A 72,089-nucleotide genomic window follows, 5' to 3' on the forward strand; every position below is an offset into this window, starting at 1 on the left:
AAAACAGATGTGGTTGTCTTGGTTTTTAACCACCAAAACCTAAAACTCATTTTTTCCCAAACAACATTTCCATCACATAGCGGTGTCTACCTGTCCTGACATAGGAGTTAAACCATTGATCTGGGGCTTAAATAGGATTTTGAGCTTCAATTGTCTATTTTATCCCATGTAACTTATGTGTTGAGTCAGCAAGGCCAAATACACTTCTAGCAGACATCAAATCTAGATAGCTGGGGTCTGCAAGTTCTTTATTTTTTAACCTTCACTCAGATCCGTGTTTTAGGGAGAGGGTCGACATTTTCTACCTGTGACATTAAGAATATCTATGCCTTGGAAAGTGCCCTTGGCTGAAAAATCTCGTTGATGATTTTATATGGACTATCAGCCCCCGCTCTGTCAAATTACACAGCTGCTAGCATTAATAGGAGGCATTCTTTTTGATATGCTTGTTAAATTTATAGAGTTCTTACTATGTGCTTGGTTTTTTTGTTTGCTAAACATTCTTTTTTTTTTTTTAACCTTTCTGTATCATTAAGGTATTGCTGCAAAAGCTCAGCGACATACACATAAGCATTTGTTACTCTTGCTTGAGGGCGGCCAGCTAAGTGGCCTTTGTCTGGATTGCTCGCATATGTGGGTGTCAGCTGGGGCCACTGGGTGACTGATGACTTGTCTCTGCTCCACATCTTGCATCCTCTGGCAGGCTGGCCTGGGCACGTTCTCATGATAGTGGCAGAAGGCCAAGCAGGATACACAAGACTCTTGAGGCCTAGACTCAAACTGCCACACCATCATTTCCGTCGCATTCTATCGGCCAAAGCAAGTCACAAGGTCAACCCAGGTATAAGGGAGTCTTCCTCTTTATCGAGAAACACTGTAAAGTGATCTGGCAAAGGGTGTACACACAGGGATTAAAAAGAATTGGGGCCTGTAATGGAATCCTCCATATAGCTCATTAAACCTGACCATCACACTATGAGGTAGGTACTGTTATTATTCCCATTTTGCAACAGAGGAAATTAATGCATAGGGTGCTTAATTAATGCTGTAAACAACAAGAAAATCTCCTGTCAGAAATTGAGAGAGTCTGGGCTCTTGCTGCTGTACTAGATTGGTTGTAACCAACACAAAACCTGCAGCTCATGGACTTGGGCTTTGGAAATCTCACACCACCATGGTAGAGTGAGTATCAATTTTAGTTTGCAAAGTGAAATGCACAATGGAACTGTAGTCTCTAGATTTCAACCTACTTGTTGACTGGGAGCTCCCACTCTGCTGACTAAGTTCTTCCTGGAGATTCCCTTCTGTCAGGGACATGTGTCCTTGTTTGCGGTTGCTGAGCATCTGAATTCCTTCCTCAAGTCTGAGGAGCCCTCATGTGTACAAAGCTGAGCTCACCTCCCACTTCTGATGATGGAAAGGTGCTTTCCCAGTCTCCTTGGAAGTTCCAGATTCTGTTGAGAACAGGAAAAGCAGAGACTGCACAGGATCCATTCTGGCAGTAGGCTGTAGCAATAGCAATGGTCACGTCCAGGCAGAGGTAGAAGTTGTTCTAACATCAGTGTCCAATGTCCAGCACTGTTTAAACTACAGGGTCTGTGCCCAATGCTGGCCATAGGGGGCATCACCAAGGGACCAGCCTCACAGCTCAGTTTTAGGCATTGTTATGACTGCAAAGTCTCCAGAGCTTCTCGTTCTTCAGAGCTTCTGGGAGATTCTGTGAGCTACAGAGAATACTTTAAAACTTTTTTTTTTTCTGCTGAAATTAATCAGAATGAGCTTTTGTTGCTTGCAGCCATGAGTCCTGATCCTTCCTGATTTGTGCCACAGTTTGGGGACCTTGCACTGTGTCCAGGCATCAGAGATGAGTCCCTTCATCTACTGGCTTTAAACCACATAGGCATGTCCACTGCCCAATTTGCCTGACAAACCCAGCAGCTTCCTGCTAACACTCTGCCATGTTTGGGATGAAGGGACTTTGGGGGAGATGCTTATGGCCCCATCTGCCTAGACTTGCTGTGTGATCATTCGCATTTTGGGACTTGCTGCCTCTTTAGTGGGCTACAAGAAGTGAGGTACAGGCCTCCCACCTTTCTGAGCCCATGGACCACCTTCCTTCTCTCTTTTGCTTAAATTCATCTTCTCCAGCCTGGAAGGATTCTCCTTCTATTCTGGGGAAACCCCTTTTCCTACATATTTTGTCCAATATGCTTTGGGTTTGTTTGCAAACCTCCTCTCTCTGTCTTTTAAAAGTCACGTTTGTTAATTGCAGGATTTTGGGAAAAGAGAGCCAAAAAACCTTGAGAACATCTTGAGTTCTGCCCCGAACTATTGAATGCAGATCTGAAAACCTGATTAAAAGTGAGGAAGAGGGCTTCCCTGGTGGCGCAGTGGTTGAGAGTCTGCCTGCCGATGCAGGGGACACGGATTCGTGCCCTGGTCCGGGAAGACCCCACATGCCACGGAGCGGCTGGGCCCGTGAGCTATGGCCGTTGAGCCTGTGCGTCTGGAGCCTGTGCTCCACAACGGGAGAGGCCACAACAGTGAGAGGCCCACGTACCAAAAAAAAAAAAAAAAAAAAAGTGAGGAAGAGAAGGGGACAACGCTGGGAGAAAACGCTCCTTTTCCAAAGGGTAGCATCTTAACAGGATGAGTGTTGGGACCTCTGGCAGAATAGATTTCCAAATGCCTGGCATAGTTTTGGTCTACTATGTTTTTTTTTTAAATTCATGTTCATGACTAATTCGAAGTTTTCTGCTATCTTTTTTTGAAGATGTTGGGGGTAGGAGTTTATTAATTAATTTTTGGCTGTGTTGGGTCTTCGTTTCTGTGCGAGGGCTTTCTCCAGTTGCGGGAAGTGGGGACCACTCTTCATCAAGGTGCGTGGGCCTCTCACTGCTGTGGCCTCTCCCGTTGCGGAGCACTGGCTCGGGACGCGCAGGCTCAGCGGCCATGGCTCACGGGTCTAGTTGCTCCGCGGCATGTGGGATCCTCCCAGACCAGGGCTTGAACCCGTGTTCCCTGCATTAGCAGGCAGATTCTCAACCACTACGCCACAAGCGAAGTCCTGGTCTACTATTTTGATCTCATGCCCTGACATTTATTCCTCCTCCTTGTAAGGCCAACTGGCCCGAGGCAGGGGAACGCAATCAGACTCACAGGTTGCATCAGACCGAAACTTTCCGGACCACCCAGTTCCAGGAACTGACCTGGAGACTTTCCACCCGGCCCAGCCTTCCCGCCTTTCGAGGGGCGGGACTAACGGTCCCAAGACTGATGCGACCGGCACCAGATATTGCCACGATACCCGAAAAGACCACCAAATAAGGAATACCCTGCGCCTTCCCGGATTCACCACACCCCTTTCCCTTCTTCCCCTATAAATTCTGCCCAAACCCTCGCCCAGACGCGACTTCTCTGGCCCCTTTCTCTCGGACCAGTGAACCTCGCCCGGGAGCATACCCAAATAAAGCTTGTTTAAGCTCTCCTCCGTTTCTTGGTGCCGTTCCTTACACTCCTGTTCCACAGAACCTATGTTCCCGCTGAACCAAACTGTCACCAGCAAAGCCCAGGAACAATTCCCAGGAAATAAAAATAGAATCTGGGTAATAAAATAAAGCCTAACCTTTTTTTCCTGTGTGCTTCATCTGGTTTCACTGGCTCACAGGCTGCTACGTGCAGAGGCCTCGCACCCGGCGCTTCAGACCAGAGTTCCTGATGCAAAACATCTGCGCCGGCACCTCAGCTGGTGCGCCGTGTACACAAGCGCTGCACTCAACACTCAATCCAAGATGGCAGCAGCAGGCCGTGCGCAGAGACACTGCACCCGGCACTGTGATCTGGAGCCGTGAGCAGCAGAGCCACTGCTAGCCCCGCGAGAATTCCGCCTTCTCCCTTCCCCGCTGCTAGCCCCGCGAGAATTCCGCCTTCTCCCTTCCCCGCTGCTAGCCCCGCGAGAATTCCGCCTTCTCCCCTCCCCGCTGCTAGCCCCGCGAGAATTCCGCCTTCTCCCCTCCCCGCTGCTAGCGCCGCGAGAATTCCGCCTTCTCCCCTCCCCGCTGACAAGGCCCTATAAAGCAGGCCTGCCCACTGCCCGTGGGGCAACGTGCGCTCCCGAGCTTTTTGCATCAAACAATGAAGCTTTCCTTTGCTTCTGAACTGAGCTCCGTCTCATTCTGTTGTCCTGAGTGACACTGGGCAGGAGGCCTCTTGTTGGGGACTGACTCCAGAGGGTCATAACAAAACCAGGTAACGTCTCCAATATCTCCTTGCTTCCACATCTCTCTGCACAATTATTATCTCCGTCTGACATGTCCCTTATTTCCTAGTTCTTAGAGGCCAAATCCTAACTGCCCTCAGGAAGAAATGAAGATGGTGAGGGGAATACAGTCAGTAACTATATAATATCCTTGTATGGTGACATATTGTAACTGGACTTATCTTGGAGATCATTTTGAAATGTATAGCAGTATCGAATGGCCATGTTGTGTAACTGGAACCAACATAGTGTTGTTGGTCAGTTATACTTCAAAAACAAACAAACTCATAGAAAAAGAGATCAGATTTGTGGTTACCAGGAGTAGGGGTGTGGGGAGGGGGAATTGGATGAAAGCAGTCAAAATGTACAAACTTCCAGTTGTAAGATAAATAAGTACCAGGGATGTACAACATGATAAATATAATTCACTGCTGTGTGTTGTATATGAAAGAGAGTAAATCCACGAGTTCTCATCATAAGGAAAAATTTTTTTTTTCTATTTCTTTAATCTTGTATCTATATGAGATGATGGGTGCTCACTAAACTTATTGCGGTCATCATTTTATGATTCTAAGTCAGTCATTATGCTCTATACCCTAAACTTATACAGTGCTGTATGTCAATTATATCTTAATAAACGTGAAAGAAAAATAAAAAAGAAGTGAAGAGAGGAAATCCCCATTGGCAGGCAGAGATACTATTTGAATAAGTGTTTCGAGAAATAGTTTGGCCGTTTTTGGAAATGTGTATAGACAGAGTTCTTATTTTATGGAGGCTTATGTTTTGATAGAATAACTAGTTGAAAACTTGAACTTTTGGAGTTCTGGGGTAGTACCATGCTGCTTTTCCTCAAGGAGAAGATACATTTCCTAAGCCCCTCCTTCCTTGGAACTCTGGGTTCTTATCAACCTCATTTGTTCACTGACTTAATAACAGGAATGGGTGCAGAGGAGAAATTTTCAAGTGCTCAGGAATAAATGGAATGATAATTTTAATGTCAGTTTAAATTTAAGTGGGCTAGAAATTGCCTATGTGGATTTCGTCCTCTTGTGCTCTCTCTTCCTTCTCTTTTATCTTGAAATGGTAATTTTCAAGGATGTCTTCCTTCTTTCAAGGACATTTATTGAGAATTTACCATGTGTAAGGCATTATGCTAAGCATTGGCTTTATGTATATAGTAGAACATTAAACAAGTTAGGAATAATGGGGTGTAAACATAAAGCAATTTTATTTTATCTCCCACTATCACTTAAAACTTTATTGAACTGGGAGGGGTTTTCCTCTGCCCTTAGATGATTTTTATTTTGATCACTCATTTTAATAGAAATTTCTACAGTTGCTCTGTTACTAAACATAGGTTTAGTTCAGAAATTAGAATGTCTTGCACCATATAAGAAGCCAATTTCTGAACGTGACTTAAATTGAAATCTCCTTCCCTTAGACATGCTCTTCAGGAAAGCCTACATCCATTAAATAGGGACGTGGTCACCTTCTTTCTTCCTTTACTCTGTAGATACAAGACAGTTCAAAGGGGTTTCTGACCTTGTTCAGAGAATGGGGATGGAGTTGAGGCTGGGTGAGCAGGGAAGTGTCCACGTTCCTGATAATGCTGTGAAATGCCTCCACAGTCTGGCACTAGCAGATGTGTAAGCTGACTCTTTTCCCCCTCATTGTCCTGGGTTCTTTGGAGATTCTTCTCCCACTGCTGAGAACTTGCATAAGAACCTTTCTGTTTTTCCATTAATTCTTGCTTAGGGGACAAGGATTTCCCTTGATGATGCTCTCCCTACTCAAGATATCCAGATCCCCCAACTCTTTGCTCAGAGGGTTTACAGGTACCTTGGATTATTGCATTGAACTGTCTACATGGGGATGTGTTGGCACTAGGTCTCATATTCTGTTCTGAGGTCCTGGAGACAAAATGCCATCGGTAATGAATTCTCTCTTGCAGCTTCCGGATTCCAAGGTGTTTACTCCTTCCCCAGTCTGAGCCACTTGTCTGCCCCCTGCCCCCCTTTCCTACTATCCAAGTCTGAGCTCTATTTATTGGGAGACAAAAATTCCCCCTGGAAACATGCATCTAAATTTTTCTGTCTCAGAATTAGTCTTGTGGCTTCTTTGAGTCTGTTTTTGGTTTGGGAGAAAATGTTCCTCGGAATGCCAGTGAGAACAGTGGGGGAGGGATTGAGGCTGAAATAACACAGGTTCAAGACCTACTCCTGCCACAGACTTTGATTAAAGGGTCATTAAAGGTTTTTCTAAGAGGTGTTATTTTTTGCTGGTACTGAAGGATAAGTTTGTCTCTGAGGTAAAGTAAAGAAAAAGGATGTTCTTGACAGAAAGGATAGGGCCCCAAAGGGAAGGTGTCTGAAAGTACATAACACGTGTGTGAAAATGGAAGATCCTTCATGAAGAAGCACTTGGTTTGTCAAGGGAAGGGGCTTGCCATTTACCCAGCAGCCCCTGAGGACTCTTTGGAATGTTGTAAACAGGTAAGTGAGGTGTTCAAGAAAGACAGTGACACCTATAGGAAAAAACTAACAAAAGACACGTAAGATATCTATGGAGAAATTCACAGAAACGAAGCAGGCACTTGAAAAATAGAGAAATCTGCCGTTGTAAAGCCCAGTAGTTGTGCTGTTCATTGGTCTGATTTTCATGTCTATTTTTTCCCTTGATTACTTTTCTGCTGGATGTGGAAAGGTAAGGAATGGAAACAAAACTTATTTAAATATTTCCTCCTCCCTTCTCTGCTCCTCTTCAGAGAGTTGTTGAAAAAGTGAAAACAAAGCAAGACGATTTGGGTTTTAGAAGTAAGTGGGAAAAAAGAAACATGCCAAAAAGGATATGTATATGTATATTCACTTGTAAAAAAGTGAATGAATAAATAAACAGAGTACATATGGCAGTGTTAGTATACTCATGGAAAAAAATTTGGAGGAATATACACCAAACTGGGAATATCAGTGTTTTTGTGTATTTTCAAGTATTATATCTGAAATACAATATTTTTAAAAACAATAAGTATGTATTACTTTTGGAACCAGAAAAAATGTGTGTATATATATATATATATATATATATATATATATGTATACACACACACACACACCCCTATTAAGATGTCACACTTAAAATAATATCCAAAGTCCTATTAGGGCTCTCATGGCCCTACCTGATTCCACCCCTCGCTATCTCTGCCCTAATTTTCTTCCTTTCTTCCTCTTGTTCACTTCCCTGCAATGCAGTGGCCTCCTTGCTCCTTCTTCGTCATGCCAAGCACATCTCCACTTCAGTCTGCATTTGCCTACATTTGCGGCCCCAGGTATTTGCATGAGTCCCTTCTCCAGTTCAGATAGGTCTCTTTCAAATGTCATCACTTCAGAAAGGTGTTTCTGAAAGTCCTCATCTCTTAACTTACTTTATATTTCTTCATAGCACTTACCCACTAAATTGTATCATGTCTATTATCGATCTATCGGTCTGTCTGTCTGTCCGTCTATCTTCTATCTCAATCTATCAATGTAAACTCTGTGAAGACTTTTCCTAGAAGAGTCTCTGACACACCATAGGAATTCAATGAATATCTGTTGAATAAATGAGTAAATATATATAAATATATAGAAATCATTAGCTTATAAACAGACAGCAATTTAACTTTTGTGTAGTAAGGGTTGAGTTTGCAATCTCAGAACTTTTGAAATTTTGGGAGGGATAATTCTTTGTTTTGGAGGCTGTTCTGTGCATTGTTGTATGTTTAACAGCATCCTGGCCCCTACCAATTAGATGCCAGTAGCTCCTCCCTCCCTGACCCCTCACCAGTGGTGACAACCCAGAATATCTCCAGATGTTGCTCAACGTCCTCTGGGGGTCAAAATCCTTCCCCTTTCCCTCATTGAGTACCACTGCTATGGGAGAAACCCAGAGTCAAATACCTCTTCATCATTCTAAAAATATGTAGAGCATCATGAAAGTAAACAGGGTAAATTTTGATCTACTGCTATGCTATAAGAAGGTGATGAGCTTAAAATTCCATCATGGATTCTCATACTTTAATGAGATTTACTCAGGTCTCAGCACCTCTCTACATTTTGGTTTTCTTGTTTAGTATAAATGCAATCCAATTTAATCTGTATATAAACATATCAATTGCATATTAAAATCAACATATTATAAACATCAGGCTGAATGCTTTCTTGAAGAAGCAAACTAAAAAAAATTCATGCATATTAATATCACAGATAAGCCAATTATTATATGAAGTAGTAAATAAAAAATATGATTAATCTAAAACTAGGAGTTTCATAAAGCAAAATATATGATATTAAGATGAGACTGCTTTAGAAACAATATTATGAAGCCTCACATTTTACATGTAATTTGTTTAAAATTAATTTCCCAGTGTGCTATCTTATTTTTGTTTCACCTAGACTTATACTAATAAGTTTTATGAAACATTGATATTACTTAAAATCACAGCACAGAGAAGAAACCATTTCTCTGCTCTTAATTGAGGCAACACACACTGGTTAGCTTCAGAGTACTCAAGGCCCTGAGGCTTTGCAGGTATGCTGGAATTCTTGATTATATGCTGGAAGGGAGCAGCGATGCAGCTCACCTGGTTTATTAAACAATCAACATTTTGGATTACCTAATAAAAAAAATAACCTTTATAATAAAGACAATACAATTTTGAGCGCTTAGTATGTGCAAAGCCCTTAGCACTATGACTACTTAATTCAGTCCTTACAACGACCTGGAAGTTTGATATTATTATTTATTTATTTTTAACATCTTTGTTGGAGTATAACTGCTTTACAATGGTGTGTTAGTTTCTGCTTTATAACAAAGTGAATCAGCTATACATATACATATATACCCATATCCCCTCCCTCTTGCATCTCCCTCCCACCCTCCCTATCCCACCCCTCGAGGTGGTCACAAAACACCAAGCTGATCTCCCTGTGCTATGCGGCTGCTTCCCACTAGCTATCTATTTTACATTTGGTAGTGTATATATGTCCATGCCACTCTCTCACTTCATCCCAGCTTGCCCTTCCCCCTCCCCATGTCCTCAAGTCCATTCTCTACGTCTGCGTCTTTATTCCTGCCTGGCCCCTAGGTTCTTGAGAAACTTTTTTTTTTTTTTTTTGAGATTCCATATATATGTGATAGCATACGGTATTTGGTTTTCCCTTTCTGACTTACTTCACCCTGTAAGACAGACTCTGGGTCCATCCACCTCACTACAAATAACTCAATTTCATTTCTTTTTATGGCTGAGTAATATTCCATTGTATATATGTGCCACATCTTCTTTATCCATTCATCTGTCAGTGGATACTTAGGTTGCTTCCATGTCCTGGCTATTGTAAATAGAGCTGCAATGAACATTGTGGTACATGACTCTTTTTGAATTATGGTTTTCTCAGAGTATATGCCCAGTAGTGGGATTGCTGAATCGTATGGTAGTTCTATTTTTAGCTTTTTAAGGAACCTCCATACTGTTCTCCATAGTGACTGTATCAATTTACATTCCTACCAACAGGGCAAAAGGGTTCCCTTTTCTTCACACACTTGCCAGCATTTATTGTTTGTAGATTTTTTGATGATGGCCATTATGACTGGTGTGAGGTGATACCTCATTGTAGTTTTGATTTGCATTTCTCTAATGATTAGTGATGTTGAGCATACTTTCATATATTTGTTGGCAATCTGTATACCTTCTTTGGAGAAATGTCTATTTAGGTCTTCTGCCCATTTTTGGATTGGTTGTTTTTCTTGATATTGAGCTGCATAAGCTGCTTGTAAATTTTGGAGATTAATCCTTTGTCAGTTGCTTCATTGTAGATATTTTCTCCCATTCTGAGGGTTGTCTTTTCATCTTATTTGTTTTCCTTTGCTGTGCAAAAGCTTTTAAGTTTCATTAGGTCCCATTTGTTTATTTTTGTTTTTATTTCCACTTCTCTAGGAGGTTGGTCAAAAAAGATCTTGTTGTGATTTATGTCATAGAGTGTTCTGCCTATGTTTTCCTCTAAGAGTTTTATAGTGTCTGGCCTTACATTGAGGTCTTTAATCCATTTTGAGTTTATTTTTGTATATGGTATTAGGGAGTGTTCTAATTTCATTCTTTTACATGTACCTGTCCAGTTTTCCCAGCACCACTTATTGAAGAGACTGTCTTTTCTCCATTGTATATTTTTGCTTCCTTTATCAAAAATAAGGTGACCATAGGTGCGTGGGTTTATCTCTGGGCTTTCTATCCTGTTCCTTGATCTATATTTCAGTTTTTGTGCGAGTACCATACTGTCTTGATTGCTGTAGCTTTGTAGTATAGTCTGAAGTCCGGGAGCCTGATTCCTCCAGCTCCGTTTTTCTTTCTCAAGATTGATTTGGCTATTCGGGGTCTTTTGCGTTTCCGTACAAATTGTGAAATTTTTTGTTCTAATTCTGTGAAAAATGCCATTGGTAGTTTGATAGGGATTCCATTGAATCTGTAGATTGCTTTGGGTAGGATAGTCATTTTCACAATGTTGATTCTTCCAATCCAAGAACATGGGATATCTCTCCATCTGTTTGTATCATCTTTAATTTCTTTCATCAGTGTCTTATAGTTTTCTGCATACAGGTCTTTTATCTCCTTAGGTAGGTTTATTCCTAGGTATTTTATTCTTTTTGTTGTAAGTAAATGTGAATGTTTCCTTAATTTCTCTTTCAGATTTTTCATCATTATTGTATAGCAATGCAAGAGATTTCTGTGCATTAATTTTGTACCCTGCTACTTTACCAGATTCATTGATTAGCTCCAGTAGTTTTCTGGTAGCATCTTTAGGATTCTCTATGTATAGTGTCATGTCATCTGCAAACAGTGACAACTTTACTCTTCTGATTTGGATTCCTTTTATTTCTTTTTCTTCTCTGATTACTGTGGCTAAAACTTCCAAAACTATGTTGAATAATAGTGGTGAGAGGGGAGAACCGTGTCTTGTTCCTGATTTTGAGGAAATGGTTTCAATTTTCACCATTGAGAACAATGTTGGCCCTGGGTTTGTCATATATTGCCTTTATTTTGTTGAGGTAAGTTCCCTCTATGCCTACATTCTGGAGGGTTTTTATCATAAGTGGGTTTTGAATTTTGTCAAAAGATTTTTCTGCATCTATTGAGATGATCATATGGTTTTTCTCCTTCAGTTTGTTAATATGGTGTATCACATTGATTGATATGTGTATATTGAAGAATCCCTGCATTCCTGGGATAAACTCCACTTGATCATGGTGTATGATCCTTTTAATGTGCTGTTGGTTTCTGTTTGCTAGTATTTTGTTGAGGATTTTTGCATCTATATTCATCAGTGATATTGGCCTGTAATTTTCTTTCTTTGTGACATCTTTGTCTGGTTTTGGTATCAGGGTGACGGTGGCCTTGTAGAATGAGTTTGGGAGTGTTCCTCCCTCTGCTATATTTTGGAAGAGTTTGAGAAGGATAGATGTTAGCTCTTCTCTAAATGTTTGATAGAATTCACCTGTGAAGCGATCTGGTCCTGGGCTTTTTTTTTTGTTGGAAGATTTTTTTTTTTTTTTTTTTTTTGGCGGTACACGGGCCTCTCACTGTTGTGGCCTCTCCTCTTGCGGAGCACAGGCTCCTGACGTGCAGGCTCAGCAGCCATGGCTCACGGGCCCAGCCACTCCGCGGCATGTGGGATCTTCCTGGACTGGGGCACGAACCCATGTCGCCTGCATTGGCAGGTGGACTCCCAACCACTGTGCCACCAGGGAAGCCCTGTTGGAAGATTTTTAATCACAGTTCCAATTTAAGTGCTTGTGATTGGTCTGTTTATATTTTCTATTTCTTCCTGGTTCAGTCTCGGAAGGTTGTGCTTTTGTAAGAATTTGTCCATTTCTTTCAGGTTGTCCATTTTATTGGCATATAGTTGCTTGTAGTAGTCTCTCATGGTCTTTTATTTTTCTGCAGTGTCAGTTTTTTTTTTTTTTTTTTTTTTTTTTTTGCGGTACGTGGGCCTCTCACTGCTGTGGCCTCTCCTGTTGCGGAGAGCAGGCTCCGGACGTGCAGGCTCAGCGGCCATGGCTCACGGGACCAGCCGATCCGCGGCATGTGGGATCTTCCCAGACCGGGGCACGAACCCATGTCCCCTCCATCGGCAGGCGGACTCTCAACCACTGCGCCACCAGGGAAGCCCTGCAGTGTCAGTTTTTATTTCTTTTTCATTTCTAATTCTATTGATTTGAGTCTTCTCCCTTTTCTTCTTGATGAGTCTGGCTAATGGTTTATCAATTTTGTTTATCTTCTCAAAGATCAAAGTTTTATTGATCTTTGCTATCGTTTCCTTCATTTCTTTTTCATTTATTTCTGATCTGATCTTTATGATTTATCTCCTTCTGCTAACTTTGGGGTTTCTTTGTTCTTCTTTCTCTAATTGCTTTAGGTGTAAGGTTAGGTTGTTTATTTGAGGTGTTTCTTGTTTCTTGTGGTAGGATTGTATTGCTATAAACTTCCCTGTTAGAACCGTTTTGCTGCATCCCATAGGTTTCGGGTCGTCGTGTTTTCATTGTCATTTGTTTCTAGGTATTTTTTTATTTCCTCTTTGATTTCTTCAGTGATCTCTTGGTTATTTAGTAGTGTATTGTTTAGCCTCCATGTGTTTGTATTTTTTCCTGTAATTGATATCTAGTCTCGTAGCATTGTGGTCAGAAAAGATACTTGATACGATTTCAATTTTCTTAAGTTTACCAAGGCTTGATTTGTGACCAAAGATATGATCTATCCTGGAGAGTGTTCCATGAGCACATGAGAAGTGTATTCTTTTGTTTTTGGATGGAATGTCCTATAAATATCAATTAAGTCTATCTTGTTTAATGTGTCATTTAAAGCTTGTGTTTCCTTTTTTTATTTTCATTTTGGATGATATGTCCATTGGTGAAAGTGGGGTGTTAAAGTCCCCTACTGTGATTGTGTTACTGTTGATTTCCCCTTTTATGGCTGTTAGCATTTGCCTTATGTATTGAAGTGCTCCTATGTTGGGTGCATAAATATTTACAATTGTTATATCTTCTTGGATTGATCCCTTGATCATTATGTAGTGTCCTTTATTGTCTCTTGAAATAGTCTTTATTTTAAAGTCTATTTCATCTGATATGAGAATTGCTACTCCAGCTTTCTTTTGATTTCCATTGTTATTTAAAAATTTATTTAGTTATTATTTATTTTTGGCTGTGTTGGGTCTTCGTTGCTGCGTGCAGGCTTTCTATAGTTGCAGTGAGTGGGAGCTACTCTTTGTTGCAGTGTGCGGGCTTCTCATTGTGGTGGCTTCTCTTGTTGCGGAGCATAGGCTCCAAGTGCGCGGGCTTCAGTAGTTGTGGCACATGGGCTCAGTAGTTGTGGCTTGTGGGCTCTAGAGTGCAGGTTCAGTACTTGTGGTGCATGGGCTTAGTTGCTCCAAGGCATGTGGGATCTTCCCAGACCAGGGCTCAAACCCGTGTCCCTTGCATTGGCAGGTGATTCTTAACCACTGTGCCAACCAGGGAAGTCCCTTGATTTCCATTTGCATGGAATATCTTTTTCCATCCCCTCACTTTCAGTCTGTATGCGTCCCTAGGTCTGAAGTGGGTCTTTTGTAGACAGCATATATACGGGTCTTGTTTTTGTATCCATTCAGCCAGTCTGTGTGTTTTGGTTGGAGCATTTAATCCATTTACATTTGAGTTAGTTATCAATATGTATGTTCCTATCACCGTTTTCTTCATTGTTTTGGGTTTGCTATTGTAGGTCTTTTCCTTCTCTTGTGTTTCCTACCTAGAGATAAGGAAACACAAGAGAAGGAAAAGCATTTCCTTTGTAAAAAAGCATTTGTTGTAAGGCTGGTTTGGTGGTGCTGAATTCTCTTAGCTTTTCTTGTCTGTAAAGGTTTTAATTCCTCCATCAAATGTGAATGAGATCCTTGCTGGGTGGAACAATCTTGGTTGTAGGTTTTTCTCTTTCATGCTTAAATATGCCGTGCCACTCCCTTCGGGTTTGCAGAGTTTCTGCTGAAAAATCAGCTGTAACCTTATATTTGTTGCATTTCCCTTGCTGCTTTTAATATTTTTTCTTTGTATTTAATTGTTGATAGTCTGATTAATATGTGTCTTGGTGTGTTCCTCCTTAGATTTAGCCTGTATGGGACTCTCTGTGCCTCCTGGACTTGATTGACTATTTCCTTTCCCATATTAGGGAAGTTTTCAACTATAATCTCTTCAGAGATTTTCTCAGTCCATTTTTTTCTTCTCTTCTTCTTCTGGGACCCCTATAATTCATATGCTGGTGCATTTAATGTTGTCCTAGAGGTCTCTGAAACTGTCCTCAATTCTTGTCATTCTTTTTTCTTTATTCTGCTTTGCTGTAGTTATTTCCACTGTTTTATCTTCCAGGTCACTTATCCGTTCTTCTGCTCAGTTATTCTGCAATTGATTCCTTCTAGAGAATTTTTAATTTCATTGTTGTGTTGTTGATTATTGTTTATTTGCTGTTTAATTCTTCTAGGTCCTTGTTAAACATTTCTTGTATTTTCTCCATTCTATTTCCAAGATGTTGGATCATGTTTACTATCATTACTCTGAATTCTTTTTCAGGTAGACTGTCTATTTCATCTTCATTGATTTGGTCTGGTGGGTTTTTACCTTGCTCCTTCATCTGCTGTGTATTTCTCTGTCTTCTCATTTTGCTTAACTTACTGGGTTTGGGGTCTCCGTTTCTCAGGCTGCAAGTTCGTAGTTCCTGTTGTTTTTCGTGTCTGCCCCCAGTGGCCTAGTTTCGTTCGGTGGGTTGTATAGGTTTCCTGGTGGAGGGGACTGGGGCCTGTGTTCTGGTGGATGAGGCTGGATCTTGTCTTTCTGGTGGGCATGACTGCATCTGGTGGTGTGTTTTGGGGTGTCTGTGAACTTAGTATGATCTTAGGCAGCCTCTCTGCTTATGGGTGGGGTTGTGTTCCTGTCTTGCTAGTTGTTTGGCATAGGGTGTCCAGCACTGTAGCTTGCTGGTCATTGAGTGGAGCTGGGTCTTAGCATTGAGATGGAGATCTCTGGGAGAGTTATCGGTGTTTGATATTACATGGAGCTGGGAGGTCGCTGGTGGACCAATGTCCTGAACTTGGCTCTCCCCCTTCAGAGGCACAGGCTGGAGCCTGTCAGCCACATGGCTCAGAAGGGAGAAAGAAAACGAAAAATATAATAAAATAAAATAATTAAAAAATTATTAAAAAGAGAAAAAATTAAAAAGTCATAAAAAATAGAAAGAAATAGAGAGCAACCAAACCAATAAACAAATCCACCAATGATAATAAGCACTAAAAAGTATATTAAACCAACCAACCAACCAACAAACAAAAAAGAGACAGACAGAACCCTAGGACAAATGGTAAAGGAAAGCTACACAGACAAAATCACACAAAGAAGCGTACACATACACACTCACAAAAAGAAAAAAAGGAAAATAAATATATATATTAAAAAATAAAAAGGAAGAGAGCAACCAAATCAATAAACAAATCCACCAATGATAATAAACTTATTTATTTATTTATTTTTGCGGTACGCGGGCCTCTCACTGTCGTGGCCTCTCCCGTCACGGAGCACGGGCTCCGGACGCGCAGGCTCAGCGGCCATGGCTCACGGGCCCAGCCGCTCCGCGGCATGTGGGATCTTCCTGGACCGGGGCACGAACCCGTGTCCCCTGCATCGGCAGGCGGACTCTCAACCACTTCGCCACCAGGGAAGCCCAGATAATAAAGATAAACATAAAGCCAGAAACAAATTAGATGCAGAAAACAAACCCCAAGTCTACAGTTGCTCCCAAAGTCCATCGCCTCAATTTTGGGATGATTCGTTGTCTATTTAGGTATTCCATGGATGCAGGGTACATCAAGTTTATTGTGGAGATTTAATCCGCTGCTGCTGAGGCTGCAGGGAGAGATTTCCCTTTCTCTTCTTTGTTCGCACAGCTCCCGGGGTTTAGCTTTGGATTTGGCCCCACTTCTGTGTGTAGGTCACCTGAGGGCGTCTGTTCTTTGCTCAGACAGGACGGGGTTAAAGGAGCCAGTGATTAGGGGGCTCTGCCTCACTCAGGCCAGGGGGAGGGAGGGGTACTATAGTTATAATTGGAATGCAGGGTGAACCTGTGGTGGCAGAGGCTGGCGTGACGTTGCAACAGCCTGCGGCGCGCTATGTGTTCTCCCGGGGAAGTTGTCCCTGAATCACGGGACCCTGGCAGTGGTGGGCTGCACAGGCTCCCGGAAGGGGGGTGTGGATAGTGACCTGTGCTTGCACACAGGCTTCTTGGTGGCTGCAGCAGCAGCCTTAGCGTCTCATGCCTGTCTCTGGGGTCCACGCTGATAGTCATGGCTCGCACCCATCTCTGGAGCTCGTGTAGGCAGTGCTCCGAATCCCCTCTCCCTGCGCACCTCGAAACAATGGTCTCTTGCCTCTTAGGCAGTTCCAGACTTCTTCCCGGAGTCCCTCCCGGCTAGCTGTGGCGCACTAGCCTCTTCAGCCTGTGTTCACACAGCCAACCCCAGTCCTCTCCCTGGGGTCTGACCTCTGAAGCCCAAGCTTCAGCTCCCAACCACCCTTCTCCCTGCCCCGGCAGGTGAGCAGACAAGCCTCTCGGGCTGGTGAGCGCTGATTGGCACTAATCCTCTGTGTGGGAATCTCTCCACTTTGCCCTCCGCACCCCTGTTGCTGCACTCTCCTCCATGGCTCTGAAGCTTCCCCCTCGCCCGCCCACTGTCTCCACCAGTGAAGGGGCTTCCTAGAGTGTGGAAACCTTTCCTCCTTCATGGCTCCCTCCCAGAGGTGCAGGTCCCATCCCTATCCTTTTGTCTCTGTTTATTCTTTTTTCTTTTGCCCTACCCAGGTACGTGAGGAGTTTCTTCCCTTTTGGGAAGTCTGAGGTCTTCTGACAGCATTCAGTAGGTGTTCTGTAGGAGGTGTTCCACGTGTAGATGTATTTCTGATGTATTTGTGGGGGGGAAGGTGATCTCCACATCTTACTCCTCCGCCATCTTGAAGGTCTCTCTGGTATTATTATTAACTCCAGATTATAGAAGGGGAAACTGAGAGGCACACTACTTGAGGTCACGTACTACTAGTAAGTGGTGGAGGTGGCCTTTGACTCAGACCTGGTAGACTCCAAAAATGCAACATAACCATTATATCACTCTCTGCAGAGATAATTAGCAGCCTTATGTTATCTGAATTGCTATTTTTTGTGTTAAATAGATTTTCTACATTGATAACTTGTCAGTTTTTGTATCCTTATTCATAATATGTCTTTTCACAAGATCAAGTGGACTCTAGCAGAGAAAAATATGCCATGAATAAATGAAAATCCATATTATAAACGTAGGGAAAATGGCTAGACTGTGAAAAGGGAGGCATCCAATGAGAATGCTGTTAGAATGGTCTAGATAAGAGAAGATGGCAGCCTGGGCTGGGCAGTGGTAGAAGCAAGAAGAGAAGACGATGGATTCTAGAGACCTTTGAGAAGTAGGATTGGCAGGGCTGGGTGACTGGGATGTTGGGAGTGAGGATGAAGGAGAAGAGAAGAATGGCGCTAATTATCTGAGCAGTCCTCTTGGGAGGGAGCCACCCTTCATTGAACTGGAAAGGGTGTGTGTGGCAGGAGATGTGGGTCCTCGTTGTCCTATGTTGGGGTGCAGTGCCTGCAGGACAGTGAAGTGAAGACGTTCCTCAGGCAGTTGGATAAGTGGGCCACTCTTCTAGGCTACTTCTCACTTTCCCCCTTGAATTGGAGATGCTTCCACACACTTTACTCTTCTTTACCAGAGTGTTAACTCTGTGAGGGCAGTGTCAAGGTTTGTTCATCCCCGTCTCCTCCAAAATGCATGGTGCATTGCTGCTACTTCAAGAAATATCAAGAAACGTGAAGAAATATGACCCAGCTTTATCTTGGCCTTGCCCCTGTTTGTCCTGGGCTGTGTCCTGTACTTTCCCGTTCACAATATGCCATTTCTTCAGTTCTCTCCAGCTAAAGACCATTGTGTTCAAGCACATCCCTATGTATTTTACGCCTTCTTACACTTTAAGGTCCATTACAACTTTCACTTCCTCAATGAAAACTACTTCTGAGCTTCCTATGGGCACCCAATGTAACAGTTTTCTCCTTTTAACCTTCGAAGCATCTTATTTGTAGCCTTTTTTCCAACCCACCATCAGTTTCTTTCTATACCGGTTTATATTTTAAGAGCGTTTTCTGGTGCTTGGAACAGACTAGGCAGGTAACACATGCTAGCTTATTCTTATTATATGCTGGTATCATATATTTGTGCCAAGGGGCATGCATTCAAATGCCCACAGGGTCCTCCCAAATCCTAGCAATGGACCTTGAGCAAGTCACTTAACATCTTTGAGCCTCAGTTTCCTCATCTGTGAAATTGGATCATAACAACATCTACTTCATAGAGTAGATGTACAGACGAAATGCACTTAAATACATAAAGGGCTTAGAAAATTGCCTGACACATAGTTTTAGAAGTGTTAGCTGTTATTTTTATGGGGACCTACTAGTGAAGTGAATCAAGCAAGCTGAAATTGAGAAAATTTTTTTCCTTGAAGCACATGAATTGCTTGATCTGTTTTAATTTTCCCACTTTAGACAGAGATGTGGGTATAAAGAATAGTAGTCATATTTCTTAAATTCACTATAAGGAAAACAATAGCATAAGTATGGTGATAAAGGGTACCTGAGACTCAGCTTCTATGCAAAGGACGTTAGGGAGTGGTGGGGACTGGAAGAAGTGGAGCGAGCTCATGCAGTCTAAGGGGGCAGCCACTACTCAGGCGAATTGTTTTCATGTGGGAATGCAGACCTCCTTATGTTATGGGATTGTCAGGTTTTTAAAGAGAAGCCAAAACTGAAATCTTATATGAAGTCTCCTAATTTTTAAATGTTGGCAGCTAAATAAGTAAAATTTAATATCCTTTGCAGTGCAACAATAGGAGGGTAAAAAAACCCTGCATCTCTAGCTCAGCTTGGCCCCCAGGCCACCAGTTTGCAACCTCTGCTTCATCTTATAGCTTCCTTTAGGGTTTGAACTGTGACCTCCCCACAGAAGATAGGCAGATAGATGTGAATGAAATTGAATTTTGGTCAAAGAAGTCTGGAGCATTTTCCATACATAAAACTGGGCTTATAATTTTTCTTTTAATAATCCAAAAGATATTTCCCATTGTTAGTGTATATTTTTGTCTTTGTGTGCACATTGGTAACATGCCCTGAATGCAGAAAAGCCATAAACTAGGTCATTTCCTTGGACAGGGAAATTCTCTGAAACAAAAGTAGTAAAAAAATCCATCATTTTCCTGCTAAAGAAGTATATACTCCCCCGCCCCCGAAACATACACAGAGTTTGATACAATAAAAGAAAAACACGTCAGACCAAAATGCTAAATTCATGCAGTTTAAAATTTTTAATCACTTTAATTTAAGCAGAAAGCCTGTATTGGTTTTCCTGCAAGAACACAACTCAACTGCTTAGTTTCCCTTAAGACAACATTGACCTCTACAAGGAACGTAGTTATTTGTTTTTATTTTTTCTCCTTCCCTTCCAGAAGTTTGTAGGGTTTTTTTTTTTCCATTTTGTAGAATTTAATAATGGGTGAAGTAACAAATGAGGAGATAAAAATATTCCTGGAAAACTCTAGGGCACATGCGGGTATGTAAACAGATATTGTAGCCATTCCCTCAAGTCGCATCAGTATTTGACTTTATAATTTGAGCTCTGCTTATTACTAAATTTAACTTGTATATGTGTGTCTCTCCTTGAATTCAAGTACATGGCAGGATCAGAATATATAACATGCCAAATTATCTATTTCATCAGCGCTTCTGTCGGTTTATGTATTGGTTGGTGCATTGATCTATTTTAACATGGTCTATCAAGGAAGGCATTTCCACGTCTTTGTTTCTTATTCCTTCTTCTTTCCTGAGAGCTGTTCCTCCCCTCTATTTCAAATTGCCCTCTCTTCTCGTTGGCAAATGTTCAAGGTATAGCTATTTCCTTTATTATTCCCTCTAAACTTTCTTTGTTCCCATCTCTGTCTTTTATGATTTCGACTGTGTCATCAGAAACTGACTGCTGAGCCTGCCAATTAGCCTTTGTTAGCGCTGGCCTCAGCCTCTGCGTGTGTGTGCTGGACAGGAGGGCAGGTCCTATTTCGTATGTACTGCCGTGTCCCCACGTGGAGATACGCCATTACGGACAAAAGAGCAGTAGTAGATGGGCTCAGATTAGCTGCTGACAAACTTCCTGTGTTGTGTGTATGGTGGCAGTGGGTTGGGGGGTGGGCAGGCCAGGGCAGGAAAGGGAACCAGGCCCTGACCATGCACCAAAAAGCAGATTTAACTGACAAGGTAATTTTTCAACACTTTACCAAAATATCAGTTGTTCTGAAATGCTTTCCAGCAAAGCCGTTGTCTGCCTCTATTCGTGAGTGCAAATGGGGGTTGGGGGCACAGTGACAGAATTAACCCACCTTTTTCTGCCCCTTGGTTCCATCTGCCCAGTTCTGCACCATCAAGTGGCCTCCCTCCTTAATATTTTGGGGTACCCTGAAGGATGAGGCAAGTGAGGCACTCGCCTGGGGTGCAGAATTTAAAGGGTACCCCCAAACTCCATTATCAAGATAAATATTTTAATGGAACATTGAAAAAATCAAAATGAATGCAAAGAAATCCACTATGAACAAAATATCAAAAATTTAAAATGAGGACAGGGTCAGTACGGCTGTTGTTTCCTGATGCCTCAGGCTCCCATATGGCTTGGCTATGCAGTGCTATTCCTGATTCTGTCTTTATTTAAAATTTTGATATCCATCTTATGGAGGAGAATACTGAGAAATTGGGTTCTCAAGGCTCCAAGGTGTGCTGTATTATGTGGAGGTGCCCCCTGTAATACTCTTTGATAAAGGGGCCCCAGACAATCTGCTGGTACCCCCATGTCTTACAGAGGTCCCGTGCCTAAAGCATCTTCAGTGTTTACTCACATTTTCCAGTTCTGCATCAGACTTGGGGACAAGAGTCCAATAGGGTCTTGGCCAGGAAATAAACCCGAGAGCCTCAAACCATGTTATATTTAGAACCACGCCTTCTTTTAGGTGACTAAGAATTCTGTACGAGGCCAGTCTCACTGTGTTGGAATCCTTGTTCCCTTGGGATGACTTCTCTTCCAGGATGCTCTTCAGGCTTCCTGCAGGTTTCACCACAGTGAACCAGACATACCCATCCCCCTCATCACCTTCATCACTACTGGTCCACGTTTATTGAGTGCAAAGAGCACCGTTTCTTATTTAATCCTCACAATAACCTTGTCTGGTGGGAAAAATGATTATCTGCCTTTTGGCAGTGAGGAAGCTGAGGACCCAAAGAGTAAATTCCCTGGCACCCTCTTGCCTGGAAGCAGTGGAGCTTGAATTTGACCCACATCTCCCTCATTCTAGATTGTGAGCTCTTCACCTCTCCCAGTCTTGTATTTGCCCGGTAGACTTCTGTGACGTCTCTAGAGCCAGGAAGATGTGTAGAACTTTATTTGCTCTACACTCTCCCCCGCCCCCCAACACACTGCCAAAGTGCTGGTGCTCTGCCCCTGGTTAATACTGTGGTCCTCGGTTAGTAGTTCTTGGTCATACTGGTGATTAAGGCAGAGAAACTGCCCTGAGAGAGTTCAGCCCAGAAATAGAATGAAATATCTTATCAGTTAGGGTTGTTGGCTGTGAGCAACAGAAACTAACTCTGGTTAACTTAGACAAAGCCTGAGTTTATTAAGAGAATACTGGCTTCTCACAGAAGATCAGGAGAGTTAGGGGTTCAGGCTCAGGGGCCACATAACCTCTGGTTCCAAAGCCCTTAGCCCTATTTAACTATTTGCCTTTCTGTAGATGTGCGTTTGTGGAATACATACCCTAAATGAGGGGGCCACCAGGGAAATTCAGTAAGAGGTGATAAAGCCCTCCAATGAACATCTTAACTTGGAATCACAGCCTTTCCTCAAATAACAGAATCTAATGACTCAGAGAGGCTGAATACGTTGCCCATGGTCACAACAACGTTATACTCATTCCTATCGTAGAGATGAAAATCTTGAGACCTACTGAGGTTAAGTAACTTGCCTAAGGTTTCTGAGCCAATAAGTGACAGAACCAGGATTTGAACCCAGACTACCCACCTCAGACACCAGGCTTACAACCATCTGAAAAATAGAATTTTGTAAACACCAAATCTAAAAACACATTTAGAAAGTATAGAAGGTTTAAATTTACCTTTATATTTGTGTCAAAATACATACCCTATGCTGAGGGGTAAATCATTTTACTCTTGACATCGACCTCTTCATTTAATTCTTACAGCGTTATTTAAAAAAACATTCCCTATGTATATATCATCCAAGAGTTTTTTTAACAAAAATGTTCATAACTACTTAAATTTACAAGCAGTATTACCTTTGGGATGTAATTTCTAGAAGTTTACCATCTGTTATGGAAAGAAATTGAGAACTTTAAAAACGTTGCTTAGAATATGGCAATTTAAGTGTATCTGTGAGTTTAGCCTTGTCTAAACTTATCAGCCTTGTCTTTCTCAACCACCCTGAGATCCCAGATTCCCAGGCCTCAGCCACCAGGGGCAGTAATAGAGTGCTGATCACTGACCTGCATCATAGCCTTTACCTGCACGGTAATACTGCCCCACAGATTCTGCAACCCACCTTTTTCTCAGGCATTTCTGAGAGTTCCCATGTGGGGTCTCCCATGTGCATACAAACTATAGGATCACTATTTATCCCAACTTCTGTTTATGGGAACAACTCCCATGAAAGCGTTGAGACAAAAGGATGTGTGTTGTGCTTATTTTCTCTTCTTGATCTCCTTGTATCTCCCCATTCTCCCTCTCCAACTCCCATTGGGGACCTGAATAAAGCTGGGTCCTTGCAAGTTTCTTCCCCCTCAACATGTACATAGATTCTGTCTTATTTAGGGTTCTCTGAGAAGAAGTTGAGATAAAGGTCTAAGTGCAGGTCGTTTCCTTGGGAGGTGGTACCAGGAAATACTAAAAAAGGGGTAAGGAGTGAGACAGGGAAGGAAAGTTGCATCATCAAGACAGCTACCACCACAGGCAACTGGAGTTTAATGCCTTCTGGAAAATTCTGGAAGCCAGTGTAGAAAAACACCTCACAGTTGCTCCCACCGAGGAGGGAGGGAGTTGGGGTATTTATACACCAACACTGTCAGTTGGTGGTTGAAGGCTGCCTCCCGAGGTCCTCCTGGTCCTTCTGATCTACCGTGCCAATGGCCAACTTGTCTCCAGAGGCCAAAGAAATCTCCCAGGCAAAGAAATGTAGGTGCTGCTGGCTTTGGATGTCAGTGTCATTCACTCAGGTGATAAGAGCCTGGCCCTGAAGTGACGGGTACAGATGCCACATGGCTCCCCATTTCACTTATCAGAGGGAGCTTTGCATGTTTCTGTCCATGGCCTTGACTCAAGAAATTCCATATTACCCATCTTCCTGTTTCAAAGTCAAGAAAATTTTGGAAGAAAATGTTAATGCAAAACTGTTTTGCCAAGAGTAGTGTTTGGTTGTTTTTCTGGAACTATCTGGCCAAATATCTCAAATTAGTAAAAGGACATTTTCTTGTGCCCTCCTCTCTTACCCCTCTTTAGTAGATACTGCTTAGATTCATTTGTCATGGTTTCTCTATTTCCATGTGACAATAAGAAGATTAAATCACACAGCTTTAGTTTTTTTTTGGTCTATTTTTTTCTCTTACCTCTGCTATGACTAGTGTTTCTATTTATTTTAATTAGAATTTGGTCTTTTATTGAAACTATTTTCTTTCTATGGAATTTTTTATAAGCTGTGTTCAGGAATGCACAGAGTTTCTAATAAGCTGAAAAGAATTCTTTTCTTTCAGTTGAGACAGTGTGTGCCATCCAGGCTTGGTTCTGGTGGGCTAGAATTCATTTCAGAGATCAGGCAAATGGGTCATGATAGCAAATGAAGCTAAATTTTATTCTTTGGAATCATTCCAGTTCTGTTCTAGTACCTAAACACTGAACATTTACTTAATTTTTTTACTATTATAATCTGGGCCTTCCTTTTTTTTTAAAATAAATTTATTTATATATATATATTTATTTATTTTTGGCTGCATTGGATATTTGTTGCTGCATGTGGGCTTTCTCTAGTTGCAGCGAGTGGGGGCTACTCTTCATTGCGGTGCGCAGGCTTCTCATTGTGGTGGTTTCTTGTTGCGGAGTGTGGGCTCTAGGTGCACGGGCTTCAGTAGTTGTGGCACGAGGGCTCAGTAGTTGTGGCTCACGTGCTCTAGAGCGCAGGCTCAGTAATTGTGGCGCACGGGCTTAGTAGCTCCACGGCATGTGGGATCTTCCCGGACCAGGGCTCGAACCGATGTACCCTGCATTCTCAGGCAGATTCTTAACCACTGCGCCACCAGGGAAGTCCCTGGGCCTTTCTTTCTATACATTAACTGCTGACAACACCAACACCAAGAGTAGCTGGTATTAGATAGTGCTGCACTGTTTCCAAATGTTGGGATCCCTGTTCTGCCTCTTTTGGCTGTGTTATCTGGGGTGAGTTGCTTTACCTCTCATCAATTTTCTTCATATGTAAAGCGGGCATGATAATAAAGCCCAACTTATACGTCACTATATTTATTAAACAGACTTAACGTATATAAAATGCTTAGTCCAATGCCTATAACATAGTAAACACTTGATCAATGTAAGCTTTTATTACAAAACACAGACACACACGTTTTATTTAAATGGAAGAGACATTGTATGCTTGTGAGTCTGTATGTGCATCTAATATTGAATTATCAGGTAATTAATTCATGGCTTGTGTGCATATATATATACCATGGAGTTGGTAAACAAATGTGTATACATATATCTGTGAGTCATGTTCTCATCCCGATGCCTGTGGTCTTAACTTTGAAATGTCAATTATATCACAGCTAAATGGGTGCACATGGCAGTGTGTTTGAGCGTCATTCGGCCTTCTCGATCAATATTGACCTAATTTTATCCTGAGTAGCTCTATTTCCCTGCATTGGTGTGTGTGAACGTCTGTGAATCGTCTCAAGGAAATGAAGTCATAGTAAGGTCCGGAGAATGTGATGAGATGATTACTCTGAACTAAATCTCTTTGGTCCTGTACTCTGTCACCTCCATTTGCCGCTGTGGCTCACTCCTGGGGAAGGGGAACGATTCTCCTGTTTAACTCTGAAGAGGTAGGAGGGAAAAAAAATGATAATAGGAGTAGCTAACAGTTACTGAAAACCCCCCATGTGCAAGCACTTCATTGCAAATTCCTTACTGCCCTGTGGAGCCCAAGCCTTTATTCCTGCCATCCCTAATTGATAGATAAGGAGACTGGCTGAGTGAACGCCCAATGATGCTGAATACCTGGCAGGGCCAAGACTGCAGCCCTGATGCTCAGCTCTAGAGCTTGCCATTTAAGAAAATAAACTTTGATTTTTGGAATAATTTTAGATTTCCAGAGGAGTTGCAGAGATAGTACGAGCCACTGTTTCACCATTGCATTTTACTGTCTCTTGAGACTCCAGGATTTTACCAAATCATGTCAACTTTATCACCAGCCCACCCAGCTTCTTAACTGTAGTTCTGACCTTAGTTATAGGCCCCGATTAACTACATTCAAGACCCCATTGGAGGACACGATGCAAAATTTATTCTTTCATTTAGCAAATAGTGACTGAGTGCTTTCCTCGCGCCTCGCATAGAGTTAGGGACCAGGTGGTGAGCAATGCAGTCCTGCTGATTTGTACTCTGGGGAGGTAGACATTGCACACACACACACACACACACACACGCACGCACACACGCACACAGTCAGCTGAGTATAAATCTACAAGGAGCAAATGCTGAATGCATCCAGCAGTGGAGGCTGACCTGGTCTGTGAGGCATGGGGCAGGGAAAGGCGGTCAGGAAACATTTCCCTTAGGAGGTGATGTTTGAGCTGATACTTTGAAGGGAGAATGGGAACTAAAGGTAAAAACGTGGGAGGGGAGGACTGGTACAGGCAGACAGAACATCTCCTACACAGACTCTGGTGTCTGCTCTCAGCTTTCTTTTAATGAGTTTCTGGCTCAGAAAGGTGAAAGAAATTTTCATTTCCTGGAATGCCTGTGCAGGTGCTTTTATTTCTTCAACCCCTTTTTAGGTCTTACCCACTCTGTGATTTTCCCCTTGGCCAACTCTCTCCTCCCCAGAATTAACCACCCTATACTATATCTGAGCCCTGGACATACTCCTATAACCTCACACAAACACTATTTTAATTATTTTCCTGGAAATATCTATCTCTACTATAGTGGTTGCTCCTTGAGGAATATATCTTATTTCTCTTTTGTATTTCCAAATAATGAGTGCATAGCATTCATGCATACATCAGGCACTTTGCTAAATCTTTTCATGCACTATTTTATTTATTCCTCAGGACAAACCTGTGAAATCGGACTATTTATGCCCTATCATTCATTTAGCAAACATTTATTCTGCACCACCCACTGTGTCAGGCACTGCTCTAAATCAGGGTCAAATCTGGCCCTCTGCCTGTTGATGTAAATAAAGTTTTATTGGAACACAGCCATGCTCACTCATTTACATACTATGGATGCTTTCATGCTACAACAAAAGAGTTGAGTAGTTGTGACAGAGACCATGTGGCCCACCAAGTCTAAATATTTACTATCTAGCCTTTTTTTTAGAAAAGGTTTGCTGACCCCTGTTCTAGATACTTGGAACACAGGGGCAGAAAAAAATAGACAAAAATCTTTGCCCTCCAGGCGTTTACATACCACTTGTAGCAGCGATTGCTAATTGTTCAAAACTATTCCTGGGCAATGGTTGCACTATATTTCCTAGATTCTCTTGTAGCGAGGTGTGGCCATATGACAATTCTAGCCAATAGAATGTGAGTACAGAGACAAAAGAATAGGGACAGGACCTGCACCTCTGGGAGGGAGCTGTGAAGGAGGAAAAGTTTCCACACACTAGGAAGCTCCTTCACTGGTGGAGAAAGTGGGTGGGCAAGGGGGAAGCTTCAGAGCCATGGAGGAGAGTGCAGCAACAGGGGTACGGAGGGCAAAGCGGAGAGATTCCCACACAGAGGATCGGTGCCAACCAGCGCTCACAAGCCCGGAGGCTTGTCTACTCACCTGCCGGGGCGGGTGGGGGCTGGGAGCTGAGGCTCGGGCTTCGGAAGTCAGATCCCAGGGAGAGGACTGGGGTTGGCTGCGTGAACACAGGCTGAAGGGGCTAGTGTGCCACAGCTAGCCGGGAGGGAGTCCGGGAAAAGGTCTGGGGCTGCCGAAGAGGCAAGAGACTTTTTCTTGCCTGTTTCCTGGTGCGCGAGGAGAGGGGATTCAGAGCGCCGCTTAAAGAAGCTACAGAGACGGGCGCGAGCCGCGGCTATCAGCGCGGACCCCAGAGACGGGCATGAGACGCTAAGGCTGCTGCTGCCGCCACCAAGAAGCCTGTGTGCGAGCACAGGTCACTATCCACACCTCCCCTCCTAGGAGCCTGTGCAGCCCGCCACTGCCAGGGTCCCGTGACCCAGGGACAACTTCCCCGGGAGAACGCCCAGTGCACCTCAGGCTGGTGCAACGTCACGCCGGCCTCTGCTGCTGCAGGCTTGCTCCGCCCTCCGTGCCCCTCCCTCCCCTTGGCCTGAGTGAGCCAGAGCCCCCGAATCAGCGGCTTCTTTAACCCCGTCCTGTCTGAGCGAAGAACAGACGCCCTCCGGCTACCTACACGCAGAGGTGGGGCCAAATCCAAAGCTGAACCCCGCGAGCTGTGCGAACAAAGAAGAGAAAGGGAAATCTCTCCCAGCAATCTCAGGAGCAGCGGATTAAAGCTCCACAATCAACTTGATGTACCCTGCATCTGTGGAATACCTGAATAGACAACAAATCATTCCAAAATTGAGGTGGTGGACTTTGGGAACAAGTGTGGACTTTGGGAACAACTGTAGACTCGGGGTTTGCTTTCTGGATCTAATTTGTTTCTGGTTTTATGTTTTTCTTAATTTACTATTTAGAGCTTATTATAATTGATAGATTTGTTTATTGATATGGTTCTTCTCTTTTTTATATTTTAATATATATATATGTATGTATATATTTTTCCTTTTTCTCTTTTTGTGAGTGTGTATGTGTATGCTTCTTTGTGTGATTTTTGTCTGTATAGCTTTGCTTTTACTGTTTGTCCTAGTGTTCTGTCTGTTCTTTTTTTTTTTAGTATAGTTTTTAGCATTTGTTATCATTGGTGGATTTTTTTTTTGCTTTGGTTGCTCTCTTCTTTCTTGCTTGCTTTTTTCTTTTTTTAATTACTTTTTAATTTTTATTTATTTTTTTGCGGTACACGGGCCTCTCACTGTTGTGGCCTCTCCCATTGCAGAGCACAGGCTCCGGACGCACAGGCTCAGCGGCCATGGCTCACGGGCATAGCCGCTCTGCGGCATGTGGGATCTTCCCGGACCGGGGCACGAACCCGTGTCCCCTGCATCGGCAGGTGGACTCTCAACCACTGAGCCACCAGGGAAGCCCTACTTTTTTATTTTTAATAATTTTTTAATTTTAATAACTTTCCTTTCTTTCACTGAACCAACCTTACCCACTGGGGGCAGACACCAAAAACAATGGGAGCTACAGGGCTTCCCTGGTGGCACAGTGATTGAGAATCTGCCTGCCAATGCCGAGGACACAGGTTCGAGCCCTGGTCTGGGAAGGTCCCACATGCCGCGGAGCAACTAGGCCCGTGAGACACACTACTGAGCCTGTGCATCTGGAGCTCGTGCTCCACACCAAGAGAGGCCGCGACAGTAAGAGGCCCACGCACGATGATGAAGAGTGTCCCCCACTCGCCCCAACTAGAGAAAGCCCTCGCACAGCAACGAAGACCCAACACAGCCAAAAATAAATAAATAAATAAAATTTAAAAAAACAATGGGAGCTACAAACCTGCAGCCTGCAAAAAGGAGACCCCAAACACAGTAAGTTAAGCAAAATGAGAAGACAGAGAAATACACTGCAGATGAAGGAGCAAGGTAAAAACCCACCAGACCAAACAAATGAAGAGGAAATAGGCATTTACCTGAAAAAGAATTCAGAGTAATGATAGTAAACATGATCCAAAATCTTGGAAATAGAATGGAGAAAATACAAGAAATGTTTAACAAGAAACTGGAAGAACTAAAGAGCAAGCAAACAATGATCAACAACACAATAAATGAAATTAAAAGTTCTCTAGAAGGAAGTAGTAGCAGAATAATTGAGGCAGAAGAACAGATACGTGACCTGGAAGATAAAATAGTGGAAATAACTACTGCAGAGCAGAATAAAGAAAAAAGAATGACAAGAATTGAGAGTCCCAGAGACCTCTGGGACAACATTAAATGCACCAAAATTCAAATTATGGGGGTCCCAGAAGAAGAGAAGAAAAAAATGGACTGAGAAAATCTTTGAAGAGATTATAGTTGAAAAATTCCATAATATAGGAAAGGAAATAGTCAATCAAGTCCAGGAAGCACAGAGTCCCATACAGGATAAATCCAAGGAGGAACACACCAAGACACATATTAATCAAACTATCAACAATTAAATACAAAGAAAAAATATTAAAAGGAGCAAGGGAAAAGCAACAAATATAAGGTTACAGCTGATTTTTCAACAGAAACTCTTGCAAGCCAGGAGGGAGTGGCAGGACATATTTAAAGTGTTGAAAGGGAATAACCTACAACCAAGATTGCTCTACCCAGCAAGGATCTCATTCATATTTGATGGAGAAATTAAAACCTTTACAGACAAGCAAAAGCTAAGAGAATTCAGCACCACCAAACCAGCTTTACAACAAATGCTAAAGGAACTTCTCTAGGCAAGAAACACAAGAGAAGGAAAAGACCTACAATAACAAACCCAAAACAATTAAGAAAATGGTAATAGGAAGGTACATATTGATAACTACCTTAAATGTAAATGGATTTAATGCTCCAACCAAAAGACATAGACTGGCTGAATGGATACAAAAATAAGACCTGTATATATGCTGTCTACAAGAGACCCACTTCAGACCTAGGGACACCTACAGACTGAAAGTGAGGGGATGGAAAAAGATATTCCATGCAAATGCAAATCAAGGGACTTCCCTGGTTGGTGCAGTGGTAGGAATCCGCCTGCCAGTGCACGGGACATGGGTTCAAGCCCTGGTCTGGGAAGATCCCACATGCCTTGGAGCAACTAAGCCGATGTGCCACAACTACTGAAGCCTGCGTGCTTGGATCCCATACTCTGCAACAAGAGAAGCCACCGCAATGAGAAGCCCGTGCACCACAATAAAGAGTAGCTTCCACTCGCTGCAACTAGAGAAAGCCCGCGCACAGCAATGAAGACCCAACACAGCCAAAAATAAATAATAAATAAATTTTAAAAAATGGAAATCAAAAGAAAGCTGAAGTAGCAATTCTCATATCAGACGAAATAGACTTTAAGATAAAGACTGTTATAAGAGACAAAGAAGGACACTACATAATGATCTAGGGATCAATCCAAGAAGAAGATATAACAATTGTAAATATTTATGCACCCAACATAGGAGCACCTCAATACATAAGGCAAATGATAATAGCCATAAAGGGGGTAATCAACAATAACACAATCATAGTAGGGGACTTTAACACCCCCTTTCACCAATGGACAGATCATCCAAAATGAAAATCAAAAAAGGAAACACAAGCTTTAAATGATACATTAAACAGGATGGACTTAATTGATATATATAGGACATTCCATCCAAAAACAACAGAATACACTTTCTTCTCAAGTGCTCATGGAACATTCTCCAGGATAGATCATATCTTGGGTCACAAATCAAGCCGTGGTAAATTTAAGAAAACTGAAATCATATCAAGTATCTTTTCTGACCACAACACTATGAGACTAGATATCAGTTACAGGAAAAAATCTGTAAAAAATACAAACACATGGAGGCTAAACAATACACTACTAAATAACCAAGAGATCACTGAAGAAATCAAAGAGGAAATCAAAAAATATCTAGAAACAAATGACGATGAAAGCACGACCACCCAAAACCTATGGGACGCAGCAAAAGCAGTTCTAAGAGGGAAGTTTATAGCAATATCATCTTCCCTCAAGAAACAAGAAACATCTCAAATAAACAACCTAACCTTACACCTAAAGCAATTAGAGAAAGAAGAACAAAAAACCCCCAAAGTTAGCAGAAGGAAAGAAATCATTTCTTTCCTCATTTCTTTTCACTCATTCCTCCAGAGCAGGGCTTGGCAAAGTATGACACATGGGCTGCCGCCAGCTGCCCCATCACCCTGCCTGTTTCTGTAAATAAATTTTATTCGGACCCAGACACAAACTTTGCTTCATATTGTCTACGGCTGCTTTTGTCCTACAAGGCCAGAGTTGAATAGTTGTGCCAGAGACTGTATGGCCTCAGAATTAGAAACATTCACTATCTGTCCCTGTACCTAAATTGTTTGCTAAGCCCTGCTCTAGAGCTGATCAATGTTTGCATTTCTTGCCTGTTATTTCAGACTCTTTTACATGTTTTTGAGTAAGTCTGAATATGTATCCAATTATACAAACACATCTTTGCACATAAACACACACATATATGAATGCATATATATGTACACACATACACACACATATACACACCTATATATTTTAGCTTAAAGGAGTCATACTATGTATATTGTTATACATAATGTATCTTGGTAATTTTTCCATATCAGTGCCTATAAGTTTACTGTTATTTTGAGGAAAGGATATGGAATCATGGTATGGATGTACAATAATTTATTTGATCATCCCCCCACTCCACTGATGAATATAAAACTCATTTCCAATTTCTGTCAGCAGTCTTGAAGGCTTCAAACTGCCTTTGAAAACCCAATTGTAGCTGCCATTCACTTAATTTGTAACATGTTAAGTCTTTGTAGCAGGGAGGCTAAGTTCATTCCATGTTAGAGTTTCTTACACACAGTTAACAGGACCAAAAATATATTCTGCATTTCGGATCTTAATTATGCACTTAATTAAAATTCACATTGTGAGTAAAAGGTAAGGACTATATTAGATTGTGGTTGTTGGCATCCTGATTAATATACATATAAGCTTTAAAATCTGTTTTTACATTATGGTAGATTTTCCAGAAAGAAACACGAAGCTTTAAAATGCATTTTAGAAAAGACAGAAGGAGATATGAACTCGGTGGAAGAAGTCCAGCTTATTCCAGAGCAGACGATAGCTATATATAACAAAAAAGGGAGCCAGAAGTCACACCTTAATTTGCGTGTCGTTTAGAGCAGGCAGGTCCTTCTCTCTCGCAGAATTAGAACCGGTGCAAAACCAGAGAATGAGAAATGCCAGGTATCAAATTCCAGGATAAAACGTGCATGTAATTTTCTATTTTATAAAACCAAATAACCAAGTTTCACCAATCTGAGGGTCAGGTTTCGGTGGGAGCACCTGCTTAGTTTCTTCCCAAAGCTTCCGTTCCTCCTCAACTCACATTTTCCAGTGTGAGAACCTCATTTTCCTTTTTTTTGACCCTATAAAGGTCCCCTTTATTCTGAGAGTAATCTATGGGCTTGATGTGAATTTTCCACTTTGTTTGGTGCATTTCCATTTATAAGCCGTGTTTTTCTCACCTTCTGTGCTTCACGCTCAGTTTATTTCCCCTAAAGAATCAAGAAATGACTGTGAAAAGTTTGTTCACGTTTTGAGGTGGCCTCAATTCTTCTACTTCTGTTCTCCCTCCGGAATCTGCCACCTACCCCCCCCCACCACCACCCAGTTCTCGACTCTAGCTTTTTCCTTCCTATTTCAGCTTTCGGCCACAGTGACTCGTAAGCCCTTTACTTTTTTGATTACTAGTATTCCCTTTGCTCTTTTAATTTTGTTGTCTTCCTTTGCTCCTTTCTTCTTTGTTTTCAGTCTGACCTATTGCTTCTCTGCGATTGTCTTTATACCTTGAACAATTTTGAGGTGCGTATTAAACGTCTGAGGCAGAGAGCACTTGTTTTCTCCTAACATCTCCCTTTCTTTCTTAGGAACGAGAACCCCAAAGGTTCTCCAGGCATGTGTCACTGAGAATAACATGGCATAGCCCAGCCTTCTGTGGGACTAAGGAGACCACTTCACCTCTTTCTGGCCTAATGGATGTGAGTAGAAGTGCTTTTTGCCACTGTCTGGGGGCACTTGTGCGCAGCAAGGGCATTGACTGCTTGCTTGCTGGAACTGGTTGTGAGGGTTGGCAGAGCAGCTCCCTTGGACCTGGACATGGAAGCCATGCCTTGACCTTGGTGGACCTGATAACCACGGACACAGGTTAACACGGGTATCTCAGTAAGGGCAGGAGATAAAAGCCAACACCACCAAAGACTAGAAAATATTACCAGACGCTATTGGAGAGTAGAGTACAGTGATAGACCGGATTCTGCCTCCTCATGTGATTATATGCCCAAATCTCCTAGTCTTTGGAGGCTGCCCAAGGGAGAAGGAAGGAGAGCGTGTGTGTGTGCGCGCGCACGTGTGCGTGCGTGCGCATGTAGAATCCTGAATTGATTGTGTTTAGCCCCAAATGATGGCATTTACCTGGAAGTGACTACATTTTCTGCTATTAGGTAGATAGGGGATTTGAGAAAAAAAAAGAAATTAGAGTTACAAAATTAAAAAAAAATTATATTCTTTTACACTCATATTTGTGTTCTGTGAAAATTATATCCACTGTGGGAGTTTGGGCCCAAGAGGTCAACTGGGGATCATTGCTGAGTTTTAAGCACAGCTGTTACACTGTCAGATTTGTGTTTTCTTCCAAAGTCTTTTGTCTACAGAATTGTGACCACGTGATGGTCACAGATCACTTTCATCCCCTCGTGGAGACTCTCAGCTGTCCTACATATGTCACTATATTTTTGCAGAGTCAGATGGTCTTTCCTGAAATATTTTCTATTGTCATCATTTGTGATCTCCACTATAGCCCTGTCTTTGTATATTTTCTTCAAAATAGGATCCAAGTCAATTTTGGGAGAGAGTGTTTAGATTTTCTTGGTCAAATTTAAGAACTGCAACTGACTCAGTCACTCAACTGATAAGGAAAAGCAAAAAAATAGAGCATGACTTTGATTTGAGAAATAAAATTTTAAAACATGTTGCCTTTTCATGTTTTTTGTTTGTTCATAAAGTGGTAGTATAGTAACATTGAAGAATTTTTTTAAATAAGAAAGAAAAGCATTCACAATGACCTCACTCTGGGTTTTCGGTTGACAAAAACAAAAACCGAATTGAAACAAGCTGAGATGGAGAAAGCACATATGGGCTCAAGTCATGGGAAAGTCCAGGAATAGGGCTGGTTTCAGATAAGGCTGGATCCCGAGAGCCCACGAACATCCATCAGCATTTCTCTGTTTCTTAGTTCTGTTTTCAGTGTGTGGGCATTGTTCTTGAGCAGGACAACCCTTGGAGTGGCAAGATGGTCACGAGCAGCTCCAGCTTCTTACACCATGGTTTCAGCAACCTCAGCAGTAGGAGGTCTCATTGTTCTTGATATTAAAGAAGAAGAAAAATCCAAGGAAGTGATTCTCATTGGTCTGCTTGGGCCCATGCTTCTCTCTGAATGAATTACCATGGCCAAGGCAATGTGATGACCTATGGAGGCCAGGTCTGGGGCATGTGCCTTACTTTGGATTTGGGGGTGGGCTAACCCCAGGGATCACATGGATTAAAGATGATAGAAAGGTAGTTCTCTCTCCCCTAAATTAGAGTGTTGTTCCCAGAAGGATAAATACATGTTGAGTAGGGAAAATCAATAGAGAGCCACCAAACTTATAATTGCATTCTTCAAACACAACGAGGGCTTCCATTTTCTATGTTTCCTTTTGTCTATGTTCATAAACATTACACATTTATTTAGTAACAATTTTAATGTAAAATAGACCAGGCATTAGCAAACTACAGCCCAAGAGCCAAATTTGGCCATCACTTGTTGTTGTAAATAAAGTTTTATTGGCACAGAGCCACGCCCATTTGCTCAATGTTGTCTACAGCTGTTTTGATGCTGCAGCAGCACAGTTTAGTAGTTGTGACAGAGACCACATGGTCCTTGAAACCTAAAAATATTTACTATTTGGCCCATTACAGAAAGACTTTGCCATCCCTGGTGTATATTGGAATTGGAATTCTGCTTTTTTTTCACTTAACGGTTTCTTTCTTCCTTTCTTTTTTTTTTTTTCAGAGATTTTTTTTTTTTGATGTGGACCATCTTTTTTTTAATAAATTTATTTACTTTATTTATTTATTTTTGGCTGCGTTGGGTCTTCGTTGCTGCACGTGGGCTTTCTCTAGTTGCGGGGAGTGGGGGCTCCTCTTCGTTGTGGTGCATGGGCTTCTCATTGCGGTGGCTTCTCTCTAGGTGCGCGGGCTTCAGTAGTTGTGGCATGTGGGCTCAGTAGTTGTGGCTCATGGGCTCTAGAGCGCAGGCTCAGTAGTTGTGGCACACAGCATTAGTTGCTCCTTGGCACGTGGGATCTTCCCGGACCAGGGCTCGAACCCATGTCCCCTGCATTGGCAGGCGTATTCTTAACCACTGCGCCACCACGGAAGCCCTGGAACATCTTTTTTAAAGTGTTTATTTAATTTTCCACAACACTGCCCCTGTTTTATGTTTTGGTTCTTTGGCCATGAGGCATGTGGGATCCCAACTCCCCGACCAGGGATCGAACCCGCATCCCCCGCACTGGAAGGTGAAGTCTCAACCCCTGGACTGCCAGGGAAGTCCCGGCTGAACAGTTTCTTGTGAATAATTTCATGTTTTCAGTCTTCATATCCGTTATTATAAATATTGGCTACAGAAATACTTCCACTGGGTTGAGTGATTCTCCTTTAGTCATATGCCCCCAGGTAGAGAGCAATACTAAAGGTTTCCTGTAGGAATCCACTCTTTTTATGCATGTGAGTAAAATGTAGAGGCCTTTTAGGTGCTTGCCCTATGGCCCTCTAAGCTTAACTCTATTGAAGCCCTTGTCAAACTGTGATTATGTTTTCCTTATATAAAATATGTCAAGTGCAGGGACAATGATTTCTTAAGTATCTTATTTTAATATCTAGCACAATGAAAGGCACTTAATTAAGTATGTTATTTACTACCTGTGAATTTACAAATTCTACTGTTGGTAGTAGAAATCAAATCATCTACTGCCTTACTTAAAACCTTCTGTGGTTCTTCCATTGCTCTTAAGATGAGAGAAAAAAAATCCTTAACTTGATGTATAGGTGCTGTGTGGTCTGGCCTTGATTTTCTTCACACCTGGCTTTCTGTGCTCCAGCCATGCTGGTCTAGTTTCCATGCCTCCAGTGCCCCATGCTTCTTCCTGCCTCTGGGGCTTTGCACATGCTCTCTGGAGATTATTATCTAAGACAGATGGTGTGTAATTCTTCCTATTCCATAAGCATCACATTCCCCTTCTACATATTTCATCTACAAACCTTCATACAAAGGAATTCACTCACCAAACATTTATGTATTACTATGTGCCACAAACTGTTTTAGAGTGAGAACAAGACAAAAGTAAACAAGACAGGTGCAGTTCTGGTCTCATGGAGCTTCTCTTCAGTGGAGGCAGCAGACAAGGAATCCATCAGTTATAACACAGAATGACAGGTGCAGGTGCAGGAAAAGAGAAAGCAATGTGGGACCAGAGATGAGGGCACCTGATCAGGTTGGGGAGCTCAGAGAAGACTCTTAGAAGTTGTGATATCAAAGATGCCACAAGAAGGATGCAGATTTGGCAAGTAAAGGGAGGGAAGTGTGCTCTTGGTTGAGGCAGCAGCATTTGCAAGCCCCAGAGTTGAGAGATGAGGGATGCTGAGAGGATTTCTGAGTTTGTCAGAGAGCCCAGCTATGGTGTGATCCCCATGGAGGCTGGGCCAGGCCCCTGGTCCTCTCTCTCTCAGCTGGGAGGAGGCAGGTTGGCCTCCAGGCATTCTCAGAGCCTCACATCCCACTGTGGTTTCCCTTTGCTCTCCCTACTCCTTCTTGCTTTCACTACAATCTGATTGTTAGGGTATAGGCCAGGATTACAGTTTGAATTAATATCATGCTCATTTCCTGCAAACTATGACTTAGATCAAGGGTTGGCTGATTGTTTTCTGTAAAAGACCAGAGTAAATGTTTTAAGCTTTGCAGGCTATTCCAGTCTCTGTCACAAATACTTAACTCTGTTATTACAAGGAAGCCCTGGGCAGTATGTAAATGAGTGGGTGTGGCTGTGTTCCATTAAAACTTTATTTAGAAACAGGTTTGGCCAGAGGATCATAGTTTGCTGACCTTTGACTTAGATGATCAGCAACATCTTTATCTATGTCTTGACTTACTAGTTAAAAAAACCCAAAACACCTTTTATTAGTGTTTTCCAAACTGTGCTTTGTAGTCTGGTGTTTTAATGGAATTTTGTAAGACAGAAGTCCCCAACCTTTTTGGCACCAGGGACTGGTTTCCTGGAAGACAATTTTTCCATGGATTGGGGCAGGAGGAATGGTTCAGGCAATAATGCAAGCGATGGGGAGCGGTGGGGAGCAGTGGGGAGCGATGGGGAGTGGTGGGGAGCAATGGGGAGCGGTGGCGAGCAATGGGGAGTGATGGGGAGTGGTGGGGAGCAATGGGGAGCGGTGGGGAGTGATGGGGAGCAATGGGGAGCGGTGGGGAGCAGCAGATGAAGCTTTGCTCCCTCGCCCTCTGCTCACCTCCTGCTGCACGGCCTGGTTCCTAACAGGCTGCGGGACCGTGGCTCGGGGGTTGGGGACCCCTGGTGTAAGAGTCTGCGGAGGTGTCGGAATGATGAGGGCCAAGAGAGGGAGGCCTGACCCCAGGGCAATGGGCATGTTCATGAACCTGACATTTTGAGAGACTGATCTGTGAAATCAGATCTTCTTTATACGTGCGTGCATACAAATGCCTAAGTGTGGTGGTAAAGAAATGGTGACATGTTTTTCCACAGGAAAATTGCACTTTTGTGAATAACTGTTTACTATTTCTATAAGGATAAAGTCCCAAAGGAGTTATCTTCTAGTCTGAAGCAGTAGGAAGATCAGAATTTATTTAGTCTGGACGTGACTTTTGGTTGGTTTCAAGAGAAAATGATGGCTCTTGTAATGATTCAATTTGCTTTTTAGTCGGACCAGCCAGTGTAAGTTTTTGGGTGAGGGTCAAATTCTTGTTTTCTTTTCCCATGAAAGATGTTATTTGAATGACCTTCCAGCTGGGGCTTTTATGGTGTCCTATCCAGTAGCGCTTCTTCCCCACTTGTGCCAGGATTAGGGGTAATATTTCTCTCTTTCCTTCTGGCTGCCTCCCACTCTGTTCAGTCTCTGATTCATGAACTCCTCCCTGACTCCACACTCTAATTTTGTGGCACTCTCTTAGCATCCTTTCACCATTTCCTGAGAGTGCTTAGCACTGCTTGTCGTGTTCCAGTGGGAAGTTGAGAGGGATGATTTGTTCCGTGGCCAGCTCCCCCATTGGAGAGGAAGACCTACACCAGCAGGGACCACGTCTATCTGGTTCACCATTGCACTGCTGATGCCGGACACAGGGCAGAGCTCAGTAAGAATCTGCCAGACAAACTAGCATTTGTGGCTTTTCACTGGCATGGAATTGTAGAGAAATTTGTAGGGTACAAATGACTTAGAGGAACAGTTCTGCAGTGATGTCAATTAGGAACAACCTGTTAACCTGTAACAGACTACTGACAAATAGTAACTCAAAACCTAAGACCTTTATGGTTTACTCTAGAAGAGGATGTTGTGCTATTAGAATCCTGCCCACCATCACCCTCCTCCCCAACATACACTCACAGTGTTCTCACGTAGGTCACTGGCTTATCACTCAAAGCAGGATTCTCTGCCTTAGGGCTGTCTCTGGACTGGGCCCTGGATGGCCAAAGGGGTTATCTGCTCATTAACACTCTGAATTGGTTTCCTTCCCTTCCCTGTCTCCCCTGCTCTTCCCTACTGGTACTTCTTGGGATCACCTTCCATGTAAATTATTTACACCCAAATGCTGATCTCAGGCTCTGCTTCTGGAGGAAACTGATATAGAAATATTTACTTAACAGAAAGCCCAGAGGTGGACAGTGCTGGGGATGGTTCACTCAGCATCTCGGCAAGGTGGTCAAGCACCCAGACTTTTCTATCCTTCCCTTCCCCCCTCGGCAGCAGGTGGCTTTGTACCTTCAGGCATGTTCCGTCATGATGACAAGATGGCCACTGTAGCTTCAGATAATGCACTCGCACCTGAGCAACCAAAGTCGGAAGTGCTGGGCTGGGGGTAAGAGTGGAGGAGCGGCAGGTGAAGGGCTCTCTCTTCACACGCTCTTGTTTTTGAAACAAGGAAAACATGTTTCCCAGAAGGCACCCCTTTGTGTCTCATTGGCCAGAATTGGGTCACATGACCTGCACTTGCCGCAAAGGAGGCTGGGAAGGTGAATCATTGGGTTTTTTTCAGTCTCTGGGGTGGGAGGTGGGTCTGGCCATTAGGAACAGGCATACAGAGCCGCCACGTTCACTATAGCCGGGTGCACCTCCCCCTTTTAAAATATTTTGTGGCAATGGGTGGTGAGACCACCAATCTCTTTGTCAGTTAAAGGTGGGAATACACGACAAAAAGTGCTTCTAGAAAGGAATTTTAATCTGTTCATGGCTGAAAAGTTTAAATTTTACAGCAAAAGTTTGAAGTCTCTGTAAACGACAGAGATGAAAAGGTCGGCATTTAAATCTGTTTCCTTAACAGATGGCTCCCAGAGTGAGCCGAGATCGGAATTCACTTTCTGGGCTCCGCCACTCTCCATAAAGCTGGTCGTGTGGTTTATGACATCAGCAGAGCCCCAGAGTGAATTACAGCTTGTCCTTGTATTCACTGTGGTGCCATCTATTATGCTACTGTGTGTAATGTTGATTAGGAAGGTGTCTTTGATAGCTCAGTGGAGGAAAAAGGACTCATGTTAGAGGCCTGAATTACAGTAATGGTTAAAGACAAAGGTACATAAAGAGAAGGTTGGACATTAACAGCCTTTTGCATTTTTGTGTGTCTGTGTGTGAAAAGGAAGAGTAAGATTAGATCAAGTCATCAAAAAAGGACGCACTCCAAATTAATGAACAAAGTCTTTCCTGTCGCTCCCCACAAATAATTCCTACTTGAAGTCTATGTGTCTCCTTAATAAAGTTGTGCTGCTTACCTAGTGCTGGGTGAAACACATACACTTAACCCATAATTTTTGAGTCTTGAAAAAAGAGCTCTCTGTCACTCTTGGCACTGAAAGTCAAGGTCACAGATCAAAGTTCATTACAAAAAACCAAAAGTCAAAATTATTTTCTCCACGGGAATTTTACTGGGTTAGATATCGCTTGAAACAGCCATTGGTTGTAACTGGGACACTTTTTGGGTAATAAAATTCTAGAAATGGTATCTGTGTTAACATTATTTGACCAGGAAGAGTTAAGATTTAAATAATTGTTGTAAAGACAAGCCTCTTCGGTAAACTATACACAGTGCTTCTCAAATTTTGGGGGTATACCAGATGCTTAGACCTTTGGTCAACTTGCTGAATCAGAGTCTTGGAGGGTGGGGCAGAGACGCCTGCATTTTTAATAAGTTCCTCAGGGAATTCTGATGCGTCCTACCAAAGTGCTGTGTTGCTGCCAAGGAGCTTCTTTTAAAAAGTCCTCATCCTATTCTAGATGCATTTACCAGCCGCTGTGCTAGGCCTTAGCGGTTAGACCTGTCCAGCATGGTATCCACGAGCCACATGAGGTTATTTCAATTTTAATTTACATTAATTAAAATAAAATAAAAATTTAGTTCCTCAATTGCATTAGCCACCAAGTGTTCAGTAGCCACACGTAGCTTAGTAGCTAACATATTGGACTGCAAAGATCTAGAACAATTCATCATTGCAGAAAACTCTATTGGACAATACTGGTCTAGACAGTAAACAAAATAGATACAATTTCTGCCTCAATGGAGAAAACAGATCAGTCCCCACCCCCCCATAAACTGACAAATCAACAACTACAAATTCCGTTTTATGAAGGAAATGAAGGGCTGTGACTAGGACTGTTACATGATTTGTGGCGCCCAGTGAAAAAGTGAAAATGCAGGGCCTCTTGTGAAAAACATTAAGAATTTCAAACAGCTATAGCAGAGCATTAAACCAAGTCTGGGGCCCTTCTGAGCAGAAGTTTTACACCCAACAGGGCTGCAATATACTAAAATCAAGGGCGGGGGGGTAAGGATGTCACAAATGCTCCTACTAGCAAGTGACAGTCTGAGTTGGAAAGACGAGAAAGAGCTAGAAATGCAGAACACACAGGAAAATAAGGTTTTGGGCAAAGGGAACAGCCTACACAAAGGCCCCCGAGGTGGGAAAGATGTAATATTCCAAAACCTGAAAACATTCCAGAGTGGTTTAGGGAAGGAAGGACAGCAGGGGTCAAGGCTGAAAAGCGGGTCATGATTGTGTCCCGGCAGCTGGTGGCTGTGCGGTCAACCCCAAATCCCAGTATAAGCTCACTTGCACAGTTCGGCCCACGGCACCATTTTGGGTTTCCTTTGTGAGCCTGCGAGCATCCCTAACTAGTAAGGAATCCTAATCAGGCAGAATGAAATCCTACTTTTTTATTTTTAAGACAAGAGGAGAGAGGCACAGGAAATGATTTGCTTTGATTCACAATCTGGTGCCGTAGAAGGTTAAGGAAATTGGTGAGAATGCGCTGGCTTCTGAGCACAGACTGGCGCTGGAGCGCCTCTGGGATGGAGCGTTGGGCAGAAGATTCGTGACTCTCCCATGTGTGGAGAGAAGCGTTGCCTTGCACATGCTACTTCCCAGAAAGGTGTTTCATCAACAGAAATGCTGATTCTCTGGCTCCCTGATGCTATATTTAGAAGTGACATTTACATTTCCACAGATCAACAGCCCCGTTTGGATATAGTTCAAAGAGCTTCGCTGTCATAGGGAATATGCTGGCTTTTCTTTTTCCCTGTTCCCCTTTCTTAGATGTTGGGAATTAGCGAAATTCGGAGGCATCTGTAATTTGGTAGATAAAAATAGCTGAATATGATAAATTTGTACATTTTTAAAGAGGTCACAGTGTAGTATGGTGACTTTAAAAAGGGCTTGGGGGAAAATTTATCCTTCACTACTATAGTTTCTGTCTCATTCATCTACAAAATACCTCTGTGGACTCTAGCTAAAGGCCCCTCAAGCCCTCAAAAGCCTTTCCATTATTTTTTTTTTTTTGGGGGGGGCTAATTTTGAATCTGAGTTTCTGATACCTTAAGGTGGCTTACTTATTGATAGTTTGAAATCAGAGAGAAGTTAACTTCTTTTATTCAGCAGTAAAACATCACTTCATTGAGGCTTTATGTCTGTGCTGTGCTATATATGTGCATATTACTTTGTGTCTGATGGTGTTTAAATATTCTAAGTATTACTTTTTTGACACATTTTCTTCTTGGCAAAATAGTTCTCACAGCTATTGGTAAAAAAGGAAAGGATCCAATTTCTTACTTCCTTGTCAAGAGGATGGACAAAATTGGAAAAGTAAAGATAACCATTGGTGCCCATTAATCTATGGGATTATTGATCTGCCTTTGGTAGTAACATCCTTCAGGCTTCTGGAACCTGATCAAGGGACCCCATAAAATTATGAGCATGTGTTACCATCAGAGGGCAGTGTGCACTCTCTCCAAGAGCCCATAAAAATTATGCGTTTCCCTGCCGTAGCTAAAAGGATTTGTCTGGCAAAGGGCAAACCCATTAGGCATAAACATTCAGCATTTTTTGCTGTTGCCTGTCATAATGGAAACAATGATCTGAAAGTTCTGATTAAACCTGCAAGATTTCCTATCTAGTGTATGTCTTCAAGCGTATGCTTCTTAAAGTTATTTCTTTTAATTTCCAACTGTACTAAAGAGACAGGAGTTTAGAGCTGGGATAACTTTTTTAGGACTTTGGTAGGGAAAGCTCTCTTGAATCTGTGTCGAGGCACTCATTGGAATACAGATGGTCAGTAAATAATGGGTCTTCATCAAAACGATATCCAAAGTTAAAAAAAAATTGCTTTAATGAAAAAGGAGTTATGATTAGCTCCAAGATGTGCTGGATAGTTCTTATCCACCAAAACCTAATGCAAACGTGAAGAATTGGTGAATAACTTTTTCAGTCCTGGTTTTTCTGAGACGCATAAAAAAGAAATCTCTGTATATATGACCGTTGGTAAGCCAGTAAACAAAGGCCAGAGAACCCATTTGTACAAACCTGAGTATTTGCATTTAAAATATGGTCACCTGTGACTTTGTCAACAATCGGAATTTGATTCATGTGTGGGCATAAAATCTCTGTTGGAGGGTGGACCTGGAGCTGGGAAAATTACGATTGCGTCGACTCAGGAGCCAACATCAGCTCGTGGTTCAGGTGTGAGATTGTAAAGGAAAGGGTCTGGTAGACTCGTCTTTCAAAAATTTCAGCAAATAAATTGTTTGCTTTACAACTTCAGGCGCAGTTGTGAGGGGCAGCGTTGTTTTTCTGCTGACTGCGACAGATTGAGCTCTTCTGCTGGGATTTCTCAAGAGGGCAGTAAGGATTCGAGGCTCGTTCAGTATTTTTCTGAAATGACGGATCATCGTCGTGCAGCTGCCATGGTTAGGGAACGCAGCACATGCTCCTGGGCTGGAGAGAGCTGCCGAATGCTCCAGAAAGGAAATGCTGCTGCCTTCTCTTATGTCCTCCAAGATGATATTTTGGGATGATTTCCCCCTTTTCAAAAAGAAATATATGGATTTATTAATAGAGTGTAAGTATTGATAAAACATATATGTATTAATGGTTAACAAAGGATTTAAAAATTAAATGGCTCCTGGGATGGTGCCCTGATGGCTGGGTAAAACCAGGAATGGTTAATCAAGACAGAATAGCTGGGAAAGAGAAGTTCATGTAACCCAGTGGTCCTCAACCAGGGGGCACTTTTGCTTCCAGGGGGCATTTAGAGACATTTTTGATTGTCACAGGTGGGGTGCTCCTGGCATCTAGTGGGTAGAAGCCAGGGATGCTGCGGAAGACCCCGCAAGGCATAGGGTAGCCCCCTCCACAAAGAATTACTTGGCCCCAGATGTCAGCACAGAGCTTGAGAAACCCTGATACAAACAATCGGGTAGCCAGGAAGGGATTGTGAAAATAGATTATAGAACACTAAAGAAAATCTAGTTTATTTTCAGTGTGTTAGACTCTGAAGATGAAAAGCCAGGAAGTCTGTGATATTCAGGATTGTTTTTCTTGTGCTTCCTAGTAAAAGTGTTAAGTTCTGAGACCCAAGCAAATGTGAGCCCCGCTTGGCAAGGGGAGCCGTTGAGGTGGATTTGCTGAGCAGTGGGAGAATGCCTTTTTATATGCTGCTGTGAATTTGGGGCTGGTCTTTGTTGCAGTTCCCTAGATGCAGGGCCTCCAGATGCTGTTTTTTTTAACCACAGGTTCAGTATAGAGATGCTGATGTGCCAGTGCAGAAACATTCTCTTGGGAAGGTTCTCAAAATGGGATGTTTTGCAAATGGCAGACTTTGGTTGGATATTTCTACAGCTGCATTTCTCAACCAGGGGTGATTTTGTTCCCCAGGGAAACACTTGACAACGCCTGGAGACATTTTTTGGTTGTCACAAGCAGGGATGGTGCTACTAGGTAGAGGCCAGTGACGCTTCTGAAGATCCTGCAGTGCACATGACAAACCCCTCCCCTCCCCCAATGCAGAATTCTCAGGCTCCAAATCTCAATAGTGCTGAGGAGCAGAAAGCTTGTTCTAAGGTTTCTGGCTTTGCATAATACATCATAATGCATTTTCCTTTCCTTCCTGCTCCAGAATCAAAAGTCTCACCGTTGATGAAAATTTCCTATCCTCAAACGTTCCACAGATGATTTGCTTGCAGGGGCAAAGAGTGGAAATTGCATGCACTGTGTTTGTAAGGTTGATCCATGCCCTGCCAGGCATTTTAAAGGGACAGCTGTGTGCCCAGAAGTAGGCATTTAGACAGAGAAAACAGGCTGGGGACATGCCGTCATCCTGGAAACGCAATGAATTTTCCAAAGACCCAGGTACAGGGCCAGTCTTTGCAAGAACTGGAAGGTGACATGGCTTGACAGAAATATGCAGGAATGAGTGGACATGGTAACCTGTCAGGAGAGAGGTGAGGAGAATAAAGACAACATGAAGCGAGGATGAAAAGCTTGCAGTCTGGATGGAGTTAGACCGAAGCGGGTTTGAATCCCAGCTCCACTATTCACTGGCTCGGTGATTTTGAGCAAGCTACTTCCCGTCTCTCAACTGTAGTTTCTGCATCTGTAAAATGGGAATAACTGTGCTCTTTAATTTAGTTTTATTTGAATTAGGGCTTTAAATGTAATATGTATTAAAGAGCTTTGCAGAGTGCTGAGTATCTCCAAGTGCTGAATACATGCTAGCTACTTTAGTATTATTATCATGATCACTGTGAACACTATTTTCATTGTTCCAGAATTTTTGTGCTGAACAAAGATTTTACATGTCGCAAAGCATTGCTTATTCGCACCCCCTTTCTACTAATCTGAGAAACTGGAATTTTAATTGTATGATTTTGGGGGTATCTCTTTCATATATCTTTTCTCATATTTTGAAATTTTGTCTGCATAGTGGGAACATTTAAAACCATTAGTCAAAAGATAATTGTTTGGGTTATTTGCTTACTCACATTGAAGGAGATATATTTCTTTTTTTTCCTGTTTGGGTTAAAATAATCAGGAATTAAACAAATAATGTAACAAGGTGAAAAATTATCCTGGCAGGTAGCACTAGAATTTCCCTCATGTAGATAAGACTGAATTCCTAGGCCAGCAGATGTGGCAGGTGTTTAGGGCAGAAATTCTACACGCTGTGGAACAGCTGTGTGACAAGGCAGAGGGAATGTTTCCGCAGGCACACATGTAGAATATCTCTGTCCCTAGAAGGGCCACATAGGTTATCGCAGCTCATGGTGTATAAAGGTAGGGGCTAGCCTCCCATTCAATTGTTCAGCCGCTCTACAAACATTTACAGAGGACCTTTCATGGGTAAAGTGAGGCTCTGCTGAGTCTTGGAGCTAGACAGGAACTTTTATCCAAAAGAAGATTGCAGACGGGTGGGCCATCCCAGAAGTGTCCACATGACAAACAGGATACCCTTAATTTTATTAGTACTCCTCCTTAAACCACATGTCTGGTCAGGTCACAAAACTGAGGATACACGCCAGAGTCCATATAATGCCCTCCCCAGAGGTGGGCAGCCTTCACCTGGGAGGGGCCAGAGAATAAATATTTTCTACTGTAGGTCTCTGTTGTTACTACCCAACTATGCCATTGTAGTTTGAAAGCAGCCATGGACAATTTGGAACAAATGGGCATGACTGTGTTCCAATGAAACTTTATTTAATGGATGGTAAATTGTGAATTTCATGTAATTTTCATATAAGAAAATATCCTTTTTTTTTTTTTTTGTGGTACGTGGGCCTCTCAGTGTTGTGGCCTCTCCCATTGCGGAGCACAGGCTCTGGACGCGCAGGCTCAGCGGCCCTGGCTCACGGGCCCAGCCGCTCCACGGCATGTGGGATCTTCCCGGACCGGGGCACGAACCTGCGTCCCCTGCATCAGCAGGGGGACTCTCAACCACTGCGCCACCAGGGAAGCCCTATCCTTTTTAAAATTTTCCAACCTTTAAAAAATGTAAAAACCATCGTTAGTTCCTAGGCCATAAAAGAACAGATGGTGGGCTGGATTTGACCTGTCCACCCCTTAATCTAGAACATGACAAAGGAGGGAAACCCTACCCTTTCCAAATAAAAATCCCATAAATTCCTACTTTTCTGTCTTTAAGGTGAAAGACACCACCCTGGATATTTGAGGACTTGATTTGATTAACTCTATAGGAATCAGCCTGCCAATACCTGACTACTTACCCACACTGTCTCTGTTGGTACTACTTGGCCCTGACATTTGAAAACGGGGATGGCTGTGTTCCAGAAGAACTTTATTTACGAAAACAGGCTGATGTGGCCCGCTGGTCCTGGTTTGCTGGTCTCCACCCTCCGTGATCTAAACATGCCTATCTCCCCCATTCTGATGTCGTCTTCTACCTCCCACTTTTTCTCTCAATTTGTTCTGTCCCTGTAGGACTTCTGCTACTTGCTGGGTATGCCAAACCAGCTCTTACCTTGGAGATTTGGTACTTGCTGTTGTGTCAGCTTGAAATGCTCTTCCCCAGGCATCCCCTTAGGTCACTCTGCCCTGCATTAAGGTTCGTCTGTTATTCCTCAGAGATGTCTTCTCTTCTATCCTATAAGATAGCAAGACCTTTTGCCCTGATAGGCACCATCCTTTACTACGCTTTATTATTCTTCACAGCATTTCTTGTCATATATATTTATTGTCTATCTCTCTCCTAGGGTGAGAGTTCCATGAGGGGAAGGTCTTAGTTTTCTTTTCCACTTCTGTCTTATCTTTAGTGCTTAGAAAAGTGCCTGGTGTATAGTAGGTGTTCACTAAATGCTCTTTGAATGCATAAATAAAAATACTTAGAGTTTTGCTCTTTGGAATCAGACTGCCATCTCTTATCTGAACCCACAAAGGAGATTTAAGGTTTCTTTTACTTAAAATAAAATTTCAGCTGTTTGGTCTTCCTGCTCATGGAGACAGTGGAATGTTCTGTAGTAACCCTAATGACACAAATATAATGTAAGTCACAAATGTAATATAAAATTTCCTAGCAGCCATATTAAAAGGGTAAAAAGAAAAAAGTGAAGTTAATTTTAATAATACATTTTATTTGCTTAATATATCCCAAATATGATATTAACATGTAATCAATATTAAAAAAGTTACTAAATGGGTATTACACAGTGTTTTTGGTACTAAGCCTTCAAAATCCGATGTGTATTCTATACTTGTGGTATTTCTCAGTTTGAATAAGTCACATGTAAAGTCTTCAATCGCCATATTGGTTAGTGGCTACTGTATTGGACAGCACAGGACAATAGAGTTTGATTCAGGACAGGAGACAGCATAGTGCCCTGGTGACTCATAAGCAGTTCTTCAGTAGCAGTTAAATACCTGAGTTTGGCCAACCTTCATTGTGTTGTAGTCTGCCAAAGTTTTGGGATAAACCATCGCTGTCAAAATTTATTGGTGCTCAGGGGAAAAGCAAGATTTCTGTAGTATAATGCGATGCTATAAATTAAAACGAATGCTTTTTAAAAAATTATGATGCTACATCACGCTTTGAGGTAATATAATGTGACAGGTTGTAACTTTTGTAAGATTGCCTTAATGTAAAGCAGGAAGTGAGTCTGAGAAAGTTTCCATTGCCCAGGACTTGAGAATCTGGGCCACGTTTCAGCTGGCCACGATAGTGTGCCACTGCTCAGATGTTGGCGCAGCAGATTCCAGCTGAGTCCTTAGTTCAGTCTGGTGTGGCCCTTGTGTGGTTCATGTGGATTTTAGGTTTATTCTAAGAATCTCCCAAGGATTAAGAGGGAAATGAAGAGAGATCTTTGTAACAAAACCACTCTATAGGGTTATATGATTTTGGAACTGGAGTCCCCACTGGTCTATATGGCATGACTGGCAAATAAATTTCATCTCAAATGCAAGCTGAGATTGGTTTTTAGTGGTTTTCTGGGGTCCTGTATTAAGAAAACTTCTGAGGATGCCTCTGGACTCATATGAGAGAGTATCTTATTGAACCAGCAATGTTTGCCATGGGCATGGGAAAGGGGTAGTTGCCGTTTATATGCTGTGTATTTGCCCTTCCTGACCTAAGGTGTCTGTTTCCTGCTTCTGGGGTGGGCACATAACAGGAGTTTCTTTTTCTGGGCTAAGAACAGTGCCAAAGTAGGGGTGAGGGTCCTGCAATTGGGTTGAACTAGAGGCCAGCTTACTTGAGGCAGCCAGTTGGCTAGAAAGCTAGAACTGTGGTCAATGCCTTGCTGACCTTGTTGTGTGGGAAACAGTCCCCAGTGCTAAGTCTTGAAGTTGAGGCTGGGATGAGCACAGGTCTGGACCCAGAAGGATTAAGAGAAGAATGGAATGTGTTATATAAAATAATTGGCATAAGCAATTCTGACTAGAGAGGGAGAGCTTGCAGGGCAATGGGCTTCATGGTGATCCAGATTGCCTAGTAGTGTCTGCCTGGAGCTCTGTGTTGGAGGGGTGCTGAGGTTGTAAGGGTTTAGGGAGAAAAAGACTTATGATTGATTAGTAATGTCTGCCGTGGGTGTAGAAGATGTGCAAACCAGCACACATGCTACATAATTACAACCTCTGATTTAGAGGCATAATGTGCTGGGATCCAGAGAGTCATGATTGATTGTTAATGTCTGTTATGAGTATAGGAGTTATGTAAGACAACACACACGTCATTGTATATTGGCAATCTAATTTAGAGGTGTGGTATAGGGATGACATAAATACGTTCCCTTGTTGTCTTTGACAGGTGCATGTTTTGTTTTCTCTCTTTACATTTACATTATTTGTCCATTTGACAGGTGCCCATTTAGTTGTCTAGGTCTATGCTGGAGCTAAGCTATACTCATTCAGTATTAAATGAGTCTCCCCAAAACTGGTAAGTGCCATCAAACAGGTAGAAGAAAAGGGCCAAGGAGTTTAGGAACGGCTTCATGAAGGAGGTGGCATTTGAATGGTGTATTGAAGACTGGGCAGATTTTCAGCATGTGGGAATGAGGGAAAGAGCATTTGGGTGGAGGCGACAGCACAGGCAAGAAGGTGTGTTAGGAAAGCATGCGTGTGTATGGGGAGCAGTGAGTAGGTGAGTTTTGCAGGAGTGCTTCCTGCATAGAAAGAACAGTGAGAGAGAAGATGGAGGAAGTTGAATGGAGTAGATTCTGGGGGGCCTCAAATGCCAAACTAAAGAACTGGGACTTAACAAACTGACCATATTGAGTGATTTGGAATATTCAGTAGCTTCTGTTTGTGTGGACTGAAGAGGTACCAGGTAGATGCCTTTACCACCTGGCATTCCCACCATCATAGCTTAAGCCCTCAGGGCTTAACATAATTTATTTTCAAGCGCCTGCAAATGTGTGACAGGATAAAAATTATATTGATTATAAAATGTTCCCCCATCCTTTCCACATTCCTTGCCTCCTAAAGAAGACTGTGGCTTGGCTTCATTCTATCTCCTCCCCTTTTCTGCCCTTCAAAGAGGGCCTTATGCCATGTAGGTCTTTGCGGTGGAGAATAAAAAGGAAGAAAAGGAGCAAGATTGAAATAGGTGTTTGGTGAATTGAGCTGGAGGATGGTTTCCGAGTGGTTTGAGGTGAGAAGTCGGGCTGTGCAAGGCCGTGGGGGACACAGGAGAAATATTTAAAGGGTTATTTCTTGCAGTCAAATATAAAGGACTGGCATAATTCTGAAATCACTTTTGCTTGCGTGCAATGGGTTCCTTTAACTGTGACATAGATCGGGGACAACACAGGATGGGTCCTGGGTCCCAACTTCAGAAACGTTACCCGTGGAGGCCACCTTGGGTCACACTTCAAATCCTCATCAACCACTAGGAAGATGCTCATCCTGTACATCAATTTGGTTCTCAGGTCATCCTCAACGGGAAAATTCTCATAGAGTCGAAACTACACCTGGGGGCTTCCCTGGTGGCGCAGTGGTTAAGAATCCACCTGCCAATGCAGGGGACACGGGTTCGAGCCCTGGTGCAGGAAGATCCCACATGCCGCGGAGCAACTAAGCCCGTGAGCCACAACTACTGAGCCTGTGCTCTAGAGCCCGCGAGCCACAACTACTGAAGTCCACATGCCACAACTACTGAAGGCTGCGCACCTGGAACCCGTGCTCCGCAACCATATAAGCCACCGCAATGAGAAGCCTGTGCACTGCAACGAAGAGTAGGCCCCGCTCGCCGCAACTAGAGAAAGCCTGCGTGCAGCAATGAAGACCCAACACAGCCAAAAATAGATAAATAAATAAATAAATTAAAACAAAACCAAAACGAAAAAACTACCCCCAGAAAATCCCCAAACTAATTACATAACAATACAGCATCTTTCAGTAAGTCCAAGCCAGCCAGGCTTTCCTCCAGGGTTAGTATAGGATCACAGATTCTTTGGTGGAACTCCAGATGAAAGAGCTGGCTTGTGTTTAGAGGCACAACATCTACGGTCAGCAGGGTGAGATGCTCACCTGTGGGAGGGACGTGCTGATGAATGACAGAGGGGAGCTCAGATTTACACCTCATTCTCACACCTGTTCTGGGCACACGCTCACTGAGGAAAATGGGGAGCAGACTAACCAGCATGCACGGTTTTCTTCCTTTCGGCCTCTATCTTGCTCGACCCAGCACATATTGTAGATTTGGCAGGAGCTGAATGCATGTAGGATGTGACTCTATAGCATGATATTATCATGAACACCCAGGATGGCTTCATAGGACCATGACCTGGAGGGGGAGGGTCAGGAAGTCCCCACTGCAGGCTGCCCACTGCCCATCCCATTAGCACAGAGAAGAGCATCCAGGATGATTTTGGTGGTTGGAGAGAAAAGTAAACTAGAGTTTAAATGTATTCTTTACTTCCAGTGCTGATTCCTAATTTCTACGTAAATACAAGCCCTGGCGCGAGGACAGAGGCAGAAGCGTCATATGTATGTGCCCTCCCTCTGGAAGCCAGCTAATAATTTCTCATTAGCAACAGTACGTGAAGAGACTGCTGTTCCACTGGAAGCCTGTTGACTGTGATAATTGTGTTTGAGTCTGGAGACCTCACCTGGTACCTTCCCGCCCCAGCCCAGGTAGGTGACGTTTTGGAAACTGCATAAGCTCTGCATGACCATGGAGGAAGGAGGAACCTATCTGCCCCTCAGAACATGGGACATGGGTGCGGGAAGTGTGCTCTCACAGCCAAAGCCATAGAGATGATGGCCCCATTGTTTTCCTGCCAAATGTGATGTGACCAGTTGGGAGGAATCTGGCAGGTTCTTCTTACATTCTACGTTTTCCTGTTCTCTCATTTCACTCCAGCCTTTTTCTTTCACTTTTGGAGTTCATTTCTATCTTGCTTTTCCCTCCCGAGCTGCCTTTGTGTAGCTGCCAAAGGAAGGCTTGTGCTTTCGATGGGAAGAGAGGGTTATCTGCTGCCTTCAGCGCCCACACTTGCTGTGTGAGTTCCCTGACACGGGGGGCTGTTCGAGGCATGTGATAAGCATCCCCCCACGGTCGGAGGCTCCCACCATACAGCTCTTCATCCTCTCTGTCACAAGGCCTGCTGGGACCCCACGTGATGCACAGCAGGAGTCCTTAGAGGTTGGCTTCTCTGAGGGTGGGGAGAGCTAAAAAAAAAATGCCTACCTGACCATGACCTTGAGAGTCAGAGAGGGCAGAAAATTCTTTTTCTTAGACGTCCTGACTTCTTTTGGTTTCAATAGTTTGTATACTGGTTAGGCTGGAACATATCTAGACTTCTCCTGCAAATTCTGTCAGTGGTCTAACTTGCCGTGCCCTTGTATTTAGGGAATTGTACACAGTGGCGGTATTAAAACTACTAAACTGTAGGCACCAACCCGTCATAAGAGAAGCCCAGTCAATCAGAACAGGTGCTGGAAATGAACAGTTGGCATTGCCTTGCCAGGGTGTGCCTGCTGAGTGTGGCCTTATATGTACCCCACGCTGCTGGGGCACTTCCTGTGCCATTGAATCACACAGCTGTCTTAGGGGCTAGTGGAGTCCTATGTGCTTTTAATATATATCAATCAAAAGTATATAAAGCAAAGGAGAACAAGAAAAAAGCGATCTAAATAAGGACGCTCACCAGTCTGTGTAGCACTTAATGCTCCACACAGTGTGAGATGGGGAATGAGAATTTGCTTTTCCTTCGGTTGGTCTCAATTCCTGCATTTCACTTAGAGAGTGGGCATCTCACCCTGTTTGCTGTGGTTCTAGCATTTATAGAGGCATATTGGTCGTATAACATGGCCTTTAAGTGCTAGTGAGCTCTAGAATGGACCAGAAAAGTAACCATCTGTTTCAATTCTGTAGAAAAAGGATCTGCGCTGGGCTTGCTGGGAGATGGTGTATAGGTGTAGTCGGTAGGTAGGTGTAGGCATGACACCCTTTTAAGGATAATTTGGACCATTTGTAATTTGCGCTTTTTGTGCTGCCTCTAGAGCCCAACTCCTGTGCACATTGTCTCTTGACTGTGTTGGCATCTTGTACTTGGCTAACTCAGATTTAGAGAGGAGTGTAAAGCTGCCTTCTGGGAAAATGGAAGTCAACATGAGACCATTCAAAAGTATCCTCCTCTTCTTAAGGTCACTAGTCATTTGGTTTCTAGACCAAATAAACCCCACATTTCATCATTCTACCTCTTCCCATGATAATAAACCAAGATAATCCCACATTTCTGATAGTTTCTAGCATTGTGTCCCTAGAGTAGAAATAATACAGATTGTGTGTTCAACCTCTGGATCATTCATTTCACATCTCCCAAAGGAATCTCTTAGTCCGTTAACATCTGGATTTCCCACTTGCAAACAAACCCAAAATTACACAGGAGTTTAAGTTAGACTTTCATCCAGATAAATTGTCTCACAAATCGGGAAGGAGAAAAGTGATTTTAGATTTATTTGCAGAACAAGGGCTATTATAGAGGTAGGTACTCCAGCTTTTATTTATTTATGTTTTGGCTTCAATATTTTGGGCAAATTTGACTTTAAACTTAGTACCCCATCTAAAATTTTGATCCTTAAGTAGATTTCAAACAGAATGTATCAGTAACAAAGTCATGTGTATGATCTGTTGGCTAAACAATACTGGGCTTTTCAGAATTAAAGCATCCATTTGTGATTTACCTACATTAAATAAGAAATTGAATAGAGTTCCTTTTTTTGACTCCTAAGTGGATTTCATAGCTAAAAAAGAAGTAGCAAATACAAACAGACAGGAGGAAAATTTAGTTTCTCTGTACTAAGTGCTGAACTAGTCACCAGTATTCAGTAAGTCTTGTTGATTCGATTTGAATTGAAAAGAGAAATGAATAGTTGGTGTTTCTTATACTGATGACTACCACAAAGACCAAAATGAAATTTCTGATGAAGCTGAATAAAGGTCAAACTTTAAAAGACAATTGCATATATATTTTGAAGGAATGAGACCAGCAGTATTCCAAATATGAAACAACAAGGACACATCGATGATGTGGAAATTGTCACCTCATCTCCTTAATAATAAATACTTAAGTACTAGAATAAAATGTGATTCCAGGTGGAGTTTTGGTATTTCTTAGAAAGCTGAAGTAATCTGGACTAATACATCTGTGGTTCTAATTGTGATAATTTCTATTTGTGAAGTAACTGTAGAATAGTTATCATGACTAGTTTAAAGAATAGCTTTGAAATCTACATATTTATACATTGGTTTTCCTTAGAGATAAATTATAATTAAGAAGCTTTCTTTAAACACACACACACGCAAACACATGTACACACACACGCAAACACATGTACACACACACGCAAACACATATACACACACGCAAACACATGTACACACACAAAACTTTACTTCCTAATGAATGGGATCTTCTAGTCAGTTGCCTTTTCTCTCACGTGAGGAATTACGGAAACGTGGTTGCACGTGTTGATCCAGGGGTGGTCCTTAGTATTGGATAACGTTTGTTCTAAAGAGGGCTGTAAGTAGCAGCCTTGATCTTTTCTCTGAAATTCCTTCCCTCCTTCAATTTCTGGAGAAAGGAAGCCGTGGTAAGATTTGTGTACCATGGAGTGGATACAGGGGCTCCTGGAGGTTCCTGCACCCTTTCTCACTCACTCCTCCACTGGTAATATCCAAAGTGCTCACACCTTCTTACATCTATCTCTTTTGCTCATGCCATTTCTCTTCTTGGAATATGTTTCTGCCCTCTCTCTTTCTGGCTAAATCCTATTTGAACTTCGAGATGCAGCTTAAGCAACCAGCAATTAGGTGCTCCCCTCTTGGCGTTCTCATTGCCCTCTGGAAATATTTTGGTGGTAACACTTTGGTAATTATTATTCTACCAGTGCATCTCCCTGCCTAATCTGTGTTCTTTTGAAGGGCAGGGTATTTTTCTTTTATCGTATTATCCCCAATATCTGCAGAGTCTAGAACATGGTGAAGCTCAATTAGACATTCTAGTCAGTATAATAAATTATCTTTCAAATCATTCCATTTTCTTCATTGGGGAAAAAGTGTCTGGAGGTGGGCATGTCAGCACACTGCTGGGGGATTGGGCTGTGCATATTTTGCCAACAGTGTAGTGCTTTATTCCATTGTTTTGGTTTATTTTCCATAATAATATTTAATTTCTTTTGAATATCAAATAACATTTTGGAGGGCATATGGGTTTTTTTGTTGTTGTTGTTAAAGGGAGGGGTCCCATATTTTAAATATAAGAAAATAATTGGAAATATTCCTTTTAATCATAAGAACAGCTAACATTTGTTGAGCGCAGACTATGACCCAGACAATATTGCCAGAATATGTTCCTGCTACTGAGTACCAACAGGTCACTATTTTATTTTAAAAATTAATTAATTAATTTATTTTTGGCTGTGTTGGGTCTTTGTTGCTGCACACAGGCTTTCTCTAGTTGTGGTGAGTGGGGGCTACTTTTCATTGTGGTGTGCGGGCTTCTCATTATCATGGCTTCTCTTGTTGCAGAGCACAGGCTCTAGGTGTGCGGGCTTCAGTAGTTGTGGCACGCACGTTCAGTAGTTGTGGCTCATGGGCTGTAGAGCACAGGCTCAGTAGTTGTGGCGCACGGGCTTAGTTGCTCCGCGGCATGTGGGATCTTCCCGGACCAGGGATTGAACCCGTGTCCCCTGCATTGGCAGGCGAATTCTTAACCACTACGCCACCAGGGAAGTCCCAAAACGTCACTATTTACATCTCGCTTGGGTGCATTCCATTGGCTAGAGAAGGTCACATGCCTGTGTACCCTAGCTGCAAGAGAGGCTTGGAATGTGAATAAATAGATTTTAGTCTTTATAGTTGTAGGTGGTCACTATGTTTCATCCAGACTCATTAGTAGGAATTCACCCACGTCTATGAAAGAGGGTTCATGTTTGGGACTGGCAAGGACGCGTGGCAAATGGCCACTATGTCCTGTAAGCTGTAGCGGGTGCTCCCAGAGTCCCACCCCTACGCCCTCACTTCATTAGACACTGGCCCAAATTCCATCATCCAGCACCTGCATTTCCTTTCCAAAGGACTTTCTCTCGCTTCTGGATCCTGTTTTACACCCGATGCCAGCATGGCTGAGAAGGACTGATCTCCAAGTACCCAACATGGTACCTTCATTGTTAACAAACCCTGTATTGGCTGCCTCCCCTTTCCTGTCTAATGTCCCCCACTTCCCTACTGGTGTTTCCTGGGATCACATACAGAATAAACGACTGCCACATACTCATGTGTGAACTGAACATGGTCAGGGGAATAGAAAGCTTTGATTGGGTCAGTCAGGGTCATGTGCCCACCTCTGCAACCTGGGCCCCGGGGAGACTCCACTTAAGACACACAGACCACACATGGTGGAGGTCTTGTTTTCAAAGGAGGTCTTGGGGGTAATTACCAACATAAGAAAGAGTAGATTCTGAGCAGGACTGAAGAAGAAGAATCCATTAATAATATGTTGGTCAGCAGAATAGACGACTCCATTGGGAATAAAAACAACAACACAGACTTGAAGATGCAAGTGAGAAAAGGAGAAAACAGGGGATCAGAAACAGCTTTGGTGTAGATTTAGATCTCCTACAAATTCCTTGAAACAGTTTTGGGGGAAAACCAAGGAACAGGTGGAAGATTCCAGAAAATGAGATTCCAGAAAAATGAGGGAAAAGAAATGGCCAGAATGTTAGGAGAACTTGTTGAGTTTGGAGTCATAGAGGACAGAGCAGGGAAGAGCCACATAAAAGGACTGGAGTCAAATGCCACTGAGAGAACCAGAGGGGAAGAAGGAAGGCGGAAGTGAGGCTTGGGGAGCGGGCTGGGATGCTGGCTTAACAGAATGACCGCAGGTCTGAATCGAATGCAATCGAATTTTCCCGATTCGGCTCTCACAACGTTTCTCACGCTCTGAGTAATCTAGACCTAAGTTTCAGTTTTTGCCAGCCACTGTTCTCTAAAACAGGAATTGCTAAGAATAATAAAACTCTTAGGTTAAGAGCTGTGAACTTACAGGAAATTACTGAAATGTGCTTAACTCTTGATCCTCACAACCAAGAATTTTTAAAATGCTTCAACCGTTTCATCATAATTTTACTTCTTCTCAAAGTATTTTGAGATAATTTTTATGGAAGATGCCATATAAAAATAAATTGGTTTGAAATGGCAGAGGCTTTAAAAGATTATAATAGATTGATAAAGTGGGTCACCTCCTTACATGTTTGGCACGATGCCCAGAGAAAGAAAGTAAAACAGTAAGAAAGAGACAAAAGTTGGGATAGGGCAAGAAGCCTTTTAGCCGAGAAAAGCAACTACACAATGAGAATAGTGACCTTTCAGCTTTCAGGGAGTGACCTTTGTCCTCATGCTCAAAATATATTCTGGTGGAAGACACTCCAAGAACTTTAAGGTTTATGAGAGCTAAGAATAGTGTGCAGGGGGGTGTGTGTGTGTGCGGCGGAGTGTGTGTGTGTACGCTGATGTAGACATAATAGCACATTATGAACATAGGATCATATCCACGTAATATCCCAAGAAGGATGGGAAAGGAGGTATAAATCAGAACCTTTGCCCTTGGGCAGTTGGTCTGGGTCTAGGAAACTCTGCTGGTTGTCAATATATTGACGCAGCCCTTCACACACCTGGTGAAATCTGTGGACGCCAGCGCATGTGTGTCTTCCCAGCATGAACTCTTTCAAAAAAAGTATTGACTTAAAAATACAATATTAATTTGGGCTCATTGCAGAGATCTGGACAATATGGAGTAGCACCTGGAAGCACCTGGAATCAGAGCTGCTGGAGCTACTTGCTAGAAGTGCAGCATTTTTGGTCTCGCCTTAGACCAAGTGTATCAGGGTCTTGGAATCTGCATTTTTCTTCTTCTTCAGCTTTTTGTCCTCATTTATACATTTAAATTGAAATTTTATTTATTTTTGCATAGATGAAAAATGCTCATAAGTTTAAACTCAAAATATTTAAAAGATACATAGGGAAATGTAAGACTTGGTACCATACCTGATTTTGAGAATACTTGTTTCCCTCCAAGATGCAAACCCTGTTACCAGATCTTTCTAGAGACATTCAATACTTGTGCAAGTATATAGGACATTATCTATCTATCTATCTATTTACCTACCTACCTACCTCTATTATATAAAAGACTATACATACACACTTATCTATTAAAAATGGAAAGGGTAGCAAACCACATACATGGTTCTGATTTTTTTAACTGCATCTTGGGAAAATTCCACATATGTACATTCAGAGCTATCGTGTTAGTTTTTCGGCACTGACTTGATACTTCATAATTGATCAGTTTCCTCCTGATGGATATTTTAGCTTGTCTCTAGTATTCGCCTCTGACAGACAATGCCATGAGTAGCCTTGTTATTTTTATACATAAGGAGAACATAACCCGTATCAGTTGGTATATTTGGTTTCAAGCCGCAGAAAATGAACTCTGGCTTACTGAAACAGAAAAGGAATTTATGAGAGGATCTGAAGAGGGCCAGAGCGCCAGAGAAGCCAGGAAAAAGGCCAAAATCAGTCTGTGGGAGGAACTGGTATCATGAAGACACTCCTGGGTCCGGATGCTTCTGCCTACAACAGGCAGAAATGGGATTTCAGTTAGAATCACTGCTAGTGCGATTTCTGGAAACCAGATATAGCTCTGTCACTGTTGCTGCTACCTTAGCTAGAATAGATGATGCACAAGCTCTGCTTCTTTGTGTTATAAACTCCCAAAGACTCACTTGATTGTTGGAGCCTATGTTATATATCCTTACTACAAAGGAGTCCAGGAAAGTGAGAATATAGCTTCTACCGTGGGAGTTTTGTAAGAAGGTCAAGTCCTTAAACAAAAGGGGTTGTGCTGGCTGGGTTTCTCCCCAAAGCAAACCCTTTTCCAAGAGCTTGGGTCCAGGGAATGTATTTGGAAGATGCTTCCAGGAAGCACAAGTGAAGGAGCGGGGAAAATGGGACAAAGAAGGGAGGAAAGTCAATAAAAGAAGCATTAGCCGGTGGTTTACCACTGTGGGCATCTGGGCCTCAATCCCTTTGGGAACCCTCTGAGGAACTGTGTAGGACAAGCTTCAGAACTGACCCACCAAGTGGTGGGAAAGCTGGAGTACGATTCCTCCAACTCCCATTCTTCTTTGGTTGAGGGTTGTCCCAATACGATCCTTCAACTCCCAGCTGAGTAAGCTTTCCCGGTACCGGAGAAAGCTCCCAGGGAGAGAAAGAGTCATGAATGCTTGAGGTAGGAAGCTGTCATTGTGGGCAGAAAATGTCCACTTTGGCGCCTGGTCAACTTGGAGGTGGACCAAGTGTATGGGGTTAGGAATTAACAATGGGTTCATATGCCGGAAAACCAAAAACAAGAAGACTTGTTGAGAAGACTTGAGAAGACTTCAAAGGAAGAAAGAAAACGGATAACCTTCTAAACAGAAGAATAAACACAAGTGTGGGTTACTTGTTGCTTGCTGAACAAATACCCTCCTGATATATCTGATCCCTAATGCAGGGTGCGTAAAAATACTGATAGCAGTAGGGTCAATATTGTGGGAAACTTCTTATTTTTTTTACTATTGACAGATACCAGCTACTATGAGGACATCAGACATAATGTTTATTTTATAATTATCAGCTTGTGGGAATATATTTCTATATGCCAATTTTTTTTTTTTTTTCCTGAGCAGTACTGATGAGTACACACGAAATTGTGACTGCACCATTAGGTTTGATGAATCCATATAATTGCTGCACAAATATTTTGAATTTAATTGCATGTAATGTAGTTAACACTCTGTTATCAGTGCCAATAAGGGGAGCAATGGCATGGATAATTCAAAACAGTGGAAAACCCAGAATCATTTAAGTGTGACTTTGGAGGACCATATTTGACTCCGGGCTGCAGATTCACCTTTCTAATTACATTTTGCTTTAGACTAGTAGGAACATTTATTTTCATTTGATAAAACATGGACTGATAGGAGAGGAAACCTGTTGAAATGTATTCTGGGTGTTGGTAGAAGCTGGCATTAGAAGTTTTCAACAGATAGCCACTTTCAGGTGATTGAGAGTTCACTGGCTTAAATCTCATTAAAGGGAGTCAGATTATTTCTCTTCATTATTCATGTATGTTAAGTACCAGGCTCCGTATTAAGTCTTTTACAAAGATGATCTCATTCCTTCCTCAAACCATCTGTAATTAAAGGGATGTTTTGTGGTGCAGAAGAAGGAAACTTCCAGAATCAAACTGTGGAGGTTTCACATCTTAGTTTCTGCCAAGTTATTTCGTGAAATGGGTTCAAGTTACTAAATGAGTTTCCTCCTCTGTCAATAATAATAGTGCTTAACCCATAGCTTTGTTGATGGCCCGTGGTGACAAAATGAGATAATCTCTATAAACATGGTGACTGGCTTATTACAATTATACCCAGTCCATTTCACCGGGAGAGTTAGTTTAAAAGTCAGCGTTCAGGGCTTGTTCTGCTTACTCCCCAGGCTGAGTTCTCAATGAAGCCCCTAGAACAGTGCTCCTTAAATTTTTAAGTGCATGCACATCACCTGGAGAACTTGCTGAATGCAGATCCTGACTTAGCACGTCTGGGATGGGCCTGAGATCTGGCATTTCTCACAAGCTCCCAGGGGATGCTTGTGTTCCTGACTTGTGGACCACACACTGAGTAGCAAGGACTGGATAGTTTGGCTCGAGCATTTCAATTTCTGTTGGATTTTCTCCTTTGCATCCGTAAGCAGGTTCAGAGAAGACGCAATATGCTTTCTGTCTGCTCTTCTTCGCCACATGTGGTCCAACCCAGATTTCCATGAAGTCTTCCTGATCCCTCAGGTCCCTTGGTTTTGTCCCTGGTCCACTTTTCTAGTATAACGATACATGTGGTCATAGGCTGGGAAGCAACAAAGAACACAGACTCTGGGGTCAGTCAGGCCTGGGTTTGAGTTGAAGCTCTGCTGCTTACTAATTGTGTGACATTGGACATATAACTGCTCTGAACTTCAGTTTCCTCATCTGTAATATGGGCATGATGGTCAGACTCACCTAATATGGTCATTGTGAGACTCAGACAAGATGCTTAATGTAAAAAGTCTTAGCTCAGTGGTTAGCACTGAGCAAGTGCTCAGGAGCTCCACAAGGTTTAAGTAATGTGAGGGTGGGCACTGTGTGTGTTTTGGCATTTACCAGTGAGTCTAACCCAAACTTGGCTGACTCTCTCTTCTTTGCCAGAAACTCACTTTCCCAGCCTTCCTTTTAACTAACAATTGTCATGTGATCTAGTTCTGGCCAATGAAATGTAAGATGTAGTCTTCCAGGAACTTCTTGGGAAAAAACAACAACAACAACTGGGATCTGGGAAAGAAAGGAACCACTTGAGGAAAAGACCTCTGTCCCTTCTGTGTTTTATATTTCCAATGTCCTGCCTTTGCATGTGGTTGTGATAGCTGGGGTTGTGGCAGCCCTCTTGTTACCACAATGCTTCAAGTGCTGCATTGAGCCTGCATTGCAACTCAAACTTCTCCCTCTGTCCAGTCCTCCTGCGCTTCTTTTCCCTCAAGGATGTTGATCCTAAGAGCACTTTCTAATAAAATCCCTGCATGCTAATCTCTGTCTCGGAGTCAGCTTCCCTGGGAATCCAATTTATATGAATGTATTTGTAAATATATAAATACAAGCAGTGTATGTTTTGGCTACTCACAAGGTCTTCTATGCTGATACAAAATAGTTAACATTTATCTCCGTGTGTTTGTTTCTGGTATCTGAAATTCCCTTCCAAGGTTGGAAGGAATTCTTCCACCATATAAATCTTGGTTAGAATCAAATTCTTTCATTTAAAACTGAACATGACAAACGCTCACTTTCCCAGACTCTCTTGCAGCTAGGATGTCCTGCACTGCTCTGTGGGAAAACTCCTTCTGAACTTTGCCTTGGTAGCCAGTGATGGTCATGAAATAGTGGCAGAGGGATATCTTTTTGGTGATGCTGCAGCTACATTTATGTTTCTGGTACAGCAGTGCCAGTTCAGAGGAATGGCCTCTCTCCAGGGCTCAGAGTGGGCAGGGTCCGTGGTGCTGGCAGAACAAGCTGCTGTCTCCAGCATGTGTGGCCACAACTCATCCTCACCAGACTATAACAAAAGCTATAACATGCTTTTTCTGTAATTCTGGATGAAAAGCCACCTTTTGTACTGCCATTTCTCCAAGCCTTGTTATCTAGCCTTCCTGAATGTTTCTGTGAGCTTCCCAATAACCTTTTCTGTGTAAATCAACTAGCATCACTTTTTCTTATTTGCATCACAGAACCATGGCATACCACATAATAATATTTAATTTGTATCCGTGGATTTTTAAGGTCTTGACGTACTGTTGGTATCATTACAGATAACAGCATAACTATTGCATAAAGATTTACAGTTCACAGAATACCTACACATGCATTATTTCATCTGTTCCTCAAATAGCACTGTGGGTTAAAGTATTTACTTTAACTCTTATTTTATAGGCGGCATCTGAAAGGTGGAATGACCTGCCTAAGTTAACTAGTAAATAGCAGAGCTGGACTGGAACCTAAGCCTCCTATTTAATGCTTTTAAAGTTAGAAATCCTTTGGTAGCAAATATTGTGCAGAGCAAAAATCTGAACCTCTGATCATGTTGGATAATGGAGATGTTTTAAGGAAAAAAATTCAAGTCATAAAAGAAAAATGTATTTTTCTTAATTCAAATAATACAGAAAAATAGAAGAAGAAAAAGTAACCAGAGGAAACAGTTTCTTTTGTATTCTAGTAATTTTCTAGATATAATTAAGCATATTGAGGGGTATTCTTATTTTCTACAAATCAGAGCAGATTACACATAATGTTCTTCAACTTGCTTTTTTCTTGCATTTAATGAAAAATCTCAGACATCTTGTCAATATCATTGTATATAGCTTTGTTTAATTCTAACTGGCATTCATTATTATATGCTTATATCTTAATGTAAATGGCCAGTCTTCTGTTGATGTATGTTGCCTTAGCTCTGGCTTCCTAGAAGCAGTGTCCACGGTAGGCATTTGTATACACATGATTTATCAGTGGAGAGGAACCCAGGCAACCTTCCAGAAGAGACTCAGATTTGAGCCATTAGTGGCCAGCTGTCACTGCTGTTTGGGTGGAGGGATACCAGCTCATTAAAGGGATTTGGGTGGAACACCAACAGCATCACGTACATATACTTATGTGGTTGCCAGTTTTCTTTTTTCTGTATTAGACTGTTGTGATGAACACTCTCATATTCACATCTCTATGTGCTGTGGGAAATTCTTAGATGTGAAAATTCTAAACCAAAGGATGTGGTAGAGAATGCTAGATACCCACACAATGTCCGTGGTTCCTTCCTCCTTACTGACAGAACAACAATTTGTTGGCTGCATCCACATTCCTAATTCTAAAAACTAATCATACTTCTCAGCCTTCTGTGAAGATCGAGACACAGTTTTGATCAATAAAATCTAAGTGGAAATCACTGGATGTATCTTCCAGGAAGGCTCAGGAAGGTGGGAGACAGTGACAGCAGCATTCACCTCAAACTTATTCTTTGCCCCCCTCCCTGACCCTCCCCCTTTTATTTCCTGGAACAGGGATGTGATACTAGAGGTGGTGCAGCCATCTTGTGATTGTGAGGTGACAGGTCTTTTTGTCTGAGCAGGAGACATTAAGGAACATTGTAGGATGTTTAGCAGCCCTGGACTCCCTACAGCAGCTTCTATTTATGGAAGGGAAAAAATGCCTTATTTGTTTAAGCTTCTAACAGATACAGAGTATGTGCATTTAAATGTCAGTACATGCAATGGAATTAGATTTCGTGGGATGTTAAGCTCTAAAGCAGGGTCTCTCAACCTCAACATTCTTGTTATGTGGGGCAGGATGATTCTATGTTGTGGGGGCCTATCTTGTGCATTGTAGGATGTTTAGCAGCATCCTTGGTCTCTACTCACCAGATGACAGTAGCACCATCCCTTCCCAATTGTGGCAAGCAAAAATATCTCCAGACATTGCCAGATTGTTGAGAATCACTGCCCAAAAATCAGAGTAAGGCAAAAATCTCATATAGTCAAAAAGCACACCTGAAAAATACATTAAATCGGGCTTCCCTGGTGGCGCAGTGGTTGAGTCCGCCTGCCGATGCAAGGAACACGGGTTCGTGCCCTGGTGCGGGAAGATCCCACATGCCGCCGAGCCCGTGAGCCATGGCTGCTGAGCCTGCACGTACGGAGCCTGTGCTCCGCAACGGGAGAGGCCACACAGTGAGAGGCCCGCGTATCACACACACACACACACACACACACACACACACACACACACACACACACAAACAAAATACATTAAATCATTGACAAAATATAGAATTCATTCATTCCTTCCAAAATATTTATTGAAATTCTACTATGCGCCATGTGCTATTCTTGGTGCTAGAAGTGGAGCAGTATACAAGGCACAAAAACACAGATAAAGATCTCTGTCGCCCCTGGAGCTTACATTCTACCAGGATAAAACAAATAAAAATAACAACAACAAATTGTATGTTTTGTACTCCTGGGCATGTAACACCTTAACGTATCTTCTTCATCATCACCAATAATAATAGTGAGCAATGGTTTGGAACAGGAATCTGCACACTTCAGTCAAGGGTTAAATCTGGCCCACCACTTGTTTTTGTAAATAAAGTTTTATTGTCACACAGCCATGCCCATTTTTGTATTGTATCAACAATGATCGAGATGAGTAATTGTAACAGAGACACTATGGCCCACAAAACATGAAATATTTACTCTCTGTCCCTTTGCAGAAAACACTTGCTAAATCCTGGTGTAGAGATTTATAGTTCACAGAATGTATATGCGTGCATGACCTTGTTTATTCCTCAAAGCAGCCCTGTGAAAGAGTTGTTTGTTCTTTTGTTTTCTGGTGAGAGTTGGAGAGGTTGGATGACTTGCTCACGTGCACTCTGCAGATCAGGGTGGTCGTCTCATCAGGGAGTCTGTCTTTGTAAAGAGGGTCCCCTTGGAAGAGCTCACTGAGAAGTGACAGAGGCTTGTAGGCAGTGATGATAGGAGTCACGTGGACGTCTGAGGACAAGCATTCTCAGCAGAAGGAAGATGCCTCACGTGTTTGAGGGACAGTGAGAGGTCAGCAGAGTCAGTGTCAGATGCCGTGGGGAGAGGAGCTGATGGGACAGAGCTTCTCGCTCTGACTGTGACATGAGACTGTGGAAGTCCTTGAGGAGAGGAGGAGCATGATGTGACTTAACGGTTTTAACAGAAAACACCAACTCTGTGTTAAGAACAGACTGAGAGAGTCCAGGGTGGGAGCAGTGAGCCCAGGTGGATGCGGGGGGTAGCAGTGGCTGTGTGAGAAAAGGTGGATTCTGAACAGACTCTGAAGGGAGACTTGGTTGCTGATGGATCGGATGGGTAGGGGTAGGTTGAGAGAGAAAGAGGAGTCCAGGAAGACACTGAGGATTTTGTCTAGAGAACCAAAAAGATGAAGCAATTGACTGAGATGGGAGAGCAGGTTTGGGAAGGGCCTGGGAACCAGGAGTTCGGTTCTGGACACATCTCATTTCAGATTCTTGTTACGTTCACTGAATTTTTGGAACTGCTGTGGACTAAAGACAGAAGCAAAAGGAAAACGCATGACAGTATATTTGGACCTTCAAATCCAACCATCCTAATTTAACAGAATTATATGTTTACCTACAGTGAATAGAGAGTGGGCGGAGAATTCTCAGAGGGTTTCCTGTTTGCTTATAAGTTTTCCATAGGTCTGTAAACCTTTTCTGTGAAGGGCTGGATAGCAAGTAATTTTGGTTTTGTGGGCTGCATTAGACAGCTAGGGCTGCTGTAACAAAGTACCATAGACTGGGTGGCTTAAACAATGGAGATTAATGTTCTCACAGTCCTGGAGGCTGGAAGCCTGAGATCAGGGTGCCAGCATGGTCAGGTCCTGGTGGGGGCCCTCTTTCTGACTTGCAGATGGCTGCCTTCTCACTGTGTCCTCACATGGGGGCTTAGGGGAGATCTTCTTCTTATAGGGCCACAGTCCTATTGGATTAGGGCCCCAACCCTATGACCTCATTTAACCTTCACTACCTCCTAAAGACCCTATCTTCAAATACAGTCATATTGGGGGTTAGGACTTCAACACAATTCAGTCCATTGCATGGGCCACAATCTCTGTCCCAACTACTCAGCTCTGCTGTTGTAGTGTGCAAACAGCCATAGACAGCGTGTAGACAACAGGTGTGGCTATATTCCAATGCAACCTATTTACAAAACAGGCAGCAGGCTAGTTGGCTCCACAGCTGTAGTTTGCTCACCCCCGGTTTATGCCATTCTATAAACGTAACGTGCTAGTAGATTGGTTTACTCTGAGGACTGAGAACATCCTAACATATGCAGAAGCAACAGAGCTTGGCATATAGTAGGTGCTCAACATATGTTTGCTTTGTTTAATGCTCTAGTTGACATATGTTCTATACAAAAGTATGTGGCTACCTGTTTCCTAATTGGCACTTCCTGTTCTGCCCCCATCACTCTCATGCCCCTGGAATTGCTCTCATGACACCTTATCTTACAGTGAGATTGCATCTGACATGTACATTAGGATCTAAAGTCAGATTTAAATTAGTGCTTGATGCAAAATCATTGTGTCACCAAATCATCTCTAACATGGCTGTACCCAATGACATTACCATCAACAGTGTATCTGCAGAGAGAGTGCCTAAGCTCCAGAATTTTGACCACTTATTCATATACGTCCCAACATTTAGGACAGAACAGGAGAGAAGCTGATCCATTCATCATAGAACCTGGGGAAAAAGCTAAGGACTCTTCTATGGTTCTGAAACGTTTTCTGGAACGATAGATGAGGAGTTTTGTACAGGGTGATGGAACCTGGAGTGTGTGGACGGGTTGATAAGATGGTGATTTATTTTGATGTGATGGTGAGGGCTGCAGAGGGATGCTACTACTATGAGTCTTGTTAATACAAAAGTATTAAACCCGTTCCTGCTCCCTGCGTTCCTCCGATGGGAAAGATACAACACATAGGAAAACAACATTCTTTACTAGAAATATTGCTTTGCATGCTTCTCTTTTATTGTTTTGTGTTGCTGGGACAAATGAGAAAAGAAGCAAGGCAGTGAATAGAGGGAATCATGGAGAAAGATGGCATATTCGGGGTCTGCAAATGGATACTGAAAATGTAAAATAGCCTAATGATTGTGATTGTATTAGGGCAGTTGCCCCAGCTGGTGGTATTAGTAATGGAATTTTGAACTTCTCAATGGATGTGATGCTATGCACATGTGAATAAGGCATGTGGTCATCTGAATAGTAGCACCCAAAGCCCCCATCCCTAAAAAAAAATTCCTCATTACTTGCATCTCCCACCCTGTGCTAGAGGGTTTAAAATTTGCTGCAGTGGTAGTCTTTCCTTCATGAAAGGTGAAGCAGAATGAAACTTGGTGAAGTTCATACTTTGGTTTCTGCTGAGAGCTTAGGGTTTTTTGAGCACTGTATTAGTTATCTATTGCTGTGTAACAAAGTACTCTAAAACTTAGTGGCTTCAAGCAACAATAAATATTTATTATCTCACAGTTTCTATGGGTTAGGAATTCAGAAGTGGCTTAACTGGGTGGATCTGGCTTGAGGTCTGTCATGAGATTGCAGTCAGAATGTCAGCTGGGGCTGTAGTCTGAAGGCTTGAATCCAGGGGACTGGCAGGTCCACGTCTAAGAAGGCCCACTCACATGCACCTGCAAGCTGGTGCTGGCTGTTGGTGGGAGGCCTCAGCTCCTCTTGATATGGGCCCTTTCAGAGGTCTGCTTGAGTGTCTTCACAGCATGATGGATGGCTTCTCCCAGAGTGAGTCGAGACCAAGGCACAAGATACAAAGTCTCTTATGCCCCAAGCTCAGAAATCATACAGTCATTTCTGTAATGCTCTACATAGCTCAGCCCTATTTAACATGAGAGTGGCATGCACAAGGCTGTGATTATCAGGAGGCTAGGATCACTGGGGCCATCTTGGAGGCTCGTTACCATAAGAGCTTGCCATGCGTCAGATACTACCTCTATGAACGTTATTTCATTTGATCTTCAGAGGAACAGCAGCAGTACAAGGTGGGATCTACTACTAATATGAGGAATGAAAACAAATTAGTTCCACTGATTTGTCTAAGGTCACACAGCTAGTGAGTTGTGGAGCTGGGCTTGTCATTTACACAGCTGAGTTCAGAGCCTGTAGATTAACGCTGCCTCCCAGATCCTCCTTAGAGAGACCTGAGTTCAAATCCTAGCTCTGCCCATTGCTTGCACTTGATTTTAGTAATGCACCCTGATTACGCTTGCACAGACCAAATGCAGTAACGATTTGGAAAGCACAAAGGCAGTTCTTGGCATTTTGAGATTTCACAAAATATTTTTTCTTTTTTCTTCTTCTTGAATATTCTAAACCGAGGATACCTATGTAATAGGTAGTATGAGAGAAATTTTACATAGTGCATGTATGAGATGTGTTTTTTAAATTATGAGTTATGTATGTAATGTATATTTGGAAAAAAATTTATGAATTGTAATTGACAAATTACTTAATTGAATCTTGGTTTTCATATCCATAAAATAAGCATACAAATACTAATTTTTTAGAGTTGTATGGATTAAAAAAGATAATTTATATCAAGGGCCAAGCAATTTAAAGTTCATAACAGGCACTCAATAATATTTATTACTATTAAACCTGTGATGAATGTAAAGTATTCTGGGAAATATTCAAAGTTAAGAACTGGAACCATAATCACCTGCAACTATTTCTGCACTTTCTATATTTTAAGGGAGATTCTTTTAGTAATTCGAGTTCCTTTTAAGATTATGACCCAATGGTAGAGGAAGCTAAGAAGGAAATAAGATTTTCTTCTTAGTTACGTTAATAGCATCAGTGAGAATTAACTTTTACAGTCACAATCTTGATAAGGTAAGATATTTAAAAAGCAGGTGTTTTTATATTTAGGAAAACTGGTTGACTTTATTTGGTATATATATGTGCCTTGAAAAATTTTTCTTCCCACCCCCTGAGGTTGCCTAATTGTCACAGATGCAGATATTCTGGCTGTATGTTCCTTTGGGTATGAATTTACACCACTCTGGTTTACCTTAACTGGAGGGACCTAGCCTCCCACAATTTAATTTCCAAGCTCTAATGCAAAGCAGGCTTATTTGCTTTGACAGGCAACTACAGGATAAACAGAAAGGGGCAGATTTATATAGTCAGCTAGCACTCTGCCATTATGAGAAATATGGCTTAACATGAAAAGAGATGAAAAAGAAGAAAAGATCCCAGACATCATGAGATTCCCCCTAAAGAACTTATTTCCAATGAACTCTGGAAAATAGAACCAGGAAAGGCTCTTGGAAGACCAGAAGAAATAAATATTGATAGATTTATTCATAATTTGTATCCCATCTTCTGCAAATAATTTGATGTGGTTTAGAAAAGTCATTGAATCTCTCTCTCTCTTTTTTTTTTTTTTGGATATTATTGCCCGAGGCATTCAAATAACTTTGGAATAGATGGTCAAATTTCAGGATATCAAGCCATTGGTTTGACTTTCTCTGAATTTGAGATTTTTTTATCTTAGACAATAATCTTAGACTATAATCTTAGTGATGAAAACAATTGAGGATATAAGAAGATAACATGATTTTAAATGTAGTATTTTTCCTTTTATAAATATAATGTCAAAGGCAATGTGTGTTTTTGAAGAATATAACAATTAGAAAGTAAAAGAAAGATATAGAAGTAAGAAGTTATCCTTTGTCACTGTTGACAATGTTAATAGTTTTGAGGATAGTTCGTGGTGGCCCTGTGCTATTGCCCTTTCTAAAAACAAAGGTTTCCTCTTGTGGAGCTGTTTTCTGCCTAATTTGATCCCATTTGAGGAGCTGGGTCATCCTTAAGCTCCGTGGATGGCTCATCATGGGCAAAGATGGAATGGATATGGGAGACTCTCTTATGTTGTTCAAGACACCTTGGAATGAGGTGACATGTTACTAACACTTTAGAGCAAAACACTTACTGATACGTTTCCTTGATATCACGGTAGAGGCCAGAGTCAGTATGAGAGACCCTGACAGCATGGTGGGAAGTTATGCAGCCCTCCTAGTCGTTCAATAAATATTTGTTCAAGGAAGAAATGAGCCATTGACTGCTACTCACTCTTTCAGGGGCCACATTGTAACTCTAAGTCTACATTCACCGCAAAAGGCTACCAACCAATTACTGGAAAAACAGTTCAAAATTTAGGTTTATGAAATGATGAATGGCTTAACCTTCTATTCCCATTCCTTTTCATTTTTCTTTTGATTCTTTTTTAGAAAGAGGGTTCCTCAACTTCTGAACTGAAAGACAACATTACCTTCCTTTGCCCTTTTTATCTTAGAACCCTAACCCTTTTCTATAGAAGAACTTTGCTAATGCATTCTGATGTGTTAATGACCACTCATTGGTAAGTAAGTATTTATTGTTGTATTTTGCTTCAATAGGATCCTTTTCTGGCAATGCCTTAGCTTAAAGATGTGTCACAGATAAGGTTGCTATTTGGGATTAGGTAGTCATTTCTACCTCGATTCCATATTTTCTACTCCCTACTTCCCTTATCCAGAGGATACCTTCTCCCCAAAATGAAGATAACCAAGGGTAGGTGTATCAGTCACCACAGGCTTTCACGCCGAGATTTCATTGCCTTAGATGAAAACATTTATTTTGTGCTCAAGTCAGGCCCACCATGGTTTGCACAGCTTTTCAGGGCAGCGTTCAGTGACCCTGCTCCATACCTGCAGATCAAGAGGTACCTCCGCACTCGGCTAGGCAGAAGAGGACATTGTAGAATCAAACATCAACTTTTAGATGCATTTTTTTCCCCTCACATTTCATGGTCGCATAGGCACACCTAGCTTCAAGGCGGCAGGAAAGTTAATCCTGTCAAATGCCTGGAAAGAGGAGTATTGGAAATATTGGTGAACAGAACCAACGGCTCCCATTCTTAGTCTCTTGTATTATGATGAGTTGAAATGGGAGATGAGTATTAGTGTCTTAGGTACTTTTGAATCTCAATAGTTGACCTCCACATGGGACTCGAGGGGGGCGTTCATTCAGAGTAAGATTTGTGAAGGTCTGCTTTCCTCTTCTTTTTAAGCAGCTACCTACCAAGCAAGTGAGTTAAATAGGGCATCTGCTTAAGTTCTCTCAGCAGAAAAGGTTTATTCTTCACAAGTAATTTCAGTTTTAGTCAGCATTCCATTGCCAGCATTTTGTTGTAACAATTGGAAGGATGTTTAAATTTTTGAGAGAATGACTCATAGA

The sequence above is a fragment of the Leucopleurus acutus genome, assembly GCF_964270905.1.
Source record: "Leucopleurus acutus genome assembly, chromosome: 16".
In the NCBI taxonomy this organism is placed as follows: Eukaryota; Metazoa; Chordata; class Mammalia; order Artiodactyla; family Delphinidae; genus Leucopleurus; species Leucopleurus acutus.